The sequence below is a fragment of the Hordeum vulgare genome, chromosome 4H, assembly GCF_904849725.1.
Source record: "Hordeum vulgare subsp. vulgare chromosome 4H, MorexV3_pseudomolecules_assembly, whole genome shotgun sequence".
Classification (NCBI taxonomy): Eukaryota; Viridiplantae; Streptophyta; class Magnoliopsida; order Poales; family Poaceae; genus Hordeum; species Hordeum vulgare.
Genome location: NC_058521.1, coordinates 523,102,139 through 523,174,227, shown reverse-complemented (window position 1 = coordinate 523,174,227; position 72,089 = coordinate 523,102,139). Strand labels below are relative to the sequence as shown.

The window sequence follows — 72,089 nt, the reverse complement described above, 5'->3', positions numbered from 1 at the left end:
ACACTTTAACTTGCACACCGCAATCTTGATGACAATCATCACTTGACGTCATCCTCCATGGGTTGTATGAGATCTTTCTCTTGACGCAAGCCCGCGGAAACATACCTAACCCCACATGGAACTCTCACGAATACCATGGGTTAGTACACAAAAGTGTAATGGACAATGCTTACCATACCATGGGATCACTCGATCCCTCTCCGTACATCTTGTACACTTTGTGTGTTGATCAACTTGATTTACTCTTTGTCTCAGTCTTGATCAACCTTTTGTCTTTACGACCATTATTTGGATAATACCTTGAATACCACCTTGGTCATCATATAAACTCCTTGAAACCAACATATGGACTTCAAGAAGTGCCTTTGGACAAATCTTTCGAATATAACTTAAGGCAACCATTAGTCCATAGGGATTATCATCAATTACCAAAACCACATAAGGAGAAATATGCTCTAACACTATCGCTATGTATGCAAGGCCTCTCCACACCTCAATGGGGATACAATCAGGGCCCATCTCCTGGCCTCCTTTCATCCTCTTTAAATCCTCCTTGGCCTTTCAACTCCTGGATTCACCGCACAAAACGTCTGCTAGTATCATAAAAGCAGTTCTCGAGATCAATGGTAGAGCTCTCACTCTCCCCATTGAATTGCTTGTTAAAGTACTCCCACCATCTATGCTTAATCTCCTCGTTTTTCACCAGGAGTTGCTCTCATCCACCCTTGATGCACGTGATTTGGTCAACATCCCTTGTCTTCCTCTCTCAGACCTTGGCCATCTTATAGATGTGTTGGAAATATGCCCTAGAGGCAATAATAAATTAGTTATTATTATATTTCCTTGTTCATAATAATCGTTTATTTTCCATGCTAGAATTGTATTGATTGCTAACTCAAATACATGTGTGGATACATAGACAACACACTGTCCCTAGTGAGCCTCTAGTTGACTAGTTCGTTGATCAAATATGGTCAAGGTTTCCTGGCCATAGGCAAGTGTTGTCACTTGATAACGGGATCACATCATTAGGAGAATCATGTGATGGACAAGACCCAAACTATGAACATAGCATATTGATCGTGTCATTTTATTGCTATTATTTTCTGCGTGTCAAGTATTTGTTCCTATGACCATGATATCATGTAACTCACTGGCACCGGAGGAATACCTTGTGTGCATCAAACGTCGCAACGTAACTGGGTGACTACAAACGTGCTCTACAGGTATCTCCGAAGGTGTCCGTTGAGTTAGTATGGATCAAGACTGGGATTTGTCACTCCGTGTGACGGAGAGGTATCTCGGGGCCCACTCGGTAATACAACATCACACACAAGCCTTGCAAGCAATGTGACTAAGTGTAAGTCACGGGATCTTGTATTACAGAACGAGTAAAGAGACTTGTCGGTAACGAGATTGAAATAGGTATGCGGATACCGACGATCAAATCTCGGGCAAGTAACATATCGAAGGACAAAGGGAATGACATACGGGATTATATGAATCCTTGACACTGAGGTTCAACCGATAAGATCTTCGGAGAATATGCAGGATCCAATATGGGCATCCAGGTCCTGTTGTTGGATATTGACCGAGGAGTGTCTCGGGTCATGTCTGCATAGTTCTCGAACCCGCAGGGTCTGCACACTTAAGGTTCGGTGACGTTTCGGTATAGTTGAGTTATAGGTGTTGGTAACCGAAAGTTGTTCGGAGTCCCGGATGAGATCTAGGACGTCACGGGGAGCTCCGGAATGGTCCGGAGGTAAAGATTGATATATAGGAAGTCCTGTTTTGGTCACTGGAAAAGTTTTGGGCTCATCGGTAGTGTACCGGGAATGCCGAGAGGGGTGCCGGGGACCATCGGGAGGGGTGTCACGCCCCAAGGGGTCTCATGGGCAATGGGAAGAGATAAACCAGCCCCTAGTGGGCTGTAATAAGTTCCCACTAAGGCCCATAAGGTTTGAGAAGGAAAAAACACAAGGTGGAAAGACTTTCCAAGTGGGAAGGTGGAATCCTACTCCAAGTAGGATTGGAGTAGGACTCCACCACCTCCAATTTCGGCCAAACCTTGAGGGTTTGAGGCTGCCTCCTCTCCTCCCTCCCTCCTATATATACTAGAGGTATTGAGGGGTTTTGAGACACAACTTTGCCACGGCAGCCCGACCACATACTTCCACGGTTTTTCCACTAGATCGTATTTCTGCGGAGCTCGGGCGGAGCCCTGCTGAGATAGATCACCACCAACCTCCGGAGCACCGTCACGTTGCCGGAGAACTCATCTACCTCTCCATCTCTCTTGCTGGATCAAGAAGGCCGAGATCATCTTCGAGCTGTACATGTGCTGAACACGAAGGTGTCGTCCGTTCGGCACTAGATCGGAGCGGATCGTGGGACGGTTCGTGGGACGGTTCGCGGGGGGATCGAGGGACGTGAGGACGTTCCACTACATCAACCGCGTTTCTTAACGCTTCCTGCTGTGCGATCTACAAGGGTACGTAGATCGGAAATCCCCTCTCATAGATGGACATCACCATGATAGGTCTTCATGCGCGTAGGAAATTTTTTGTTTCCCATGCAACGTTCCCCAACAGTGGCATCATGAGCTAGGTTCATCTGTAGATGTAATCTCGAGTAGAACACAAAGGGTTTTGTGGACGGTGATGTTCGATTTGCTTCCCTCCTTAGTCTTTTCTCGATTCGGCGGTATCGTCGCATTGAAGCGGCCTGGTCTGACATTATTCGTACGCTTACGAAAGACTGGTTTCATTGATTGACATGCAACCTCGTTGCATAAAGATGACTGGCGGGTGTCGGTTTCTTCAACTTTCGTTGAATTGGTTTTGACCGAGGCGGTCCTTGGAGAGGTTAAATAGCAATTTGCACATCTCCGTTGTGGTTTTTGCGTAAGTAAGATGCGATCTACTAGATAACCATAGCAGCCACGTAAAACATGCAACAACAATTAGAGGACGTCTAACTTGTTTTTGCAGGGTATGCTTGTGATATGATATGGCCAATGACGTGATGTGATATATTGAATGTATGAGATGATCATGTTGTAATAGTTAATATCGACTTGTACGTCGATGGTATGGCAACTGGCAGGAGCCATAGGGTTGTCTTTAAACTAACGTTTGTGTTTGCAGATGCGTTTACTATATTTCTAGGAAGTAGCTTTAGTAGTAATAGCATAAGTAGCACGACAACCCCGATGGCGACACGTTGATGGAGATCATGATGATGGAGATCATGGTGTGGTGCTGGTGACCAGAAGATCGTGCCGGTGCTTTGGTGATGGAGATCAAGAAGCACATGATGATGGCCATATCATGTCACTTATGAATTGCATGTGATGTTAATCCTTTTATGCACCTTATTTTGCTTAGAACGACGGTAGCATTATGAGGTGATCTCTCACTAAAATTTCAAGACGAAATTGTGTTCTCCCTGACTGTGCACCGTTGCGACAGTTTGTTGTTTCGAGACACCACGTGATGATCGGGTGTGATAGACTCAACGTTCACATACAACGGGTGCAAAACAGTTGCACACGCGGAACACTCGGGTTAAACTTGACGAGCCTAGCATGTGCAGACATGGCCTCGGAACACAAGAGACTGAAAGGTCGAGCATGAATCGTATAGTTAATATGATTAGCATAGAGATGCTTACCACTGAAGCTATACTCAACTCACGTGATGATCGGACTTGAGTTAGTGGATTTGGATCATGTACCACTCAAATGACTAGAGAGATATACTTTTTGAGTGGGAGTTCTTAAGTAATATGATTAATTGAACTAATTATCATGAACATAGTCTAATGGTCTTTGCGAATTACGATGTAGCTTGCGCTATAGCTCTACTATTATCATAGATTCCTAGAGAAAATTTAGTTCAAAGTTGATAGTAGCAAATTTGCGTACTAAGTCCGTAAAACTGAGGATCGTCCTCATTGCTGCGCAGAAAGCTTATGTCCTTAATGCACCACTCGGTGTGCTACAACTCGAGCGTCGTTTGTGCATGTTGCGAACATCTGACATACACGTTTTTGATGACTACGTGATAGTTCAGTGCGCAATACTTAATGGCTTAGAAGCAAGGCGCCGAAGACGTTTTTGAAAACGTCGCGGGACATAATAGATGTTCTAAGAGATGAAATTGAGATTTCATGCTCGTACCCTTGTTGAGAGGTATAAGACCTCCGAAAAGATTTTTTGCCTACAAAGTAAAGGAGAAAAGCTCAAATCGTTGAGCATGTTCTCAGATTGTCTGAGTACAACAATCGCTTGAGTCAAGTGGGAGTTAATCTTCCAGATGAGATAGTGATGGTTCTCCAAAGTCACTGCCACTAAGCTGCTAGAGCTTCGTGATGAACTATAAACAAGTCAAGGATAGATATGATGATCCTTGAGTGATTCGCAATGTTTGACACTACGAAAGTAGAAATCAAGAAGGAGCATCAATTGTTGATGGTTAGTAAAACCACTAGTTTCAAGAAGGGCAAGGGCTAGAAGGGATACTTCATGAAACGGCAAACCAGTTGCTGCTCTAATGAAAAAACCCAAAACTGAACCCAAACCCGAGACTAAGTGCTTCTGTTATGAGGGGAACGGTCACTGAGGCGGAGCTACCCTAGATACTTGGTAGATAAGAAGGCTGGCAAAGTCGACAGAAGTATATTTGATATACATGATATTTATGTGTACTTTACTAGTACTCCTAGTAGCACGAGGGTATTGAATACCAGTTCGGTTGCTAAGTGATTAGTAACTTGAAATGAAAGCTATGGTATAAACAGAGACTAGCTAAAGGCGAGGTGACGACACGTGTTGAAAGTGTTTCCAAGGTTGATGTGATCAAACATCGCACGCTCCCTCTATTATTGGGATTGGTGGTAAAACCTAAATAATTGTTATTTGGTGTTTGCGTAGAGCTTGAACATGATTGGATCGTGTTTATTGCAATACGATTATTCATTTAAAGAGAATAATAGTTATTATATTTGCTTGAATAATTACCCTCAATGGTTTATTGAATCTCGATCATAGTGTTACACATGTTCATAATATTGGTGCCAAAAGATACAAAGTAATAATGATAGTGCCACTTAGTTGTGGCACTGCCACTTGAGTCATGTAGGTATAAAATGCATGAAGAATCTCCAAGCCGATGGATCTTTGTACTCACTCATTTTTGAAACGTTTGAGACATGCAAACCATACCTCTTGGTATAAATGCATGAAGAAGCTACATAGAGATGGATCGTTTGGACTCACTTGATTTTGAATCACTTGAGACATTCAAATCATGCCACATGAAACAAAAGAGTAACTTGTTGGGAGTAATGCATTTTTGATGTGGGCAGTCCAATGAGTGCTAAGGCACGCAATGGATATCGTTATGTTCTTACTTCACTGATGATTTGAGTAGATACGGGAGTATTTACTTGATGAATCACAAGTCTGAAATATTGAAAAGTTCAAAGTTATTTCAGAGTGAAGATCATCGTGACAAGAGGATAAACTGTCTACGATATGATCATAGAGATGAATATTTGAGTTGCGAGTTTTTGGTACACAATGAAGACAATGTGGAAATTGTTTCGCAGTTCATGCCACCTGGAACACCATAGTGTGATGATGTGTCCGTACGTCATAGCTACGCCCTATTTTGATATGGCACATACTATGATATCTCTTATTGAATTACCACTGTCGTTTATGGGTTATGCATCAGAGACAACCGCATTCACTTTAAGGGCACCACGTATTTCCGTTGAGATGACACAGTAAAGACTATGGTTTGGAGAAACTTAAGCTGTCGTTTCTTAAAAGTTGGGGGATGCAACGCTTATGTGAAAAAGTTTCAGTCTGATAAGCTCGAACCCAAAGCAGATAAAATGCATCTTCATAGGATATCCAAAACAGTTGGATACATCTCCTATCTCAGATCCGAAAGCAAAGTGTTTGTTTCTAGAAACGGATCCTTTCTACAGGAAAGGTTTATCTCGAAAGAATTGAGTGGGAGAGTGGTGGAACTTGATGAGGTTATTGAACCGTCACTTCAATCAGTGTGTAGCAGGGCGCAGGAAGTTGTTCATGTGACGCCTACACCAATTGAAGTGGAAGCTGATGATGGTGATCATTAGAGCTTCGGATCAAGTTACTACAAATCTCGTAGGTCGACAAAGGTCGCGTACTACTACAGAGTGGTACGGTAACCCTGTCTTGGAGGTCATGTTGTTGAGCAACAATGAACTTACGAGTTATGGAAAAGAAATGGTGGGCCCGGATTCCGACAAATGGCTGGAGGCCATGAAATCCGAGAGAGGATCCACGTATAAAACAAAGTGTAGTCTTTGGAAGAACTACTTGATAGTAGTAAGACTATTAAGTAAAGATGGATCTTTAAAAGGAAGACACACGATGATGTTGATAAGTCACTATTAAGAAAAGCTCGACTTGTCGCAAAGATGTTTCCGACAAGATCAAACAGATGACTATGATGAGACTTTCTCACTCGTAGCGATGCTAAAAGTCTGTTAGAATTATGTTAGTAGTTGCTGCATTATTTATGAAATATTGCACATAGGATGTCAAAACATTGTTTCCTCGACGGTTTCCTTGAGGAAAGATTGTATGTGATACAACCAGAAGGTTTTGTCGATCCTAAGGATACTAACAAGTATGCAAGCTCCAGCAATCCTTCTATGGAGTGGTGCAATCATCTCGGAGTTGGAATATACACTTTGAGGAGATGATCAAAGATTTTGGGTTTGTACAAGGTTTATGAGAAACTTGTATTTCCAAAGAAGTGAGTGGGAGCACTATAGAATTTCTGATAAGTATATGTGGTTGACATATTGTTGATCAGAAGTAATGTAGAATTTGTGTGAAGCATAAAAGGTTGTTTGAAAGGAGTTTTTCAAAGGAAGACCTGGATAGAGCTATTTGAACATTGAGCATCAAGATCTATAGAGATAGATCAATACTCTTAATAGAACTTTCAAATGAAATGCATGCCTTGACAAGTTTTTGAAGGAGTTCAAAATAGATCAGCAAAGAAGGAGTTCTTGGTTGTATTGTAAGGTGTGAATATGAGTAAGACTCAAAAGCCCGACCACGACAGAAGAAAGAGAAAGGACGAAGGTCGTCCCCTATGCCTTAGCCGTAGACTCTACAGTATGCCATGCTGTGTACCGCACCTGATATGTGCCTTGCCACAAGTCCGTTAAGAGGTACAGAGAGTGATCCAGGATTGAATCACTGAACAACGGTCAAAGTTATCCTTAGTGACTAATGGACTAAGGAATTTTTCTCGATTATGGAGGTGGTTAAAGAGTTCGTCGTAAAGGGTTACGTCGATGCAAGCTTTGACACTAATCCGAATAACTATGAGTAGTGAAACGGATTCGTATAGTAGCGTAGATATTTGGAGTATTTCCGAATAGAACGTACTAGCAGCATCTATAAGATGACATAAAGATTTGTAAAGAACACACGGATCTGAAAGTTTTAGAACCGTTGACTAAAACCTCTCTCACGAGCAAGACGTGATCAGACCTCAGAACTATATGGGTGTTGTATTCGTTGAAATCACATGATGATGTGAACTAGATTATTGACTCTAGTGCAAGTGGGAGACTGTTGGACATATGGCCTAGAGGCAATAATAAATTAGTTATTATTATATTTCCTTGTTCATAATAATCGTTTATTGTCCATGCTAGAATTGTATTGATTGGGGACTCAAATACATGTGTGGATACATAGACAACACACTGTCCCTAGTGAGCCTCTAGTTGACTAGTTCGTTGATCAAATATGGTCAAGGTTTCCTGGCCATAGGCAAGTGTTGTCACTTGATAACGGGATCACATTATTAGGAGAATCATGTGATGGACAAGACCCAAACTATGAACATAGCATATTGATCGTGTCATTTTATTGCTATTATTTTCTGCGTGTCAAGTATTTGTTCCTATGACCATGATATCATGTAACTCACTGGCACCGGAGGAATACCTTGTGTGCATCAAACGTCGCAACGTAACTGGGTGACTACAAACGTGCTCTACAGGTATCTCCGAAGGTGTCCGTTGAGTTAGTATGGATCAAGACTGGGATTTGTCACTCCGTGTGACGGAGAGGTATCTCGGGGCCCACTCGGTAATACAACATCACACACATGCCTTGCAAGCAATGTGACTAAGTGTGAGTCACGGGATCTTGTATTACAGAACGAGTAAAGAGACTTGTCGGTAACGAGATTGAAATAGGTATGCGGATACCGACGATCAAATCTCGGGCAAGTAACATACCGAAGGACAAAGGGAATGATATACGGGATTATATGAATCCTTGACACTGAGGTTCAACCGATAAGATATTCGGAGAATATGTAGGATCCAATATGGGCATCCAAGTACCGCTGTTGGATATTGACCGAGGAGTATCTCGGGTCATGTCTGCATAGTTCTAGAACCCGTAGGGTCTGCATACTTAATGTTCGGTGACGTTTCGGTATAGTTGAGTTATAGGTGTTGGTATCCGAAAGTTGTTCGGAGTCCCGGATGAGATCCAGGACGTCACGAGGAGCTCCGTAATGGTCCGGAGGTAAAGATTGATATATAGGAAGTCCTGTTTTGGTCACCGGAAAAGTTTCGGGCTCATCGGTAGTGTACCGGGAGTGCCGGGAGGGGTGCCGGGGACCATCGGGAGGGGTGTCACGCCCCAAGGGGTCTCATGGGCTATGGAAAGAGATAAACCAGCCCCTAGTGGGCTGTAATAAGTTCCCACTAAGGCCCATAAGGTTTGAGAAGGAAAAAACACAAGGTGGAAAGAGTTTCCAAGTAGGATTGGAGTAGGACTCCACCACCTCCAATTTCGCCAAACCTTGAGGGTTTGAGGCTGCCTCCTCCCCTCCCTCCCTCCTATATATACTAGATGTATTGAGGGTTTTTGAGAAACAACTTTGCCACGGCAGCCCGACCACATACTTCCATGGTTTTCCCTCTAGATCGTATTTCTGCGGAGCTCGGGCAGAGCCCTGCTGAGATAGATCACCACCAACCTCCGGAGCACCGTCACGCTGCCGGAGAACTCATCTACCTCTCCGTCTCTCTTGCTGGATCAAGAAGGCCGAGATCATCATCGAGTTGTACGTGTGTTGAACGCGGAGGTGTCGTCCGTTCGGCACTAGATCGGAGCGGATCGTGGGACGGATCGCGGGACGGTTCGTGGGACGGTTCGTGGGGCGGATCGAGGGACGTGAGGACGTTCCACTACATCAACAGCGTTTCTTAACGCTTCCTGTTGTGCGATCTACAAGGGTACATAGATCGGAAATCCCCTCTCGTAGATGGACATCACCATGATAGGTCTTCGTGCGCGTAGGAAATTTTTTCTTTCCCATGCGACGTTCCCCAACAAGATGTCCCTTTGCCTTTCTTTGTTTCTAACAGTTGGTAGAGGTCCTCATATGCCCGACCCCTTGCTTCACTCACAACTCGCTTTGCTGCCTTCTTTGCCATCTTGTACTTCTCTATGTTATCCACGCTCCTCTCTAGATATAGACATCATTGTTCCATGACCAGGTATCTTTAGCTTCTCTTCTACTTCCCCTAGACACTCCAAACTCCTCTGAGGCCACCTTACGAATGCAAGTCGTCATCTTCATCCACATGTTGTCTACATCACCTCCTTCCTCCCATGGGCCCTCCTTAATGACCATCTCCTTGAATGCCTAAGCTACCTCCCCCTTGAGCTTCCACCACTTCGTTCTAGAGACTTTGGCACGCTTGTCCCGTTGGACACGAATCCGAAAGCGGAAGTCAACAACCACAAGTTTATGCTGAGGGACAACACTCTCTCCAAGTATCACCTTACAGTCTAGGCATGCACGCCCGTCTTCTCTTCTCGAGAGGATGAAATCAATCTGTCTAGAGTGTTGCCCACTATTGTAAGTCACTAGATGTGATTCTCTCTTCTTAAAGATGCTGTTAGCTACGATCATGTCATAGGCTAGCGCAAAGCTTAAGACGTCTTTTCCTTCTGGATTCGTGATGCAATAGCCAAATCCCCCATGCACCCCTTCAAAACTTGTGTTAGTTGTACCCGCGTGGCCATTGAGGTCTCCTCCTATGAAGAGCCTTTCGCCAATTGGTACACTCCTAACCATGTCCTCCAAGCCTTCATAGAACTTCCTTTTGGTATTCTCAAAGTGGCCTACTTGCGGGGCATACGCGCTGATAATATTGAGAACTAAGTCCCGAACTACCAGCTTGACCACGATAATTCGGTCCCCACGTCTCTTGATATCTACCACTACATACTTGAGGCTCTTGCTGATCAAGATGCCTACACCATTTATGTTTGCAACCGTCCCCGTGTAACACAGCTTGAAGCATGTACCCTCCACCTCCTTCGCCTTCTGTCCCCTCCATTTGGCCTCTTGGATGCAAAGGATATCAATGCCTCTCCTCACCGTTGTATCAACTACCTCCCGAAGCTTACCTCTCAGAGACCCTACGTTCCAACTACCTAAGCGGATCCTCCTAGGCTCGGCTAGCTTCCTTACCCTTTGCACTCGTCGAGTCAAATACGAAGGCCCTTGCTCATTTTCCACTACACCCGGGTGCCGATGTAGCGCGTCACTAAGGATGCGACGACCCGATCCATGCCCACTTGCCACCATATCCACATCACGATACGGCGCACCACCTGGGGAGTGACGGCGTGACCCTTGCCCATTTTCCACCACACCCGGGTTCCGATGTGGCGCGCCGTTAAGAGGGTTACGCCCCAACGAAAATCTTTTGGGTTTCATCTCCATAAGGATGTCTGAGTTTTGACGTTGGCTCGCCAAACCTATCACAACCCTCCTCCTTTACCAGGGCTTGGGACCGACTATGTTGAGACAACATAGGCGGTGGTTGACTTCAACGATGAGATGAAAATTATGGACGACGACTTGATGCTAGAGATTTTTGTTCAACGACAGCTATCACATTGCATGTAGCTAGTAGATTGCATACAAGTAATGGTGACAACATATGAGTGAATTCAATGGTGTGCTACTCGAGCACCGAGTCTCGAGCTCCTGGTTGAAGACATGGGTCTGACCCGAGATGGTTATGCCTGACAATGGTAATATTTTTAAGTCATTGTCTTGTTAAAGTCATTTCTCAAACATGCTTGGACTGGTTCTTGATGATGAAAACCTAAATTCTAGCCTTCGGTTGTTTCATCCGGCGACGGAGTGCTTAAGCGTCGCTCCCTTTCTGAGGGCCTTGCCGTTGAAAACCTGATCATTTATATGATGTCATGAGATCATTGATGCGGATATGATGATTGTTATAGTTATCGTCGCGGATCTTTTTTTTATTTCCTCGCCTACACATAGCTTTGATTGTATATGAATTTGTTATAGGTTTTATGTGTGATAGTGTTGCGTATGTGCATGTAGATGTGCAGAGCCCGTGCTTGTATCCTCCATTTGTCGAAAAAAGTCTGCCCAAATGTCTGAATTGTCCGGCCTTAAACCCAAGCCGTCCGGACGTGTTTGTCATGGTGGATCAATTCACCCCGACCTCACGGTATATCTCGTCTCTACCATTTTCCTTTTTTATAGAACTATGGCGTCTCTATCCGCACCCCGAATCAAATCATAGCTACGAGGTGTTCACAAAATAAAATTCGTAGCTACGAGTGTCACGTGGGCCGTGGGGTGTGCTGCCAACGCAGAATCGATGTAGTGCTTGACGTGGACAGTGGACTTCACAAATCTCAAAGCATGAAAAAACTACATGTCATATACTCCACGTTTACTTTGATCTTTTGCTTTCGACGCGTGAACAAAAACGTGCACCAACTCGTGAATCTATCCGAGTCCTGAATCTTGACAAGGGTGCATCGTTTTCATGGCCGAACCACGACACCAGCACTGAAACCAACCTTTTTAGCCGCATATATACAGCTATATATCTAGACCGGACACCGGCGGTACCGCGCGCCGTCGTGTGCCACGACGGGATAGGACAGATGAAGACTACAATAATGGATGTATGGAATCTTCTCGGGACCATCAGTTTTGTGCGGGCACATATGCGTGAGTTAAATGATTTCTTTTTTTCCAGTTCCGTTAGACTGATCTGAACCGTCGGATAGGAACGAAGGGCTATGTGATTCTTCTTCGGATCGCTTGCTCGCCTCCCCCGATCGGGTTCCGCGGCACATTCATATGCGCATCATCGCCCTGATAATTCTGTTAGAATGAATCCTCTTTCTCTTTCATTAGATGAATATGGATATATATACAAGGAGAAGTGATGCAATGAAGATGCATCTATTCAGGAGAGATGGCTGTTACAAGGGGAGATTACCCCATAATTAACACATGTTAATTAAACTCTAACACTCCCCCTAATCTATCCTTGTCCATCCAGAATCATCATCTTGATTAGAGGCTCCTTCAAAAACCCTGTGGAAAAAATATGAGGAGTATAGTGTTTGATATGTTGCCAAAACTCCTTCAAAACCCAGTGGGAAAAATAAGGAGAAAATGTGGCAACATATATGGTTATTGTCTCCTTTAACTCAATACGAGAAAACTCATAGAATCAAGAGAACAATAAATATGTCGTATATACTTTTTTAAAAACCCCGGTGGGGAAAACTGAAAGTATGATATATGATCTTGTGTTTGATATTACCTCGTTAAAAACCTTCATGAGAACCTATATAGTAAACTCATGGAGGGAAAAAAGAGTATAATATGATGCATTGAACAGGAACAATTCAGAAAGATACTCCCCCTGATTCTTGCAAATTTCGAAGCCGGTCGTCACATACCAATTCCATGAACATGTTTCTGGAATGTAAAAGTTGGTAGAGTTTCTGTGACCAAATCAGTCACATGATTTGATTTGCAAGAAATGCAATATAGCGATATTGCTTATTACGTAACCTGTTTGCATCCGGGCAACACAAGCAACATTATCTTTGAGATAATGGTTGATGGATGTAGCCATGAGGTCTGTTTTTAAGACTCTTCATGAGAGGGCTACCACACCTAGTATGAACACTAAGCTTGTCTACGATCTGACATAGTGGGGATCTGATCGATGTATCCAATAATATCGGTGCTCACATTTCTGTGAAACTGAAAACCCAGGACAGGATGCTTGATGTCTTGGAGATATCGAAATATATTCTTGAGTACCAACCAATTGTGTTTGGTGGATCCAATGGCATTATGGAACGCTGAGTCCCAATATCTCATTTCCATCATCTCTTGGTCTATGTCTAGAGAATGAACTACCATGAGAGCTATGGATGGATAATATTTGTCCATGATGAATTTCCCTAATATATTATGGATATAGACAACATAGTATACCATATTGTATAAATGAAGGTGCTCAAGTTGTAGCAACGAGCGGTATTTTGGTTTTCCCAAATCCTTCATTTTAAACTCCGTCATTTAGAAGATTACATGTGTCGTCATTGCACACAGACAAACATGGATAATCATCATTGTAGGAGTAATCCTTATGCATAAGGAACTCACTACGTCGGTTGTACCATATGTACCGACAACAATAAGTCGTATGGTGACTTACTGATTTTTACACAATGTATGTTGCATTTTGCATTTTAATTCAGAAGTGAGATTTCATCGGGAATCAATCATATATGTTTGAATCTAGTGAACCACATGGATATGTGATCACTACATCTATCAACTACAAAGATAGATGATCATGTACTGCCAATGATATAAATTATCGGAAAGATATTCCACCTGTGGAGAATAGTTGGGTATCTGCGTGAACCCTTGTGCTACAATACTTGCTCTATGTTTCACCACCTCGTTGTTCTCAATTCTGTTTCCAGAAGAAAACTGGTGTAGGTATTTCTTATGAATACCTTCTCACTACTGAGCAAGATCATTTCTACCTAGATTATAACCTTTGCTTGAGTTCAGTCCGAGTGTTGTTCACACTATGCCATGGCCATGGTCTTTGGATCTGAATCATTTGAAAGGATTTTGCAATCTAGTTGAGAAATATGTGTCGACACTTGTAGACTTCCGGTTATACGTTTCTCCAGAATCTATATATCAATATATAGTTGATGGAAATATCGTTACCCATGGTGACGGCTCGCGATTTCCCAATGCGATTGAGTCGGGTATTCCGATGTCCCGGTCATTGTGTGCACTATGACCTGGGTTGGTGGAGGTTTCCCATCCACTGGGTATGCTACCCATTAGGTGTCTGTCAACGGAAAGTTGACTTGCATTTACTGATTCATAGGCCTTGATATCCTTGCTTGCAAGAAGCTGAATCCTAATATACTTTTGCCATACAACTCCTCATGTTGCATCGAACGGGGAGTGGAGTGGTTTTGTTGGTACCTCCACTCTTTCACGTGTACTTTTACAGGATTGTAGGATTGGGTGACACCTTTATAGTCAGTAAATGAATCTGGCAGGTTGTTTGCAATGTGCTGCAAATCTTCTGAACACATGGTTCAGACCTTTGAGTACGTGGATTTGAGGCAAAAATGTGTTGAACATTCCACTAATTTCCTGGCATTCTTAATGGTACTTGAATTCTCCCCCTAATGCCTGGAAATATTCCTCATTGAATCAGCATACTAGCCTTGAATAACTCCCCATGTGAGGGGTTTGAGGTATTGACGGTAATACAGTTATTCCTCACATAGATCCCAACTATATGTTGAGGGGCCAATGATGTATGCCGGGTGGTGATATCGGTATGCAACCGAATTATCGCAGATGGGAAATACTTGGTAGATTTCCACGTATGAAAGATAGAGGGGAATAATATTATGCACTTCTCTCATGAGCGTGTAAAACTGCATGACTCCAACGTAAAGTTGGTAAGTTGCAATTCCAAAGTAAAGATCATGCAATGAGCTTAATTCTTTGGATAAGATTCTACCAAACCATTTTGAGTCTAGACAAATAGGACAAATTGCTAACCTTCAATCCAAGGATCATAGAGAAGGCACTCAAGGAGAATTCTGCAATGTTATCCATTCGATTTGCTTGAAATCGATGTCAGGATAATGAGCCAATGGTTTCATGTGGATAAATCACACTTGAGACAATCGTATTAGATATGTCTTTTAAAACCATGGAATACCTGAATGGTCTAGTCAATGGATGGGAAGAGCCACTCACCTCGACTTGATGCATTCAAGGAGTCTGGGTGGTTCAGCGTAGATTTTAAGGTGCGTGAGCCTTAAAATTAGCTTTCCTGTGTCACTTGTAGTACACATAAAATCCAATATTGTTAGAATTTAGCATCATAATAATCATAAACTATTGAAATTGCCGATAGTTTCGGTTTCAACCCAATATCTCGATGACCAAGGCGAGTATGCCAAGTTTGTCATGTACAAGACATTTTGGGGAACTGTCTTGGGCGCAACATGTGCTACGGGCTGTGTAGTATGTGTAGTACAATCCAGATGATACATAGAGAATGTGCTTGCATATCCGTTGCATATGGTAAAGAGAAGTCATTTCTCTTTATTGTCATCATAAGTTTCTCTATGGAAACTGTTTTGACGGATATCTCTGTAGTTTAGTAGGGTACGAGTTAAACCAAGAATCAATAAAACATCCTGACATTACTCGAGTACCTAGAGGGATAGTAAATATGGCTCGAGTTGAGCCAACAAATACCTCATCGCGTCTAGCGATTTTAAAGTATCTCTTTTCTCTCAACGAGAGTGAAAAACATTGGACTTCCCTAAGTATAGAGTTTGTGGTGCATATGTCCACAAGGCACATATCATTTTTCATTGGATTAACGCCCGTAGAAATCTATATATAGACATGAAGATTCTCAATAGGAAAATCACAGTCAGATATATATAATACATATAAATGTATTTGTACCAAAATGCTAATACAATATATTGTGATATACAATATATGATGACAACAATACTTATGTTGTTGATACAACATCATAAATGGACATAAATAAATATTGAGCACTCAAGAGATTGAGAGACTACTCATAGTCTCCAAACATGTCAGTTGAGGCATAATCAACCACACGTTCTCCATGCCCATAGGGTCCCGTCATCATTAGTGATGTCAGGTTGAAGGTTGAAGTGATCTTCAAGCCTTTTCCCTTGAGTTCATTGTATCCCAGGAACTGCTAATACATAATACCCAGATGCTAAGATCTGAATCTAATGCCTTATGATATATAAGACACCATTTTTCTGTTAGCGGTGTGATCCTTACCGGAGGCCTGGATTGCACACTTTATCCTACGAGAGACAAGAGCGATCATGATGTCTATGGCCCAGATAGGGCAATGGTGGCCATTGAGGGCGAGTGCCTCAAATTCTATAGCCATATTTTTACCGCTATGGGTAAACCAGAAATAATCAATTTACGGTTAGAAAATTAAAGACTATCATGGTTGATGTTGTAATGAACTTAACAAAATCAATGGGTATTCCAAGAAATTATCTTGAAACCATTAGTGTGAATCTCAAATTGCTAAATATGACACCTTGAAGATAATCTCCAAAATGGAGTAGATCTCGCAGCAGTGAGAGTATAATCTGATGAAATCAGTAGATACTTACTTGTAATGCCTTATGTCATGAATTAGTAAAATGTGTGGGAGAGCACTTTGTAAAGCAAACATAATATCAAAACGACAAAATATAGGCTTTATCAGTAGTGGTGATAATCTACAAAGCAGTAGATCTACCCACTACCTTATGGTCCCAAAAACATCAATTTGAAAAACAACACTTGGGATTTTGCACATCAATTCTTGCTTGTATCAAGCCAAAGGCTCAATGAAGATGAATTGATTCTATTTGCAAGAAATTGAAAATCTCAATTGCAAAAAAACGTATTAATCTCAACATGTGTTTAACATGAAATTAGATACATCATAGAAATATTCCGGAATATCTCGTATTGAACGAAATAATAGTACTGCATAGGTACTCATATTATCTTTGCAAGTGATTAAAATTTCAATTGCAAATGGACGTAATTAATCTCGACATGTGATAAACGTGGACATATATTACGTCAACTTGAGATCTCGAATACATCTCAGTACTCAACAGATATATACTACTATTGCAATGAATAGTAATGATGTTGCAAACTTGATGCTCAAGTGAAAAACTTGAATTGTATAGACCTCAAATTAAATGAGATGATCTTGTAGCAAGTTGCAAGATAATTCAGCGAGGTGAATTAATATTTTGCGAGAGAAAATTAATCTCGATCGCAATGAGATTGTTTTGCGAAAGAATAAAATTCTCAATCGCAAATCAGTACTCTAGACGTACCGAATTTATCTTTGAAAGAGATTAAAAAAATCTCGGTTGCAAATAATATATGTAATTTATCTCAACATGTAAGGGACATGAATATATATTACATCAACATATTATATAAAATACATAGTACTCAACATATGTACAGTACTAAAATTTAAATACTGTAATTAGCAGTGTTTAAAACAGAGTTAAAATATTATTAGAAGTGCTGCTAGTACTAGTTTGCTAAAAGCTAAAATGTTTTTAGCAATTAAGCAAATGAACGGGGGTGATGGTGGCCCAGTACGCTTGCACATGGGTCAATTAAGACACCATCGCTAGCACTAGCATGTTCAACTAGTTGGATAAGGGAGAGAGCGACCAGACAAATCCGAGTAGCATCCATCCCCCGAATCACGTGATGAAGCCGAGACCAACACACGCGAAGGCCGCCCATGGCAGATGCATCACCGATGACTCGTGGAGAGGCAGGGCGCCCCATCTTCCTCCTTTGGGGAATATCCACCAGGGAGGCTGGAGCCTGAAGTCGTGCCATTCGCGAGTCCGAGCGTGGCCAGGCTCCATGCACCAGTGCAGCGGCCCCGTCGGCTCGACAACGAGCAAGGGAGCGGCGCGGTGGCCGTGTCCCGCGAGCGAAGCGCGGCGCGACGCGAGCCGGCGCAGCGGCCGGATGGACACGGGTGTGGCGGACGAGGGCGAGAGCCTCGATGCGGACGGGCGAGGGCGAGGCCTCAGCGCGGCCGACTAGCGGAGTGCGGGCGGCCACGGCTTGGCGATGTCGGGCGCAGGCAAGCGAGCGCGCGGGGCGCAGCGCAGGCGCTGGGCGGAGCAGATGGGTAGGCGCGGCCAGGGATGGCCACGGACAGGCGCGGCTAGCGACGGCTACGGTCTGGTGTTGCCGGCCACGGCGCGGGCGGGCGCGAATGAGCACGGCCGGGCACGGGCGAGCGCAGCCACGGCCTGGCGGACGGGCATCGACGCGGGCGCATGGCTGTGCGCAGGCATGGCGCGGAAGATCTTCTCTCCCCGGCGTTGTGCGGAACCGCCGTCTCGCCCATTCCTGTCTATCTCAGGATAGAGACTACGTGATGATAACGTGTTAGAATGAATCCTCTTTCTCTTTCATTAGATGAATATGGATATATATACAAGGATAAGAGATGCAATGAAGAGGCATCTATTCGGGAGAGATGGCAGTTACAAGGGGAGATTACCCCATAATTAACACATGTTAATTAAACTCTAACAAATTCCATCATCGCTTCCTATCACCTTCAGGTGTCATCCATCTAAATCTCTTCGGGATTAACGACTCAACTCCTATATGAAACTGCTTTAAAATGAATTTGGTGAAGCAGAACTGATTTTGATGGAACGGAGCGGTTCAAGCAAGCCCAATCAACTAACTCTCAAATTTGCATTAACCTCGACGTTGCACACATATCCTCGCCGCCTTGAGGTTGCTCCTGGACGAGGCCTCACCGACATCCCCGATCCGAGCTTTGCTACATCTACGAATAATTACGGGGTGAAGAGGTTTACGAGGTGAGATGGTTGTCTTTCATTGGATTTTCGTGAGCCGCGGGACCCATCCCTGAGAATCAGGGAGAGTTTTGATTAGAATATGATGGAGCATGTATGTTTACGTAGCAATTCTTTGTAAGTCTAGCATTTTTGTCCCCACGCCTCACTACCACTCGATGCGTCGTCCTTGTCTTGGCCCTCGGGGCTTCATTGCTCCTTCACGTCGTCTATTTACACGTTTTGCAAATCAACTCAGTCACATATAGCTCCTCTTTTGTTTAATTTTGTGACACATGCCTTCTCGTGTATCCTGAACCGGGCTGCTGCACCGGATGATATATTTTTGGTTTCTTCAAATATAGTGCCCTCGGGTGTGTCCTATTTTCAGTATGCAGATGATACTATTATCTTGGTTTAAAATTTGGATCGTTGCTTGGCCAACCTGAAGTTCCTTTTGCTTTGTTTTGAGGAAAAGTCTGCCCTTAAAATCAACTTCTCTAAAAGTGAAGTGCTGGTGCTGGGTGCCCTCATGAGGAAGCTAGTCGGGTGGCTACTCTATTGGTTCCTTTCCTTTCAAGTACCTTGGGATGCCTATCTCTCCCCTCAAACTGCTCTCTAAGGATTTCAACTTTTCTGTCTCTAAGTTGGGTAATAGAGTTATGTCCTGGAGGGGTAGATATAGCTCCTCTGCCGGGAGGGTGTGCCTTATTAACGTTTGCCTTTCCTCCCTCCCGATATTCCTTATGGGTTATTATCGCCTTCCTGCGGGTATTCAAGCTGGCTTCAACAAACACAAGAGTGGTTTCTACTGGAATACTCCGGATAATAAGAAAAAGTATAGACTTATTAAGTGGAAACTGATGTGTAGACCTAAAAAGTTGAGGGTTTAGGGATCCTCAATACCTCTGTCATGAACAAATGCCTGACTCTAAAATAATGATCGTGTATTCTTACTTCTCCTCCGGATGCTCTCTGGCTCCGTATCCGAAAAGCTAAATACTTCCCTGATTCCTTCCCTCTCTTATGCTCTCCTTTTAGTATTACCTTGTGTCCCAGTTTTGGCGTCAGTTACTTAAAGTCCGTGACGAATTTAGAGCCCTCGATAAATTTACAATTGGTCACGACAAGTATGCGAGATTTTGGATTGATTGGTGGGTTGGAGATGCCCATTAGTCGTTTCCTTTCCTTTTTTTTCTTTTGTTGTGTCGCCTTCGATCTCTATCGCGGCGCTCGTGGGCAGAGGGTGGGACCTTGGTTTCCGTCGGGTCCTCTCTCTTGAAGAGTTGGATGATTGGAACCGCCTCGTTGCCCTCCTCCATGTGCTTTCGGAGGCCCATGATGTGATCTCTTGGCCTCGTTCTGCCTCTGCGTGTTTTTCTGTTAAGTCATGCTATCACGTTTTTTCTGGTGGTCTGGGGTCTTCTAAAGTCAAGCCCATGTGGGCGGCTAGGGTGCCACCGAAGATTAAAATCTTCATGTGGCACGCCATTAGAGGCCGCTTTTGGGAAACGTCGCATGGGAAACAAAAATTTTCCTACGCGCACGAAGACCTATCATGGTGATGTCCATCTACGAGAGGGGATTTACGATATACGTACCCTTGTAGATCGCATAGCAGAAGCATTAGTGAACGCGGTTGATGTAGTGGAACGTCCTCACGTCCCTCGATCCGCCCCGCGAACCGTCCCGCGATTAGTCCCACGATCTAGTGCCGAACGGACGGCACCTCCGCGTTCAGCACACGTACAGCTCGACGATGATCTCGGCCTTCTTAATCCAAGCAAGATAGACAGAGAGGTATATGAGTTCTCCGGCAGCGTGACGGCGCTCCGGAGGTTGGTGGTGATCTTATCTCAGCAGGGCTCCGCCCGAGCTCCGTAGAAACGCGATCTAGAGGTAAAACCGTGGAGATATGTGGTCGGGCTGCCGTGGCAAAGTTGTGTCAAATCAGCCCTAAAACCTTCGTATATATAGGGGGAAGAGGGGGAGCCTTGTCTTGGGGTCCAAGGACCCCAAAGGAGTTCGGCCGAGCCAAGGGGGGCAACCCGCCCCTTCCAAACCGAGTCCAACTAGGTTTGGAAGGACGAGTCCTTCCCCCTTTTCCCACCTCCTTTTTTTTTCTTTTCTCTTTGATTTTTCTTCCTATGGCACATAGGGCCTTCTTGGGCTGTCCCACCCCAAGGCCTATGGGCTTCCCCGGGGTGGGTTGCCCCCCCCCCCCCCGGTGAACATCCGGAACCCATTCGTCATTCCCCGTACGTTCCCGGTAACTTCGAAAACCTTCCGGTAATCAAATGAGGTCATCCTATATATCAATCTTCGTTTCCGGACCATTTTGGAAACCCTCGTGACATCCGTGATCTCATCCGGGACTCCGAACAACATTCGATAACCAACCATATAACTCAAATACGCACAAAACAACGTCGAACCTTAAGTGTGCAGACCCTGCGGGTTCGAGAACTATGTAGACATGACCCGAGAGACTCCTCGGTCAATATCCAATAGCGGGACCTGGATGCCCATATTGGATCCTACATATTCTACGAAGATCTTATCGTTTGAACCTCAGTGCCAAGGATTCATATAATCCCGTATGTCATTCCCTTTGTCCTTCGGTATGTTACTTGCCCGAGATTCGATCGTCAGTATCCGCATACCTATTTCAATCTCGTTTACCGCCAAGTCTCTTTACTCGTTCCGTAATACAAGATCCCGCAACTTACACTAAGTCACATTGCTTGCAAGGCTTGTGTGTGATGTTGTATTACCGAGTGGGCCCCGAGATACCTCTCCGTCACACGGAGTGACAAATCCCAGTCTCGATCCATACTAACTCAACGAACACCTTCGGAGATACCTGTAGAGAATCTTTATAGTCACCCAGTTACGTTGCAACATTTGATACACACAAAGTATTCCTCCGGTGTGAGTGAGTTATATGATCTCATGGTCATAGGAACAAATACTTGACACAGCAGAAAACAGTAGCAACAAAATGACACGATCAACATGCTACGTCTATTAGTTTGGGTCTAGTCCATCACATGATTCTCCTAATGATGTGATCCCGTTATCAAGTAACAACACTTGCCTATGGACAGGAAACCTTGACCATCTTTGATCAACGAGCTAGTCAACTACAGGCTTACTAGGGACAGTGTTTTGTCTATGTATCCACACAAGTATTGTGTTTCCAATCAATACAATTATAGCATGGATAATAAACGATTATCATGAACAAAGAAATATAATAATAACTAATTATTATTGCCTCTAGGGCATATTTCCAACAGTCTCCCACTTGCACTAGAGTCAATAACCTAGTTCACATCACCATGTGATTTCAACGAATCCAACACCCATAAAGTTATGGGGTCTCATCACGTCTTGCTCGTGAGAGAGGTTTTAGTCAACGGTTCTGAAACTTTCAGATCTGTGTGTTCTTTACAAATCTTTATGTCATCTTATAGATGCTGCTACTATGTGCTATTCGGAAATGCTCCAAATATCTACTCTACTATATGAATCCGTTTCACTACTCATAGTTATTCGGATTAGTGTCAAAGCTTGCATCGACGTAACCCTTTACGACGAACTCTTTAACCACCTCCATAATCGAGAAAAATTCCTTAGTCTATTTAGTTACTAAGGATAACTTTGACCGCTGATCAGTGATTCAATCCTGGATCACTCTGTGTACCTCTTAACAGACTTTGAGTCAAGGCACACATTAGGTGCGGTACTCAACATGGCATACTTTAGAGTCTACGACTAAGGCATAGAAGACGACCTTCGTCTATTCTCTTTATTCTGCCGGGGTCGGGTTTTGAGTCTTACTCAAATTCACACCTTACAACACAGTCAAGAACTCCTTCTTTGCTGATCTATTTTGAATTACTTCGAAAACTTGTCAAGGCATGCATCTTGTTGAAACTTCTATTAAGCGTTTTGATCTATCTCCATAGATCTTGATGCTCAACGTTCAAGTAGCGCAATCCAGGTACTCCTTTGAAAACTCCTTTCAAACAACCTTGTATGCTTTACAGAAAATCTACATTACTTACGATCCACAATATGTCAACCACATATACTTATCAGAAATTCTATAGTGCTCCCACTCACTTCTTTGGAAATACAAGTTTCTCATAAACCTTGTACAAACCCAAAATCTTTGATCATCTCATCAAAGTATATATATTCCAACTCCGAGATGCTTGCACCAGTCCATTGAAGGATCACTGGAGCTTGCACAATTGCTAGTATCTTTAGGATTGACAAAACCTCCTGGTTGTATCACATACAATGTTTGCTCATGGAAACCGTCGAGGAAACAATGTTTTGATATCCTACGTGCAATATTTCATAAATAATGCAGCAACTACTAACATAATTATAACAGACTTTTAGCATCGCTACGAGTGAGAAAGTCTCATCATAGTCAAATGTTTGATCTTGTCGGAAACATCTTTGCGACAAGTCGAGCTTTTCTTAATAGTGACTTATCACCATCATCGTCTGTCTTCCTTTTAAAGATCCATCTTTACTCAATAGTCCTATGACCATCAAGTAGTTCTTCCAAAGTCTACACTTTGTTTTCTTACATGGATCCTCTCTCGGATTTCATGGCTTCCAGCCATTTGTCGGAATTTGGGCTCACCATTGCTTTCTCCATAACTCGTAGGTTCACTGTTGCTCAACAACATGACCTCCAAGACAGGGTTACCGTACCACTCTGCAGTAGTACGCGACCTTGTCAACCTACGAGGTTTGTAGTAACTTGATCCGATGCTCGATGATCACCATCATCAGCTTTCACTTCAATTGGTGTAGGCGCCACAGGAACAACTTCCTGCGCCCTGCTACACACTAGTTGAAGTGATGGTTCAATAACCTCATCAAGTTCTACCACCCTCCCACTCAATTCTTTCGATAGAAACCTTTCCTCGAGAAAGGATCCGTTTCTAGAAACAAACACTTTGCTTTCGGATCTGAGATAGGAGATGTACCCAACTGTTTTGGATATCCTATGAAGATGCATTTATCCGCTTTGGGTTCGAGCTTATCAGACTGAAACTTTTTCACATAAGTGTCGAAGCCCCAAACTTTCAAGAAACGACAGTTTAGATTTCTCTAAACCTCAGTCTATACTGTGTCATTTCAACGGAAATACGCGGTGCCCTATTTAAAGTGAATGTGGTTGTCTCTAATGCATAACCCATAAACGATAGTGGTAATTCGATAAGAGACATCATAGCATGCACCATACCAAATAATGCGTGGCTATGACGTTCAGACACATCATCACACTATGATGTTCCAGGTGGCATGAACTGCGAAACAATTTCCACATTGTCTTAACTGCGTACCAAAACTCGTAACTCAGACATTCATTTCTATGATCATATCGTAGACAGTTTATCCTCTTGTTACGACGAACTTCACTCCTGAAACAGAATTGAACTTTTCAATATTTCAGACTTGTGATTCATTAAGTAAATACTCTTGTATCTACTCAAATTGTCATTGAAGTAAGAACATAATGATATCCACTGCGTGCCTCAGCACCCATTGGACTGCATACATCAAAATGTATCACTTCCAACAAGTTACTATCTCGTTTCATCTCAATGAAAACAAGGCTTTGCTCATGTGGTATGATTTGCATGCCACTAGTGATTCAAAATCAAGTGAGTATAAAGATCCATCAGCATGGAGCCTCTTCATGCAATTTATACCAACATGACTCAAGCGACAGTGCCACAAGTAAGTGGTACTATCATCATTACCTCGTATCTTTTGGCACCAATATTATGAACATGTGTAACACTACGATCGAGATTCAATAAACCATTGAAGGTGATTATTCAAGCAAATAGAGTAACCATTATTCTCTTTAAATGAATAATCGTATTGCAATAAACACGATCCAATCATGTTCATGCTTAACGCAAGCACCAAATAACAATTATTTAGGTTTAACACCAATCATGATGGTAGAGGGAGCGTGCGACGTTTGATCATATGAACCTTGAAAACACTTCCAACACGTATCGTCACCTCACCTTTAGCTAGTCTCCGTTTATGTCGTAGCTTTCATTTCGTGTTACTAATCACTTAGCAACCGAACCGGTATCCAATACCCTCGTGCTACTAGGAGTACTAGTAAAGTACACATCAACATCATGTATATCAAATATAGTTCTTTCGACTTTTGCCAGCCTTCTTATCTACCAAGTATCTAGAGTTGCTCCGCTTTAGTGACTGTTCCCCTCATTACAGAAGCACTTGGTCTCGGGTTTGGGTTTAATCTTGGGTCTCTTCATTAGTGCAGCAACTGTTTTCCCGTTTCACGAAGTATCCTTTCTAGCCCTTGCCTTTCTTGAAACTTAGTGGTTTTACTAACCATCAACTATTGATGCTCCTTCTTGATTTCTACTTTCGCAGTGTCAAACATCGCGAATCACTCAAGGATTATAGTATCTATCCTTGATATGTTATAGTTCATCACAAGGCTCTCACAGCTTGGTGGCAGTGACTTTGGAGAACCATCACTATCTCATCTGGAAGATTAACTCCCACTTGATTCAAGCGATTGTCGTACTCAGACAATTTGAGCACACGCTCAACGATTGAGCTTTTCTCCTTTACTTTGTGGACAAAGAATCTTGTCGGAGGTCTCGTACCTCTTCACAAGGGCACAAGCATGAAATCACAATTTCATCTCTTTAGAACATCACTTATGTTCCGTGACGTTTCAAAACGTCTTCGGCGCCTTGCTTCTAAGCCATTAAGTATTTTGCACTGAACTATCGTGTAGTCATCAAAAACGTGTATGTCGGATGTTCACAACATCTACAAACGACGCTCGAGGTGCAGCACACCGAGTGGTGCATTAAGGACATAAGCCTTCTGTGCAGCAACGAGGACAATCCTCGGTTTTACAGACTCAGTCTGCAAAGTTTGCTACTATCAACTTTCAACTAAATTTTCTCTAGGAACATATAAAACAGTAGAGCTATAGCGCAAGCTACATCATAATTCGCAAAGACCATTAGACTATGTTCATGACAATTAGTTCAATTAATCATATTACTTAAGAACTCCCACTCAAAAAGTACATCTCACTAGTCATTTGAGTGGTACATGATCCAAATCCACTATCTCAAGTCCGATCATCACGTGAGTCGAGAGTAGTTTCAGTGGTAAGCATCTCTATGCTAATCATATCAACTATACGATTCATGCTCGACCTTTCGGTCTCATGTGTTCCGAGGCCATGTCTGCACATGCTAGGCTCGTCAAGCTTAACCTGAGTGTTCCGCGTGTGCAACTGTTTTGCACCCGTTGTATGTGAACGTTGAGTCTATCACACCCGATCATCACGTGGTGTCTTGAAACGAAGAACTGTCGCAACGGTGCACAGTCAGGGAGAACACAATTTCGTCTTGAAATTTTAGTGAGAGATCACCTCATAATGCTACCGTCGTTCTAAGCAAGATAAGGTGCAAAAAGGATTAACATCACATGCAATTCATAAGTGACATGATATGGCCATCATCACGTGCTTCTTGATCTCCATCACCAAAGCACCGGCACGATCTTCTTGTCACCGGCGTCACACCATGATCTCCATCATCATGATCTCCATCAACGTGTCGCCATCGGGGTTGTCGTGCTACTCATGCTATTACTACTAAAGCTACATCCTACCAAAATAGTAAACGCATCTGCAAGCACAAACGTTAGTTTAAAGACAACCCTATGGCTCCTGCCGGTTGCCGTACCATCGACGAGCAAGTCGATATTATCTATTACAACATGATCATCTCATACATCCAATATATCACATCACATCGTTGGCCATATCACATCACAAGCATACCCTGCAAAAACAAGTTAGACGTCCTCTAATTTGTTGTTTTATGTTTTAAGTGGTGACCATGGGTATCTAGTAGGATCGCATCTTACTTACGCAAACACCACAACGGAGATACATGAATTGCTATTTAACCTAATACAAGGACCTCCTCGGTCAAATCCGATTCAACTAAAGTTGGAGAAACTGACACTTGCTAGTCATCTTTGAGCAACGGGGTTACTCGTAGCGATGAAACCAGTCTCTCGTAAGCGTACGAGTAATGTCGGTCCAAGCCGCTTCAATCCAACAATACCGCGGAATCAAGAAAAGACTAAGGAGGGCAGCAAAACGCACATCACCGCCCACAAAAACTTTTGTGTTCTACTCGAGAAGACATCTACGCATGAACCTAGCTCATGATGCCACTTTTGGGAAACGTCGCATGGGAAACAAAAATTTTCCTACGCGCACGAAGACCTATCATGGTGATGTCCATCTACGAGAGGGGATTTCCGATATACATACCCTTGTAGATCGCATAGCAGAAGCGTTAGTGAACGCGGTTGATGTAGTGGAACGTCCTCACGTCCCTCGATCCGCCCCGCGAACTGTCCCGCGATCAGTCCCACGATCTAGTGCCGAACAGACGGCACCTCCGCGTTCAGCACACGTACAGCTCGACGATAATCTCGGCCTTATTGATCCAGCAAGAGAGACGGAGAGGTAGAAGAGTTCTCCGGCAGCGTGATGGCGCTCCGGAGGTTGGTGATGACCTTGTCTCAGCAGGGCTCCGCCCGAGCTCCGCAGAAACGCGATCTAGAGGTAAAACCGTGGAGATATGTGGTCCGGCTGCCGTGGCAAAGTTGTGTCAAATCAGCCCTAAAACCTCCGTATATATAGGGGGAAGAGGGGGGCCTTGCCTTGGGGTCCAAGGACCCCAAAGGAGTTCGGCCGAGCTAAGGGGGGCAACCCTCCCCTTCCAAACCGAGTCCAACTAGGTTTGGAAGGAGGAGTCCTTCCCCCTTTTCCCACCTCTTCTTTTTTTTCTCTTTGATTTTTCTTCCTATGGCGCATAGGGCCTTCTTGGGCTGTCCCACCAGCCCACTAAGGGCTGGTGAGCCACCCCCAAGGCCTATGGGCTTCCCCGGGGTGGGTTGCCCCCCCCCCCCCGGTGAACATCCGGAACCCATTCGTCATTCCCGGTAACTCCCAAAACCTTCAGGTAATCAAATGAGGTCATCCTATATATTAATCTTTGTTTCCGGACCATTCCGGAAACCCTCGTGACGTCCGTGATCTCATACGGGACTCCGAACAACATTCGGTAACCAACCATATAACTCAAATACGCACAAAACAACGTCGAACCTTAAGTGTGCAGACCCTGCGGGTTCGAGAACTATGTAGACATGACCCAAGAGACTCCTCGGTCAATATCCAATAGCGGGACCTGGATGCCCATATAGGATCCTACATATTCTACGAAGATCTTATCGTTTGAACCTCAGTGCCAAGGATTCATATAATCCCATATGTCATTCCCTTTGTCCTTCGGTATGTTACTTGCCCGAGATTCGATCGTCAGTATCCGCATACCTATTTCAATCTCATTTACCGGCAAGTCTCTTTACTCGTTCCGTAATACAAGATCCCGCAACTTACACTAAGTCACATTGCTTGCAAGGCTTGTGTGTGATGTTGTATTACCGAGTGGGTCCCGAGATACCTCTCCGTCACACGGAGTGACAAATCCCAGTCTCGATCCATACTAACTCAACGAACACCTTCGGAGATACCTGTAGAGCATCTTTATAGCCACCCAGTTACGTTGCGACGTTTGATACACACAAAGTATTCCTCCGGTGTCAGTGAGTTATATGATCTCATGGTCATAGGAACAATACTTGACACGCAGAAAATAGTAGCAACAAAATGACACGATCAACATGCTACGTCTATTAGTTTGGGTCTAGTCCATCACATGATTCTCCTAATGATGTGATCCCGTTATCAAGTAACAACACTTGCCTATGGCCAGGAAACCTTGACCATCTTTGATCAACGAGGTAGTCAACTAGAGGCTTACTAGGGACAGTGTTTTGTCTATGTATCCACACAAGTATTGTGTTTCCAATCAATACAATTATAGCATTGATAATAAACGATTACCATGAACAAAGAAATATAATAATAACTAATTATTATTGCCTCTAGGGCATATTTCCAACAGCCGCATGTCGGCGGCGGACCAAATTAAGAAGAGGCAAGGACATGGATCTAAGTTTTGCGCCCTCTATGGCCACCTTGAGGACTCCTGCCATATCCTGTTTCGCTGCCCCCTGGCTCAATTGTTTTGGAGCTGCCTTAGGGACTGGTTGGGTGTTTCATGGGCCCCCGCTAATTTCTCGGAGCTGAAACCGCTTGTTTCCTCCCTCTATGGGCAAGGTAGTAGGTTGTTCTGGTTTGGTTTTCGTGCGATGTACTGGACCCTTTGGACAACAAAAAATAAGTTTAGTATTGAACATGTGTTCCCTAGCAAAGTCGTTGACTGTGTTTTCAAGCTTTCGATCCTTTTGCAACAACGGAAATCTATGAATACAGAAGGCGATAGGGCAGCCATGGAGCTCCTGATCTCTCGTGTTCATGCTTCCGCGACTTCTATTATGGGTGATGATCGAGCCTCGACGCATTACTTGATGGTCTTCATGGTGCCTGGTGCTTCCTTTTGCAGTTTGTTGACCTAGCATGTGCGCCATGTTGCTGGTTGTGGCTGTGTTTAAAACTCTGTGTGTTTTCGTTGGGTGTTTGATACTTTTTCGTTTGTAATACTTGGTTGCCTCGTGGCTTTATTAATTTAAAGTCGGTCCTAAGTCATTTCTTAAAGAAAGACCGAGGCACATTTTTTTCAGTTGCTTGAGGATCATAGGCAAACCAAAATACATCTACGGAGGATTTGTTTCGGGTTGAAACTACGACACAATGGGGTACCGGTTAAAATTAAGACTCGAATAAGGTGTTGATGTTATCTACAGGAGGACCCTTGCACGGATGAACATTCTCCCAGGGAGGTTCATTCAAGCAAACAGTGTTATGAGAGAGCTTTTGCTGAAAAAACATTGCAAGAGAATGTTCAGGAATTGCCATGCTATAGCGAAGAGATTTATTGTGCTATAACAAAGAGATTTGTCATGCTAAAAGGAAATAATTGTCATCCTACAACAGAGAAAATTGGCATGCATTTCAGAAAAAAAATCATGCTATAACAGAGGGAATTGACATCCGTTCGAGTGGTTTGCAATGCTGCAACATAGAGAATCACCAAACTATGAAAAAAAGGGAAGTGGCCCACATGTTCAGAGCAACACACGGAGTTTTCATGATACACAAAGTACTTGCCCTACATGCTTTCAGTAATTATCGTGCTACATATAGGGGTTGTCATGTCACACACAAAGATCGTTCACTTGGAAGGGTATATGAGAGTGAACGATTGCATTGCTCCAGATGAGGATGCATGGGAACGAGCAGTGTTCCCGTGTATGCCAACTCTTCTATAAATCCAGCTTCTTGTCTTGTACGTCAAGTCTTTCAAAAAAAATTCTTGTATATGTAATGGGTTGTCCAAAATGGCTCATGACGGAACCTACAAGGTGTCCTCAGCCCAATCCACCGGGTCGCCAGTCGGCGTGGTGAAACTTGAGAGGCCCTTTAGCCGGGACACCATCAAGTCGCAGAACACATTTGCATCGCTGTTTGCATTTTCTTTTTCGTCCAGTTCACATGTGTCACAACTGGATATTTTTACGAGCCATTAGAGGAGTCTAGCATTTTGGAGTTCGGATTCATCTTCCACCCATGAACAATAAATTTGAAAATATAGCGGATTTAAAAAAAACATTGGCATCGTAGATGCTCTAGTGCATTAGTTGCGTGTGAAATTTGGTCGTGAGAAGACATTCAAGCAGTTCCCATAAAAATCAGGTTTGTAAGAAACTTCGAAAAGGCACACACCGTTGAGGGCCAAAATATGATAGCTCCTCAAATGTCCATTCATCATGAAAATTATGTACGTACCTAGTGCACTAGAGCATCTTGGATGCAAAAGTAATAGTCAGCTTTTAAAATTATTTTACTGTTTATGTTTTGAATTTACTGTTCATTGCCGTGGGCTGTATTGCCCAGCCGGTTCTAGTTGATGGGCCGTGGAAGGGGGCTCCATTCCTAAATTTTGAAGTGTTGAGTTAGAATAAGGCTTTGTAAAATGCTAGGTGTCTAGGGAGAATGGCTTAAAAAATAAACCCGTTTTTCTGAAGCACGGGTGTTCATTTATACAGGCTAAACGTTTACTCGATACATATAAGCACGCGTGCCTAAAAAACATTGATTTATTTATTTAAGCATCTTTTCTAAGCGTATTGCAATGTACTAGTACGAGGCATAACCTCTAAATCAGAGTTCCTCTAACAGAAAAAAAAAACTGTAAAGTAGAGCGGGGTGAATATCGTGCATAATTTGTACTTTTATTGAGTGTTACAATAGACTTTAGTGCACATAAACACACAATACAAACACAACGGTGAAATGAGTGAATTGGTGAAGCAAGGAAGGTTGAACGGACAATCGGCGAAAATGGCGTGGTATATGAGTGCGGTGGAGCTACTCAGCTGGCTTCATCTCTTGCTTGATGGCCGCGACCAGTTGATCGTATGCCTCGCCCCACGCGTTCCTCATCTCGGGCCCCCACATGTCAGCCGGAAGCGCCTCCTTGATCGTCTCGAGCAGAGCGAACCGCGTCACCTGTGACAAGACGAAGAAGAAGAAGCAACAGCGTGTGAGGGGACAACTTTGAATGCAATGCAAAATCAAACACGCACCCCATGCTAGTACAATTCACAAGGCTAATGGGCAAGTGGGCATACCTCGAAGTGGCCATCTGCCACGCCGTATTTCAAGTGCGTGCCGCCCAGCCTCTTCAGGGTGGTCTCCCTGACGGTGATCTTGCCGGCTTTCCGCAACTGCGCAGCCGCCTCGCAGGTCTGCACCATTCATCGCAACACCATACACATTGATAAGCCATGGAAGCATATATATGTAATGCATAGCAGCAGATCGTTGGGAGATGCATGGTGTATTACCATGACGAAGACGGACACGGCGTGGGTCTTGAGCTTGGGGTTGGTCTCCAGCGGCACGTCGGAGTCGCGCAGGAACGGGAACATCTGCCTCGCCGACGGCGCGATCTCGAAGATCCTGGAGGCACGCACGCAGCAGCATGCATGTCAAGGAGATGCATCGGGGGCTTCATTGCGCTGCTTCCACATAGAATAAGAAATGGCAGGGTACGTACTTGAGGAAGAAGCGGAGCCCAAGGTTGGCGGAATCCTTCTTCATGATGGCCCATGACTTGAGCACCAGCGCCTCCTTCTCCTCGCTGAAGACGACGGCCCCCTCCGCGGCAGACATGGCTTCCTTCCCGCTTAATTTGGTTCTGCGTAAGTGGGCACGAGCACTGAATGGTTTGGCCAGTCAAGATCAGGTACGTACGTGTTGGTCGTGATTTGATCCCAAACTGGATCGGAGGCGCTTATATAGGACGACTTGCTCGACCTTTGGAGCTCCTGATCAGCCAGAAACGGACGGCGTGGCCATGTTGTGTTGGTCCGCTTAGCTCATCGATGATCTAACAACTAACATATATACATACAGAGCACTGAACAGGCATGGAGGTGGCGGATGGTTGGTTAGGATTCAAGGGGAAAACTATGTGCTGCCGCGACAGAAGTCAAAAGGGAAATACTTACTGGCGAGTGGTTTCGGGCGACAGCGCGAAGACGTCTTAGCTCGGAGGTCTCAAGTGGGTCAATAATAACGTGGGCGGCTCGGCGCGCGCAAAACAGCGGCGGGGTTCAAAGAATCCAAGTCAAACCAAACCAAGCTCGTTTCTTTCTTGGACGCCAAGAGACAAACAGAAAATAGTCATCGATCGCCGATCGCCGTTTGTGTCCGCGATCCTTTTCCCGGCCGTAACGCGGGGGTGCCGAGCAAACGCGCACCCCCGCGCTTACATGGCCGGCCGGCTCGCGCCTATTATTCCTTCCGATCTTAGGAGATGCTCTCGCCATGGAATTGAGCTCGCTGCTTACTCGAGACGTTCGGAGGTCGCGATCATGATCATGCAAAGTTTTTTCTATAAAGAGTATATATTAATATCGTGAAGTTGTCAATTACACCCAATCTCTGCAACAACGCAATGCCCTAATGGCGTGACGGATGCACACAGTAAAAAAACAAAGACGAAGCTAAAAAAAGATAAGTCCCGCTACAAAGATTCAGTACTTGCAGCAACAGCACAACCACCTCCAAGACAACACCTGACGTTCAAGTACTCCAAAAACAACACCTTCAAGAAGAAAATAGTGCACTGACACCGTTGTCGCCCAATCGTAAATCTTGGCCAATTAAGGCCAGATCTTGGATTTTCACCCTCAAAGGTAGGACCCTGAACTTCATGAGTGATGTCGTCCCCATTCACATATCATTGCTACAAATCCCGAAATTCCAAGCAAGTTCCTCAACGGCGTAGGCTACAATCACCTCTAGTAGTCCTTCATTCTCGGCTTTCATGACATTCTCCGCCTTTGACTTCAATAAGTTCATTGGCAGTATTATTGTGACGGATCCCTCTCAACTTACAATCACCAGCCCAGTGACGAATCTAAGGGGGTGCTTCAACAGGCTTGAGCCCCCCTCTAAAAATTGAAAAACAAAATTTAATACTATTCATCATAAAAAATATTATTATTTAAACCAAAAACTAAGAGTTGGTGCATTTTTCATCACATAGTTAACATTAGATTTAGTACTTGCAGCAACAACACGACCACCCCAAGACAACATCTGACGTTCAAGTACTCCAAAAACGACACCTTCAAGAAGAAAATAGTGCACTGGCACCGTCGTCGCCCAATCGTAAATCTTGGCCAATTAAGGCCAGATCTTGGATTTTCACCTTGAAAGATAGGACCTTGAACTTCACGAGTGATGTCGCCCCCATTCACATACCATTACTACAAATCCCGAAATCCCAAGCAAGTTCTTTAACGGTGTAGGCTACAATCACCTTTAGTAGTCCTTCATTCTCTGCTTTCATGACATTCTTCACCTTTGACTTCAATAAGTTCATTAGCAGTATTATTGTGACGGATCCCTCTCGACTTACAATCACCAGCCCTGTGGCGAATCTAAGGGGGGTGCTTCAACAGGCTTGAGCCTCCCTCTAAAAATGGAAAAAAAAAATTAGTACTATTCATCATAAAAAATAATATTATTTAAACTAAAAACTAAGAGTTGGTGCATTTTTCTTCTCATAGTTAACATTAAGCCCCTCCTTCATTTTGTGACGGATCAATAAGTTCATTGGCAGTATTATTGTGACGGATCCCTCTCAACTTACAATCACCAGCCCAGTGGCGAATCTAAGGGGGTGCTTCAACAGGCTTGAGCCCCCCTCTAAAAATTGAAAAACAAAATTTAGTACTATTCATCATAAAAAATATTATTATTTTAACCAAAAACTAAGAGTTGGTGCATTTTTCTTCACATAGTTAACATTAGATTCAGTACTTGCAGCAACAACACGACCACCCCCAAGACAACTTTTGACGTTCAAGTACTCCAAAAACGACACCTCCAAAAAGAAAATAGTGCACTGGCACCGTCGTCGCCCAATCGTAAATCTTGACCAATTAAGGTCAGATCTTGGATTTTCACCCTGAAAGATAGGACCTTGAACTTCACGAGTGATGTCGCCCCCATTCACATACCATTACTACAAATCTCGAAATTCCAAGCAAGTTCTTCAACGGTGTAGGCTACAATCACCTTTAGTAGTCCTTCATTCTCGGCTTTCATGACATTCTCCGCCTTTGACCTCAATAAGTTCATTGGCAGTATTATTGTGACGGATCCCTCTCGACTTACAATCACCAGCCCAGCGACAAATCTAAGGGGGTGCTTCAACAGGCTTGAGCCCCCCTCCAGAAAATGAAAAAAATAGTACTATTCATCATAAAAAATAATATTACTTAAACTAAAAAACTAAAAATTCTCGACTTACAATCACCAGCGCAGCGGCGAATCTAAGGGGGTGCTTCAACAGGCTTGAGCCACCCTCCAGAAATTAAAAAAAACAGTACTATTCATCATAAAAATAATATTACTTAAACTAAAAAACTAAAAATTGATGCATTTTTCTTCACATAGTTAATATTAAGCCCCTCCTTCATTTTGTTTAATATTCGCCACTGGTTCAACCCAACACACTGTTCCCATGTTTGTTTTTCCCTCTCGACTTACAATCACCAACACTTCTAAGTTGTGACATCAACATAAGTTCAGCGGTTCAGCCCAACACACTATTCCATTCTTTGTTTTTCCTTCAGGCCCGCATAAGTTGTAACAAACAGCGGTTGACAGGATTCAAACTCTGCATCGCATCTGGGCAACGCCAGCACCTACTACTCCGGCCGATAGCTGTTGTTGTTTTGCGTAATGAAGCGGGAAAGTTGTAGTGCCCCAAGTGTAAAATCTTCCCTATTTGGAACCTATCTCATGTGGGTTCACCTTATCATGGATATGAGAGTGTCATATTGTTTCTATGATTTCATGTGTTGGATCATCATTATTTCTTCCCTTGCTTGCATGCATATCATATCATCTCATGTGTCTTGTGTTGTTGCATTGTGGTCATATGCTTTCATGTGGTGATGTGAGTTATGACCTTGTGTGATGTGGTGATGTGATGTGATGTGTTAGCTTGTGTGGAGTGTGCATGTGTTAGTAGGAAGCATGAGATTTGCTCTAGGGTTTATAAAACTCCCCCCTCTCTTTTATCTTAAGCCCTATATTCACTTGTCCCATCCTTGTTTTTAAAATGTCCTTGATTTAGCATAATTTGTGGTGGAAATTAAGATGTGATTTTGCTGTTTTGAATTTATGTTGTGATGGTGCAAATATTCACAAAACAGCTCAACATATTCTGTTTTGTAAATATTTACTTGCTCCTAAAAATCCCTTTTTAATTTTATTCTATTAGGTCATAATTCCTTATGACCAGGGGTGTGTTTGTTTTATTTTTAGCATCTATAGTCTAGCTTGTGCCTTATTTTGTTTCCTGGTGTTGGTTAAAAATAAATAAAACCCGAGGGAATTCTTTGTCTCCTCCTGGCGCAGCATGGGCCTTTCCCATCGGTGAGGCCCATCTCCTTCTCTTTCCCGCGGCAGCCCAAGCGCGCCACCTCCTTCTCCTTTCTCTAACGCTGACGCCCTGCTTGTCTGCTATCCGTTGGAGCTACAGAGAGAGAAGTCGAGAGGCATGACGACGTCGTCCCGTCGAGGCCCCATAAAAACCTTGGCGTCCGTGCCCTTTCCCTAGGGTTCCACGCCTCCCTCTCTGCGCCGCCACCATCTCCCTCCATCTCCTCCTTCTCCCTGGTAAGTTCTCTGTAGATCCATCTAGCAGAGAGAGAAGGGAAGCCTCGCCGGGTCTTCCTCCGTTCCCGTCGGCGTCCGGCGCCGCCGCCATGTCCAGGGGCGAGGGGTTGCTCCCCGCGTCCCATTCCCGACCTCGCTGAGGCCAAGGAACGCCCTCCTCGACGGCCCAGAGCTTGCCACCGCGTCGGCCGCGGTGAACTTCTTCCTCCTCGTCGACCTGCAGCAGAGTGCGTCTTCGTCGCCGGGCTGCCTCCTCTCCATCGTCTCTTCCTCCGTTCAGTCCTCCCCTTCGTTCCCCAAGGTGAGGAACGTTCCCCCTTCCTTCTTCCTCCTTAGATCGCCCGGATCCGCGTGGTAGGGCTCGTCGAGCTTCGCTGTTTGCAGTAGTTCGGCAGCAGGGAGGTGTTCGTGGTGCAGTAGCTGGATAGGATGCAGTTCTTGTGTTGCGGTAGTTGGCTGCTCCTGATAGTTGTGCCGTGGCTCAGGCAGGAGGTGCTCCTTGCAGCGCATAGCGTATAGCGTAGATCGGTTCCCATCGTGGCCAGCAGCAGCAGCAGTTCTGCTACGGCGACCTCCGTGTCGACGCGACCTACGCGCTGTGCAGAACACCGCGTGCTCGCATTAGTTCACTTTGTTTCAGACACGTCCTCTGTCAGGCTCTTGGACGTAGCGCAGTGGTGTGCAGCAGTGGGTGCACTCGGGAGGTTGCGGGTTCGATCCCAGGGATAAGCACCCCCGCCCTTTTTTGTTGGTTTTATGCGACACGGTGGCTTGCGCAGCAGAGTAGGTCTCCTCGCTGGTATCTCTGTTTCTGTCGAGTACATGGTGCTAGCAGGGTGGTTTTCACCACAGGGGAGATCCATCAGGTCTGGGGTTCGACCCCAGCGCCTCCCCTTTTATTTTATTTTTCCCTTTGTTTTCTGTTATCCTTTTCCCTTGCTGTTTCACCACCTTGCAGCCTTGTTCATTGCAGTTATGTAGCTGTTTTGTCAAATAGGTTGTGTTTAACCTCCTCTAATTTCCGCATGGGGGTTTTGTGTGTTTATAGCTATGGATCCATGTGTAGCATTGTGTGTGTGTGTGTAGATGCATATAAGTAGAGCAAGTGTATGGAGTTTTACTCTTGCAGGTTGGCAAGAATAGTGTGTTGTTATGTGGATGCACTAGTTGTCTTGTGAAGTGCATCTTATAGATGTAGAGGAGTTGTGTATGTGTGTGGGTGGTTTCCCCCTCGCCACATGGTTGTGTGTGTAGCACTAGTGATGTATGCTTGTGTGTATTCATATGTGGGTTGCCTTTGTGGGTGACATGACACCAAGGGTGTTCCTTTGTGGTGCATGTGTGAGTGTGCACCATCACATGCCCATATGTGAGGGTGTGCATACTCTCTTGTTGGTATAGCAGTTATTTTATTAGTTGTGCTTGTTGTAGAGATGATGTGGTGATCATGTGCACATGCTTGTGTAGGTAGCTCTAGAGTTTTTGCACATGTGAGGTAGCACTATTCAATTGGTAGGAATCTATGTAGTTTTCCCCTCGCCACATGGTTGTGTGTGTAGCACTAGTGATGTATGCTTGTGTGTATTCATATGTGGGTTGCCTTTGTGGGTGACATGACACCAAGGGTGTTCCTTTGTGGTGCATGTGTGAGTGTGCACCATCACATGCCCATATGTGAGGGTGTGCATACTCTCTTGTTAGTATAGCAGTTATTTTATTAGTTGTGCTTGTTGTAGAGATGATGTGGTGATCATGTGCACATGCTTGTGTAGGTAGCTCTAGAGTTTTTGCACATGTGAGGTAGCACTATTCAATTGGTAGGAATCTATGTAGTTTTCCTTCCTAGTTTGTGGCCACTTGCTCTAAACAAGTGTATGCACATTATATATGATTTTGTGGTAGAATCTCCCAAGGAACACATTGGTGAACTCAGTTTTGTCATTGGAACATTTTCTGGAGTTAACATATTTTCATTTTCTTCTAAGTTTGGAGCTTGGTTCCATGAGTTGTGGTGAGCCTTTCTGTTTGTTTCTTGGTTGTGCTAGTAGAGGGTGACCCCCTCTACCTCTTGTTGGTTTCATCTCATGATTAGGATTCCATATGTGCAAGTTATGCCCACTCAAAGTAGGCATGTGGCTGAAATTCCAAATTAGTGAAAATCGTGAAAATCTGAGGATCTGTTTATATTTTCTTCTCCTGTTGATGAGGTTGTGCTGGTCAATGTATTGTGATCTCGCCTTAGCTTTCAACTAGAAAGTTGGAGCTGATATGTTTTTCTAGCTCCCTGTAAAATTTCATGTCATTTGGGGTCCTGTAGGTATTGTTTTGGCTGCTGTCAAAATGCTTCAGAGCAAAGACAGAAAGTGCGAATCTGGAATTTTCACAAAGTCCCTGAAAACTGATGTTTTTGGGCAAGTTTGCAACCTTGTAACTTTCTGTGTTTAATTCCTTTTTGTGTGATTCTTGCTTGTGCTTGTAGTATTCTTGGCTAGCTACATCCACATATATTATTTGTCATAGTTGGGTAGCTGTAGGTGCTTTGCATGTAGCTCACAAAATGCTATGATGCAGTTTATGGCAGATTGTGTAGTTTTGACATTTTGATGTTTGTGAGTTCTTAGTTGATGTTGTGGTGTTCTTCTTTGCTCCACCCCATTCATGTTGGTTTTTTTATGTCTTGGCAAACCTGGGAATACCAGATTTGTGCCATTTGAGTGTGTGGTGATGATTTTGCTACGTAGGGCTTCATTTCTTATTTCGTTGATTCCCGTTGGTCCGTAGCTCCGATTGTAATGTTCTTTATATGGTTTTGCATCGTTTTCACGAGACGCATATGATTATGTCATTCTCATGCATGTAAAAATAGGTTAGCATGAAGTTCTGTCCAGGAGCTTGTTTTAACTCCTTAAGCTTGTGCTAGTGATAGAAATAGTGGTGCATGCTCATATTCATCTCATGCATCATGTGGTTATTGCATCTTGAGGTGTTGTTGTTCATTGGATGTTATTATTATGTTGGGTAGCACCGGGGTCGGAGAACGAATACGTGGAGTCAGGAGAGTACATGCAGGACGATCAAGAACCATTCCAAGCTGAGGATCTCACAGGCAAGATGATATGACCTTGATTCCATCTCTAGACTTGTTATGCTAGATTACGTTTCCTTTGTCATATGCTCGCTGCCTACCACTGAAATATTTGCCTCTTGAAATGCCATGAACCCAAACACTTATCCCTTCCTAGCAAACTTGAATGGCTAAGTAGGCTTTGCTCAGCTACTAATGTTAGCGTTGCTAGATGCACGTGATTTGACTCATGTGACAACATGAGCTTGATATCATTGTCTTAAATTTTGTTATTTAATTAATGCACCTATATACTTGGTAAGTAACGGAAGGCCTAGCCTTTTGCCGGGTGCTTTGTTCCGTTATTGCCGCCATAGTTACCGGCTACCGGTGTTTGATTCCATACTGATCGCTCCTAACACGTTCGGGGTTCTTATGGGGACCCCCTCGATAAATCGCGAAGTGTTAAGACTTGTCCGGCAGGACCCAACATTGGTGTTAATTTGTTAATCACTAAATAATAATCTGCATAGGGAATAGCTACCCCGAGGAACTTAATCAACAACCCGGGCCAGTGCTCCTCATGAGTGTTGGTCCAAACTGGGCATTGGTTGGGGCCAACTCAGGGCAACTTGAGTGATTTGTATCAGGACATCGTGCGCGTAGCTCATCCGGCATGTCCTGAGACTGAGATACGCGGCTCTTATCAGGGTCGTCGACACGTCGGGAGGTCCTGCTAGTATTGTCTTATCTTAGCGATATATCTTCCGTATAGGAATCCCAGTGAAGCTTTGGTTCTCCCCAGAGTTGAGGTTTTCCTCTAAGGAATCTGACGAGATCATGAGATCCGTGATAGAGGATTACTCTGCGGCCTGTGTACGTTTGTGATGGACTTGTTGGAGCACCCCTGCAGGGTTTAATCTTTTGGAAAGCCGTGCCCGCGGTTATGTGGCAACTTGGAATATTTTGTTAACATCCGGTATTAGATAACTTAAACAAAAGCTAATAAAATTGCTAACTATGTGCGTAACCGTGACTGTCCACTCGAAGATCTCTCTTCGATCGGGAACACGGTGGGGTTATGAATGACGTAGGTAGGTGTTCAGGATCACTTAGTGATCAAGTATTCTCGACCGTTAGTATAGTCCACCTTCATAAATGTTCTACGTAAGTTAGCCACCATATCAAGCTTAGGATGCTGCAACCTTAAACACTCTACCCTATCCAACCTAATAACTTGACTAGTTCTGGCACCGAGGTCATAGATTGCTGAGTCCCCGTGACTCACGGATTCCTCCACAATAACAACAGGTTCAGGTACCCCCAGAGACAGATGATCCCGACGGCACGCAGCTGGCGTGGCAGTACGATGAGGAGACCGACTTCCTGTACGTGAACTATCCAGAAGATCGAGGTGTGGTCGTGATCGTGGGCCTGCAAGCAGGGTAGCATAGCCTTTTCTCTGTTTTGTAGTCCGTAGCGGAACAGTTGGGGAACGTCGCATGGGAAACAAAAATTTTCCTACGCGCACGAAGACCTATCATGGTGATGTCCATCTACGAGAGGGGATGAGTGATCTACGTGCCCTTGTAGACCGTACAGCAGAAGCATTAGTGAACGCGGTCGATGTAGTGGAACGTCCTCACGTCCCTCGATCCGCCCCGCGAACAATCCCGCGATCAGTCCCACGATCTAGTACCGAACGGACGGCACCTCCGCGTTCAGCACACATACAGCTCGACGATGATCTCGGCCTTCTTGATCCAGCAAGAGAGACGGAGAGGTAGAAGAGTTCTCCGGCAGCGTGACGGCGCTTCGGAGGTTGGTGATGACCTTGTCTCAGCAGGGCTCCGCCCGAGCTCCGCAGAAACGCGATCTAGAGGAAAAACCGTGGAGGTATGTGGTCGGGCTGCCGTGGAAAAGTCGTCACAAATCAGCCTAAAACCTCCGTATATATAGGTGGGAGGGAGGGGACCTTGCCTTGGGGCTCAAGGAGCCCCAAGGGGGTCGGCCGAGTCCAAGGGGGAAGGCTCCCCCCCCCAAACCGAGTTGGACTTGGTTTGGTGGGTGGGAGTCCTTCCTTCCCTTCCCACCTCCTCCTTTTTTTTCTTTCTCTTTGATTTTCTTTCCTAGGCGCATAGGGACCTTTTGGGCTGCTCCACCAGCCCACTAAGGGCTGGTGCGCCACCCTCAAGGCCTATGGGCTTCCCCGGGGTGGGTTGCCCCCCCCGGTGAACTCCCGGAACCCATTCGTCATTCCCGGTACATTCCCGGTAACTCCGAAAACCTTCCGGTAATCAAATGATGTCATCCTATATATCAATCTTCGTTTCCGGACCATTCCGGAAACCCTCGTGACGTCCGTGATCTCATCCGGGACTCCGAACAACATTCGGTAACCAACCATATAACTCAAATACGCATAAAACAACGTCGAACCTTAAGTGTGCAGACCCTGCGGGTTCGAGAACTATGTAGACATGACCCGAGAGACTCCTCGGTCAATATCCAATAGCGGGACCTGGATGCCCATATTGGATCCTACATATTCTACGAAGATCTTATCGTTTGAACCTCAGTGCCAAGGATTCATATAATCCCGTATGTCATTCCCTTTGTCCTTCGGTATGTTACTTGCCCGAGATTCGATCGTCAGTATCCGCATACCTATTTCAATCTCGTTTACCGGCAAGTCTCTTTACTCGTTCCGTAATACAAGATCCCGCAACTTACACTAAATCACATTGCTTGCAAGGCTTGTGTGTGATGTTGTATTACCGAGTGGGCCCCGAGATACCTCTCCATCACACGGAGTGACAAATCCCAGTCTTGATCCATACTAACTCAACTAACACCTTCGGAGATACCTGTAGAGCATCTTTATAGTCACCCAGTTACGTTGCGACGTTTGATACACACAAAGTATTCTTCCGGTGTCAGTGAGTTATATGATCTCATGGTCATAGGAACAAATACTTGACACGCAGAAAACAGTAGCAATAAAATGACACGATCAACATGCTACGTCTATTAGTTTGGGTCTAGTCCATCACGTGATTCTCCTAATGACGTGATCCAGTTATCAAGCAACAACACCTTGTTTATAATCAGAAGATACTGACTATCTTTGATCAACTGGCTAGCCAACTAGAGGCTTGCTAGGGACAGTATTTTGTCTATGTATCCACACATGTAAATGAGTCTTCATTCAATACAATTATAGCATGGATAATAAACGATTATCTTGATACAGGAATTATAATAATTACTATATTTATTATTGCCTCTAGGGCATAATTCCAACAGTCTCCCACTTGCACTAGAGTCAATAATCTAGCCCTCACATCATCATGCGAATTACATTGTAATAAATCTAACACCCATACAGTTCTGGTGTTGATCATGCTTTGGCCGTGGAAGAGGTTTAGTCAGCGGGTCTGCCACATTCAGATCCGTGTGCACTTTGCATATATTCACGTCCTCTCCTTCGACGTAGTCACGGATGAGGTTGAAGCATCGTTTGATGTGTCTGGACTTCTTGTGAAACCGTGGTTCCTTTGCTAAGGCAATGGCACCCGTGTTGTCACAGAACAAGGTTATTGGATTCAGTGCGCTTGGCACCACTCCAAGATCCGTCATGAACTGCTTCATCCAGACACCCTCCTCAGCTGCCTCCGAGGCAGCCATGTACTCCGCTTCACATGTAGAATCTGCTACGACGCTTTGCTTGGAACTGCACCAGCTTACCGCACCCCCATTAAGAATAAATACGTATCCGGTTTGTGACTTAGAGTCATCCGGATCTGTGTCAAAGCTTGCATCGACGTAACCTTTTACGGCGAGCTCTTCGTCACCTCCATATACGAGAAACATCTCCTTAGTCCTTTTCAGGTACTTCAGGATATTGTTGACCGCTGTCCAGTGATCCACTCCTGGATTACTCTGGAACCTACCTGCCATACTTATGGCCAGGCTAACATCCGGTCTAGTGCATAGCATTGCATACATGATAGAACCTATGGCTGAAGCATAGGGGACGGAGCGCATATGCTCTCTATCTTCATCAGTTGCTGGGCACTGAGTCTTACTCAATCTCGTACCTTGTAAAACTGGCAAGAACCCTTTCTTGGACTGTTCCATTTTGAACCTCTTCAAAACTTTATCAAGGTATGTGCTTTGTGAAAGTCCTATCAGGCGTTTTGATCTATCCCTATAGATCTTAATGCCTAGAATGTAAGCAGCTTCTCCTAGGTCCTTCATAGAAAACTTTTATTCAAGTAATCCTTTATGCTCTCTAAAAACTCCACGTTGTTTCCAATCAGCAATATGCCATCCACATATAATATTAGAAACGCCACAGAGCTCCCACTCACTTTCTTGTAAATACAAGATTCTCCAACCACTTGTATAAACCCAAATGCTTTGATCACCTCATCAAAGCGTTTGTTCCAACTCCGAGATGCTTGCACCAGTCCATAAATGGATCGCTGGAGCTTGCACACCTTGTTAGCATTCTTAGGATCGACAAAACCTTCGGGTTGCATCATATACAATTCTTCCTTAAGGAAACCGTTAAGGAACGCCGTTTTGACATCCATCTGCCAGATTTCATAATCGAAAAATGCAGCTATTGCTAACATGATTCTGACGGACTTAAGCATCGCTACGGGTGAGAAAGTCTCATCGTAGTCAACTCCTTGAACTTGTGAAAAACCCTTTGCCACAAGTCGAGCTTTATAAACGGTCACATTGCCGTCAGTGTCCGTCTTCCTCTTAAAAATCCATTTGTTCTGAATAGCCTTGCGGCCCTCAGGTAGTACCTCCAAAGTCCACACTTTGTTCTCATACATGGATCCTATCTCGGACTTCATGGCTTCTAGCCATTTGTTGGAATCTGGTCCCACCATTGCTTCTTCATAATTTGCAGGTTCATTGTTGTCCAACAACATGATCGATAAGACGGGATTACCGTACCACTCTGGAGCAACACGTGATCTCGTCGACCTGCGTGGTTCGACAGAAACTTGAACCGGAGTTTCATGATCATCATCATTAACTTCCTCCTCAACCGACGTTGCAACGACAGAAGTTTCCCCTTGCCCTGCGCCACCATCTAGAGGGATGAGAGGTTCGACAACCTCGTCAAGTTCTATCTTCCACTCAATTCTCTCGAGAGAAACTCCTTCTCGAGAAAAGCTCCGTTTTAGCAACAAACACTTTGCCCTCGGATTTGAGATAGAAGGTGTACCCAACAGTCTCCTTTGGGTAACCTATGAAGACGCACTTTTCCGCTTTGGGTTCCAGCTTTTCAGGCTGAAGCTTTTTGACATAAGCATCACATCCCCAAACTTTAAGAAACGACAACTTTGGCCTTTTGCCATACCACAGTTCGTATGGTGTCGTCTCAACGGATTTTGATGGTGCCCTATTTAAAGTGAATGCAGCTGTTTCTAATGCATAACCCCAAAACGATAACGGCAAATCAGTAAGAGACATCATAGATCGCACCATCTCTAATAAAGTACGATTACGACGTTCGGACACACCATTACGCTGTGGTGTTCCAGGCGGTGTTAACTGTGAAACAATTCCACATTGTCTTAAGTGAGCACCAAACTCGAAACTCAGATATTCACCCCCACGATCAGACCGTAGGAACTTAATCTTCTTGTTACGATGATTTTCCACTTCACTCTGAAATTGCTTGAACTTTTCAAATGTTTCAGACTTGTGCTTCATCAAGTAGACGTAACCATATCTACTCAAATCGTCAGCGAAGGTGAGAAAATAATGATATCCGCCGCGCGCCTCTACGCTCATCGGACCACACACATCGGTGTGTATGATTTCCAACAAGTCACTTGCACGCTCCATAGTTCCGGAGAATGGAGTCTTAGTCATCTTGCCCATGAGGCATGGTTCGCACGTGTCAAGTGAATCAAAGTCAAGTGACTCCAAAAGTCCATCAGCATGGAGTTTCTTCATGCGCTTTACACCAATATGACCTAAGCGGCAGTGCCACAAAAATATGGCGTTATCATTGTTAACTCTAACTCTTTTGGTCTCAATGTTATGTATATGCGTATCGCTATCAAGATTCAATATGAACAATCCTCTCACATTAGGTGCATGACCATAAAAGATGTTACTCATAGAAATAGAACAACCATTATTCTCTGACTTAAAAGAGTAACCGTCTCGCAATAAACAAGATCCAGATATAATGTTCATGCTCAACGCAGGCACTAAATAACAATGATTTAAGTTCATCACTAATCCTAATGGTAACTGAAGTGAAACTGTGTCGACGGCGATTGCATCTACCTTGGAACCATTTCCTACGCGCATCGTCACTTCATCTTTCGCCAGCCTTCGTCTATTCCGCATTTCCTGTTTCGAGTTGCAAATATGAGCAACAGAACCGGTATCAAATACCCAGGCACTACTACGAGAGCCGGTTAAGTACACATCAATAACATGTACATCAAATATACCTGATTTTTCTTTGGCCGCCTTCTTATCTGCCAGATACTTGGGGCAATTGCGCTTCCAGTGACCCATACCCTTGCAATAGTAACACTCCTTTTCAGGCTTAGGTCCAGCTTTGGGTTTCTTTGTCGGATTGGCAACAGGCTTGCCGCTCTTCTTTGAATTACCCTTCTTGCCTTTGCCGTTTCTCTTGAAACTAGTGGTCTTATTCACCATCAACACTTGATGTTCTTTACGGAGTTCAGACTCTGCGACTTTCAGCATCGCAAACAACTCGCCGGGTGACTTGTTCATCCCTTGCATGTTGTAGTTCAACACAAAGCCTTTATAGCTTGGCGGCAGTGATTGAAGGATTCTGTCAGTGATAGCCTCTTGCGGGAGTTCAATCCCCAGCTCAGCTAGATGGTTTGAGTACCCAGACATTTTGAGCACATGTTCACTGACAGACGAGTTCTCCTCCATCTTGCAAGCATAGAATTTATCGGAGGTCTCATACCTCTCGATCCGGGCGTTCTTCTGAAAGATAAACTTCAACTCCTGGAATATCTCAAATGCTCCATGACGCTCAAAGCGACGTTGAAGTCCCGGTTCTAAGCCATACAAGACTGCACATTGAACTACTGAGTAGTCCTCCTTACGTGCTAACCAAGCGTTCTTAACATCCTGATCAGCCGTAGCGGGTGGTTCATCTCCTAGCGCAGCATTAAGGACATAATCCTTCTTCCCAGCTTGTAAGATTAGCTTAAGATTACGAGCCCAGTCTACAAAGTTGCTTCCATCATCTTTCAACTTAGCTTTCTCTAGGAACGTATTAAAATTCAGGATGACTGTCGTGTGAGCCATGATCTACAACACAAATATATTCAAAGTGGACTTAGACTATGTTCAAGATAATTAGAGTTTAACTTAATCAAATTATTTGCTAAACTCCCGCTCAAAAATTACATCTCTCCAGTCATTTGAGTGGTTCATGATCCACTTACACTAGCTCAAGTCTGATCATCACGTGAGTTGAGTATAGTTTCAGTGGTAAGCATCCCTATGCTAATCATATCATCTATATGATTCATGATCGACCTTTCAGTCTCATGTGTTCCGAGGCCATGTTTGCACACGCTAGGCTCGTCAAGCTTAACCCGAGTGTTCCGCGTGCGCAACTGTTTTGCACCCGTTGTATGTGAACGTTGAGTCTATCACACCCGATCATCACATGGTGTCTCGAAACGACGAACTGTAGCAACGGTGCACAGTCGGGGAGAACACAATTTCGTCTTGAAATTTTTTTTAGTGAGAGATCACCTTATAATGCTACCATCGTTCTAAGCAAAATAAGGTGCATAAAAGGATTAACATCACATGCAATTCATAAGTGACATGATATGGCCATCATCACGTGCTTCTTGATCTCCATCACCAAAGCACCGGCACGATCTTCTTGTCACCGGCGCCACACCATGATCTCCATCAACGTGTTGCCATCGGGGTTGTCGTGCTACTCATGCTATTACTACTAAAGCTACATCCTAGCAAAATAGTAAACGCATCTGCAAGCACAAACGTTAGTATAAAGACAACCCTATGGCTCCTGCCGGTTGCCGTACCATCGACGTGCAAGTCGATATTTTCTATTACAACATGATCATCTCATACATCCAATATATCACATCACATCGTTGGCCATATCACATCACAAGCATACCCTGCAAAAACAAGTTAGACGTCCTCTAATTTTGTTGTTGCATGTTTTACGTGGTGACCAAGGGTATCTAGTAGGATCGCATCTTACTTACGCAAACACCACAACGGAGATATATGAGTTGCTATTTAACCTCATCCAAGGACCTCCTCGGTCAAATCTGATTCAACTAAAGTTGGAGAAACCGACACTTGCCAGTCATCTTTGAGCAACGGGGTTACTCGTAGCGATGAAACCAGTCTCTCGTAAGCGTACGAGTAATGTCGGTCCAAGCCGCTTCAATCCAACAATATCGCGGAATCAAGAAAAGACTAAGGAGGGCAGCAAAACGCACATCACCGCCCACAAAAACTTTTGTGTTCTACTCGATAAGACATCTACGCATGAACCTAGCTCATGATGCCACTGTTGGGGAACGTCGCATGGGAAACAAAAAATTTCCTACGCGCACGAAGACCTATCATGGTGATGTCCATCTACGAGAGGGGATGAGTGATCTACGTACCCTTGTAGACCGTACAGCAGAAGCGTTAGTGAACGCGGTTGATGTAGTGGAACGTCCTCACGTCCCTCGATCCGCCCCGCGAACAATCCCGCGATCAGTCCCACGATCTAGTACCGAACGGACGGCACCTCCGCGTTCAGCACACGTACAGCTCGACGATGATCTCGGCCTTCTTGATCCAGCAAGAGAGACGGAGAGGTAGAAGAGTTCTCCGGCAGCGTGACGGCGCTCTGGAGGTTGGTGATGACCTTGTCTCAGCAGGGCTCCGCCCGAGCTCCGCAGAAACGCGATCTAGAGGAAAAATCGTGGAGGTATGTGGTCGGGCTGCCGTGGAAAAGTCGTCTCAAATCAGCCCTAAAACCTCTGTATATATAGGTGGGAGGGAGGGGACCTTGCCTTGGGGCTCAAGGAGCCCTAAGGGGGTCGGCCGAGTCCAAGGGGGAAGGCTCCCCCCCCCAAACCGAGTTGGACTTGGTTTGGTGGGTGGGAGTCCTTCCTTCCCTTCCCACCTCCTCCTTTTTTTTCTTTCTCTTTGATTTTCTTTCCTAGGCGCATAGGGCCCTTTTGGGCTGCCCCACCAGCCCACTAAGGGCTGGTGCGCCACCCTCAAGGCCTATGGGCTTCCCCGGGGTGGGTTGCCCCCCCCCCCCCCGGTGAACTCCTGGAACCCATTCGTCATTCCCGGTACATTCCCGGTAACTCCGAAAACCTTCCGGTAATCAAATGAGGTCATCCTATATATCAATCTTCGTTTCCGGACCATTCCAGAAACCCTCGTGACGTCCGTGATCTCATCCGGGACTCCGAACAACATTCGGTAACCAACCATATAACTCAAATACGCATAAAACAACGTCGAACCTTAAGTGTGCAGACCCTGCGGGTTCGAGAACTATGTAGACATGACCCGAGAGACTCCTCGGTCAATATCCAATAGTGGGACCTGGATGCCCATATTGGATCCTACATATTCTACGAAGATCTTATCATTTGAACCTCAGTGCCAAGGATTCATATAATCCCGTATGTCATTCCCTTTGTCCTTCGGTATGTTACTTGCCCGAGATTCGATCGTGAGTATCCGCATACCTATTTCAATCTCGTTTACCGGCAAGTCTCTTTACTCGTTCCGTAATACAAGATCCCGCAACTTACACTAAGTCACATTGCTTGCAAGGCTTGTGTGTGATGTTGTATTACCGAGTGGGCCCCGAGATACCTCTCTGTCACACGGAGTGACAAATCCCAGTCTTGATCCATACTAACTCAACTAACACCTTCAGAGATACCTATAGAGCATCTTTATAGTCACCCAGTTACGTTGCGACGTTTGATACACACAAAGTATTCCTTCGGTGTCAGTGAGTTATATGATCTCATGGTCATAGGAACAAATACTTGACACGCAGAATACAGTAGCAATAAAATGACACGATCAACATGCTACGTCTATTAGTTTGGGTCTAGTCCATCACGTGATTCTCCTAATGACGTGATCCAGTTATCAAGCAACAACACCTTGTTTATAATCAAAAGATACTGACTATCTTTGATCAACTGGCTAGCCAACTAGAGGCTTGCTAGGGACAGTGTTTTGTCTATGTATCCACACATGTAAATGAGTCTTCATTCAATACAATTATAGCATGGATAATAAACGATTATCTTGATACAGGAATTATAATAATAACTATATTTATTATTGCCTCTAGGGCATAATTCCAATAGGAACTACTTTGGTTGTATGTGTGATGTACTCTGATATATTTATGAGAAGACAATTGAACCCCTGATTGTCTATCTTTTATTATTATGTATGTGTTGTGTTACCTGTTTGCGAGACGCTTAGATGCGCTCCTTTCCAATTCGGGGCCTCGATCCCCAGATCGGAAAGGACCGCATCTTGGTCGTTTCAAAAGTTTAAAGAACGCAGTAAATAGTCGGGATTAGAATATATTTGTTTTTTAAACCTTCTTTTGTAATTGTGAAAATAATTGAAATGTCGACTATTTTTGAAAATGCAAGTAATTTTAAAATTTCGATTTTTTTCAAATGTGAATAATATTTGTAATTCCGAATAATTGTTGAATAAGAACAATTTTTTCCATTCCAAACATTGCTTCATGGACAAAATTTGAAAACATGAATAATTTCTAAAACTCCCTGACCAGTTTATAAAGTGTGGGCATATTTGAAAATTCTGAACATTTTTTAAAAACACTAATAATTTAGTTTGGTTATGTTATAATCATATTAAAAAAAACAAAGTGCACTCTTTAAAAATGTTAAAGTTTGAAAAAGTTCATGCATTTCAAAAGAATGTTTATGATGTTTCAAAAAATGTATTATAATTTTTTTGTAGCATTCAAGGAAATGTTTGTGGCAATTTTTTTAAAGAAATTTCATGCTCTTAAAAAACTCATGACATTTTCTAGAAAAATAAATTATGCAATGTAAAAATGTATTCTCAAATATGTTTTACGATGTTTAGAAAAATGTTTTACGATGTTTAAAAAACATACTATTTAGAATTTAGAAAAATGATTAGCAGGAATTTGAAATTTACTATGTATTCTCAAATATGTTTTACTTGTACTTGAAAACGTAAATCATTTATTTAAAAACAATTCATCATAAAGATTCCTCTGAGAGCTTTCGCCTTCCTCTTCTCAAAAGCATTGGATTCATGGTGAAAAGAAATTGTAGAGGACAAGAAAAGAATGGCGTTGCTCTCTAGAAAACGCATATAGTGGCCTTTGTCGATGGGACAAATGTTGGAGCGTATGCATTACAAGGCAACTAACATTTTGTATTGTGAGTTCGTGAAAGAATGTTTTGTTTTTTTTTGGAATTGTTTTGAACGTGCAATTACCCTCCAACAACGCCAATTCTACAACCAGACCCAACCACACCGAGTTGGAGTAGCATTGAAGAAGTGCAATGCAATTAGGGGGGCAAGACTAGCAGTTTCGAATCGAGGGTGGGATGAAACAAAATATGGGTCAAGTTGCGAGTCAAAGGTGGACTTGCAATTGGGATGAAAAATAAAGCAGATGCCTAGTCGCGATTCGAGCTTGGGCTTACACCCGGGAGAACTACAACCTAACTTGCGAGTCGAGGATGGACTTACAATAGGGATAACTTTGTTGCAACGTGCCGAGTTCCGAGTCAAGGGTGCACCTGCAATTGCGATGAAAGATAAAACTCAGGCCCAGTTACGAGTCAAAAGTGGGCTTACCACTTGGATAAAATAAAACTACGGGCCTAGTTGCAAGTCAAGGATGGACTTGCAACTGTGATGAAAAACAAAAAAACACCCAGTTGCGAGTCCTCGGTGGACTTGCAACTCGGTCAACAATAAACTATGGGTCCAGTTGCGAGTCGAGGATGGACTTGCATCTGAAACAACGACAAACTACGATCTCAGTTGCGAGTCAAGGTTAGACATGCAACTCGGACAACAACAAAACTTTGATCCCAGTTACGTGTCGAGTTATGAGTCAAGGGTCGACTTGCAATCGGGGTGAAACAAACTATATATTGTCCCAATTACGCGTCAAAGGTGGTCTTGCAAATGGGATGAAAAATGAAACACATGCCTAGTCGTGAATCGTGGGTTGGCTTGCAACTGGTAGAACTATGAGCCAAGTTGCGAGTTGAAGGTGGACTTGCGACTAGAAAAACGATGAAACTATGAGCTTAGCTGTGAGTCAAGGGGGATTTGTCATTGGGATGAAACAAACTACAGTCCTAGTTGCGAGTCAAGGGTGGACATGCAAATGGAATGAAAGACAAAACGCAAGTGCAGTTGCGAGTCAAGGATTCTCTCGCAACTGGGATAAAACAAACTATGGGCCTAGTTGCGAGTCGGGTGTGGACTTTCAACTCGGACAACTACAAACTGTGGGGTTAGTTGTGAGTCAAGGGTGGGCTTGCAAATGGGATAAAACAAACTAGGGTCCCATTTTTGAATCAATGGTGGAGTTGCAACTGGGTTGACAAACAAAAACAAAGGTCGATTTACGAGTCAAGGGTGAGCTAGCAACTAGGATGAAGCAAACCATGGGCCTAGTTGGGAGTCAAGCATGGAGTTGCAACTAGGATAACTATATAAAATTATGATACGAGTTACAAATCAAGGATGGACTTGCAATTGGGACAACTACAAACCACGAATTTAGTTGTGAGTAAAGGGTGGACTGGCAACTGGGATAAACACAAACTACGATCCCGATTGCGAATCAAGGGTACACATGCAATTCGGATGAAAAACAAAACAAAGGCCGAGTTGCGAGTCAAGGGTGGGTATCAATTGGGATGAAACAAAACTATGGGCCTAGTTGCGAGTCAAGGGTTGGGTTGCAACTAAAAAAACTACAAGAAGAGTTGCGAGTGAAGGGTGGTCGTGCAACTCGGACAACATAATAACTGTGGGGCTAGTTTCCAGTCAAGTGTGGATTTCTAAGTAAGATGAAAAATAAACTACTGACCCCAGATGCGACTCAAGGTGAGCTTCCAACTCGAAAAAGGAGAACTACATGCCCAATTGTGAGTAGTGGGTGGATCTGCAACTGAAATAATGGAAAAAGGTTGAGTTGTTAGTTGATGGTGGACTCAAGGGTCCACTTGCAACTTGAACATAAAAAAAGTCAGACTCCTAGTTGCGAGTTGAGAATGGACTTGCAATTGAGAAAAAAAGCCAGGTCCTACTTACAAGTTGATGCGGGTTGCAATTAGAATAAAAAAAAAAGCCAAGATCTAATTGCGAGTCGATGGTGAACTTGGAACTAAAAAATTCAAGCCCCAGTTGTGAGTCGATAATGGACTTGAAGGTGAGATAAGAAAATATGACGTCTGGGTTGTGAGTCAAGGACAGACTTGCAGCTGGGACAAAACAAGGTTGCACCCTAGTTACGAGTCGAGGATGGACTTACAACTAGAACAAAAAAGATCGAATTCCAGTTGTAAGTCAAGGACAGTTTGTCCGGACGTTTGAAACGGATACGAGAGGTAGGACACGAAGGGCCCGGTTGTAGTCGTGCAAAAAAGGCTCCGTGCTACTTGAGTTTTCTCCGCGTGCCCGACCGAACAGAACAGAAACATGCACGTATTACATTTTGGTGCGAGCCACGATCGAGCACGTATGGACGAATGACATGGCAACAGATATACACGTCGACACGCATGCAGTCCTTGTGCCTTGCTGTATGCCCCAGTATCCACCCTTCTCCCTGTACATCCAACAAGATCACGCCCAGAAGATGACCGCAGATCTGGATCTCTTGGACTCTTGCACGGAGCAAGCGGAAGCAGCAGCACCACGCCCAATACCATCATCATCATGCAACCGAGGGCGCCACCGCCTGCTGCACGCCGGCCGGGGACCCGACCAGCTCCCGCGCCAGCGCGTACCTGAAGGCCATGTTGTGCGGCCTCCACTCCACGCCGCCGCCGCCGCGCGGCCTCCCCTGCTGCCGCACCGCCGCCCGGAGGCCCTCCGGGAGGCACGACTCCACCACGCGCAGCAGCTCCTGCGCCGCCAGCCCGGCGTCCCTCGCGTACGACTCCAGCACCTTGGGGAGGATCACCCTGCTGCGCCCCGACCCGCGCACGCCCACGTTGCCGCGGATGAACTCCTCCTTGGCCGCCTCCAGCTGCTGGAGCAACCGCCTCGGGCTGTACAGCCGCACCTGACACACGGACGCCATCCATCCGTCAGTCCCACGCGCTACTGCAGCTGCTGGCAAGAAATTACAGTACGTGCGCACGTACCACTGGATCCGAGTGGCTTCCGGATGACAGCGCGAAGTGCACCAGAGGCTCGGGCCGGTCGACGGCGAACCCCTGCAGATCATCCTTGTCTCTGGGCTTCCATCTGGGGTACAGGAGCAGCCTGAACCACTGCACAATTTGAAAGGGAAGCAGAGCATGTGAGAACCATTATTGTTTGCAATGCCGAATTTCAAAAGGCAAGAAAATGGAGTTCGAGAATTCACAAGAGGTTGGCTGGACCTGTCCGGAAGAGTGTACTCGGCAGCACAAGATCTGGTACTCTATCAACTCCGCGTTTACCCTCTGCCCACTGATGATGTACGATACCTGTGGTGCAGAAATGGCTGCCAGATTAAAACTCTGAGAGGGGATGAGTAGGTGCTGCTGTATCTAAACAGGTTCCTGTTCGATGTGGGTACCACCTTGGTCAGCAGCATTCTCTTGCTGTTACTCTGCGGGATCCCGTATTCAATATGAGCCTGAAAAAATGACAATGTTAGGATTCAAGTCCATCATTCCATCAGTTTCAAAATATATACTTGTAATGGACAGATATATAAGTACAGGCTAAGGAACTAGTTACATTACATGCATCATCATGGCATTGTGCACATTGATCCAGAAAGCCAGCTTTTCTTCGTTCTTCATTCCACCGAGATCGACAGTTTCTAGCAGCTGAACAAGTGATCTGCAGAGTGACAACATGACAGTCAGTCAAACGCAGATACTTGTATGGTCAGTATGGATTGACACACATCAATTTGGCATGGAAACACTCACTTGTATTTACACAGCATGTCTTTCACATCAGAAGACCTCTGAGCCCCCTTGCAGAGAGCAGACACCTCGATTACAGAATCACATTGCTGGCCCAAATCACCTGAACTGAATGAACTGTCCTGCCATGCCTCGATAAAGCTCTCTTTCCTGCATCTGGGGCTCCATATATCACCAGTAAATTTGGAAGAGATCCCGCTTGCCGAAGAAAAGGACGAGCACGGTGAGGGGAAGAAGGCGTATTGCACCGCACTAACATCTCTGAGCCTCATGTATATGCCAGCAATGCATTTGATCATGTCCTCGGATATCTTGTTAGGTGTTTGAGGAACATGATCTGCAATCCTGGTACCCAGGATATCTGCTAAGCTAACAATGCTGGAATCCATGCACTTGCCCTCCTGCGCCATGAAAGCCATGTTAGTACCAGCATTTCTACAAGCCTACAGCAACCAAGATCATGTAGTAAAGTGCTTAAGTACCTCAACGAACGTTAGAGGCGAAGTATGACATGGTTTAAGAGCTCTAGCGAGATTGTTCGCTGAAGGGGATACTCTAGCTGAGCAGATGGAACGCGGCAGGAGCGAGGAATGGCTGCGCCCGATAGCGGTCTTGCTGTCGTTGTGCTGTGGAATGCCGGGCTCACAATGAAGGGCTGCCGTTGTCGACCTGCGTGCCTGAACCATGCGGCTGGACTGCACCAATTGGTGCTTCTTTGGGGTTGAGAAATCGTGAGCCGAAGTTTCAGAGAGTGTGCCTGAAAACGACCTTGCTGATTGCTTGTTTCTTCTCTCCATGTCATAAGCAGAAATGGTGCTGCATAATTGTTGGTCAAAGGCCTGCCGGTAGAGTGTCAGGAGATGCTGCTCCAAGCATATGACTTCTAGCTCCAGTACCGCAATCTCCTTTATTAGCTTCTCAGTAGGCTGGCATGACATGAAAGATAGATGGTTTGCTTTGAATCAAGAACCCCGGCATCACAACATCAGCAAAAAAATTACCTTTGGAAGGTAGCAGTCTCTTGATAAATGGATAGCACAGGGCTTGTGACCTAATGCTTTCTCTAGAGCACGCCGCATGGCAAACTGATCATTTAGTCGCTTCTCGAGGTGCTGGACCTGCAGAAGTAACACCATCATGAGTATCAGAACCGAATTGAAGTACAACCATATATGTCAACAAACATACAGTCACTTTCAAAAAAAAAACAGTCGAACTGATTCTCTGGTCCTATACTGTACTGGGATAAGGAGCTTGTGGGCAACAAATGTCTACCCTACCCCTTAAATTTCTCAAATTTGGAATGCATTTCTGTACACAGGGCAACCGAGTAACTTTTTCATGCAATATTGTACCAAGGATGAACATGAACTGAATCTCAAAATTCTACAATTGGCATTTTCCTACAGAAATCTGCATAATTGGCAAAGTTCATGGATATGGCATTTAAGAGAAAAGGGACAAGCCAGAATCACGAGTAATAGCTAAGAAACAATCAAGCAAGTCGAAAGCACTTAATAAGAGAGGTCAGGCATGCATGGGGCCATATGCCACTGAAATATAGTAGTAATCCCAAAAAAAAAATGTTGATTTCAATCGCTTACCTCCTGTACCAAAGAGCATGGAATCTCAGTGCTGTGTGACTGCCTTTTACTGGTGCTCTTATGATCCTTGGGTTCCCTAGCATTCTTTGCAAAAAAAAAAAAAAAAAAAAAAAAAAAGGAAGAAGAATATAAAAACAGAAAATGGTGAGGCAGGGAGAACCATGAGATATTTGCAGTAAGAACACATACACCCCAACCAAGGCATCTACCAAATGCAGCGACCAAGACGGTTTTGATCCTTGGCAGAACAAACTGATTCAGACTTCAGACATGGAGAATTTCTACGGGAAGGGAAAATGATAGAGAGAGAAAAACCCGGAATACCTGCTGCGACAATCTAATTAACAGGAAAACTGACTCTCACTCTGCCTATGAACATTAAGAGAAAAAACAATGGCGCAAGAATTAAGGGGGCATTTTATCTCCGCAACCGGCAATTTACCTGTTGATGCTGAGCATGGCGCCTCGGGGAGTGCGAATCTACGCTCTCCATTCTGAGGATTAATTCTCCTAGAACAAAACCACCGCCAATGCAGACCCGACAACAAGTGCTTCTTCTACCTAAGAACCGCAGAATCATATCGTCAGGCCAGTCCAGAATCCAAACACGGCGCTGCAAAAGAAACCGCAAGCATGTCGCAACCGCATAATGCCAACGGTGCGAACCTCTCGAAGCCGCTGCGATTCATTGCTGAGCCACTCCACTGCAGCAGGTCTGCGCAGCCGAGCTCAAGAATGGCTCCTCCGGCCTGATCTCACAGGTGAACCCAGCCAAGCCAAAACCTGAAATCCGCAGCCACGTTACACACGTACCAGAAACCCAAACGGAAAGAGGAGGTGGGAGAGACGCTATAATGGAGAGGGAGAGCTCGGAATCTCACCGGACACAAAAATCGCCCGCAAGGAGTCGGGGTTTCTCGGGGTTGTTGCCGGGGAGTCGATCACCTAACCAAGGAAACCACCGGGCCGGACTGGGCTGCTGCCTTCTGAATGGCTCCCTTCTCTTGTCCCGGAGCTGCCGCTGCTTCTCTGGGTGGCCGCGTGCGCGCGCGCGTGGAGCGTGAGGGCGACGGATGAGCTTGAGGGAGGCGCTGCCACTGCCAGAGGGAGGGTGCTGCTGCTGCCTATGAGAAAATGAGAATCGTAGCACGCCTACTCCGATCGGTTTCCCCTTTGCTCTGCTGTGTCCGGCTATTCCGATGCTTTGTTTATGGTGGCGGTGTATCACGTTTAATTTACGTATGCCTGCCCTGAAACTTACCAACTCCCCTCCTTTTCTATGCAAGTTCTTACTGTATTTATTACTAGAGCTGAGGCGCCGGGCTCCACGCAGCTCTATTCTACTCTATCCAGATCCGGAAGCTCTTTGTTTACTCGCCCATTCGTCCGCGCGTTGCTGGTTTACTCCGCTGTACAAGGCTGCTCGCCGTTCTACTCCGTCGTTGCGTCAGACGTTGAGACCTGATGGTGATGAGCTAACTGAATTACTCCTCCGTCACCTTCATTGTATACCATCGCTTAGCTGAAGGAAGAGGATAATCAAGTCAAGACTTTTGCTGCCGATAAAAAGTTGCATTCTGATGCGTACTGTGCAGGTTTTGCCTCAAGGGTAATGATGAGCTGATATGGCAGGGGAGGTAAAAATAACAGACGCAGCAAGTCAGCATGCAGGCAGGCACAGTAACATGCATGGCTCATCGATCTTTGACCTGCTACCTGTGAATGTGAAGACCACGCTACGCTACGCTGTTCACTGCCGACTGCCGAGGCCATTGATGGAAGTCGTCCTGTGTCTACGCATCAGACACGGGCGAGCAGGGAGCAAGCCTGTGTGGACGGTGGAGATGACACACAGCGAGGGCAAGAGCCCACGAGTCCAAAACCCCGGAGAAAGAGGCCAAGGAAATGGGCAGGCGCACGTCCACTGTGGACTGCGGTGAATCTGTCCTCTTTTCACCTCGAAACGGGCGCTCCTTTGCCGTGATGCGCTGGTGCGGGCTTGACCTCCGTGAGAAACAACTTTGGCAGGTCATGTGACACGCTCGCCACATGTGTCCACTGTCTACCAGTAAACTGAAGGAACCCTCGTCAGGCTCACAGGATATCCACAGCGGCCGGGGCCGTCTCCTGCTACCTAGACCAATCCTGCGTTACGTGCACGCATAAAAGAGTGGTTAGGCCAGCTCCAACGGGCCGATCTAAATAAAGGGCGATTTTGTTAGTTTTTTGTCCGTTTGAGCCGGCCAGACGAATACGAACATATACTTTCGTAAATGGATCGGCGCATGCGTGCAACGCTGGCCGAACTCATTTTTGCCGGCGTGCGAAAAAATACATTAGAGCAACTTCAATGGGACGATACATTCCGTCTGTCGCCGTCCGTTTGGGTCGGCACGGAAAAAAATGATGGCCAACGCGCCGACCCATTTTCCGGCCCAAAATTGAGACTGAAATGCGTCAGCACGAAAGCGAAGCAGACACACGCCCCCTCGGTGTCCGCCCCCAACCACCGCGGACAACATAATTTATGACGGCCGCCATCCTCGGGCCCACGCGTCGGCGACCGCAATCGGCCTTTTTTAATCCGAGCGTGCGGTGGGTTTAACCATCTGCTTCCAGAACCCTCCCCCGTCCCCATCTCGCCACCTCGTCGGCGACCAAGCGACCGAAACCCTAGCACACCATGGTCGGCGGCTTCCCAAAGAAGGGCAAGGCCCCGCTCTTCCCCCGCGCCATCTCACCGTCGTCGTCTTCCCACCGGCCTCGCCAGGGCGTGAGCGTCCCGATGCACCAAACGCGGTGGCACTGGGAGCACCGCGTGCCACTTCCTTACCCCGATGTCACGCTGCCGCACGATTGTCATCTGGATCCGGAGAGGATTCCGGTGCCGGCCGTGCCGCGGTCGACGCGGGTGCATGCGAAGGAGGTGAGCCGTCGTCGGCGTCTGCTGACGGCGGAGAAGCGACGAGACCCCACGCACGCGGCCGACTCCCCTAACTGGGAGGTGTGGTTTGCGGTGGAGCACGAGGAGCAGCGCCGCCGTGGCGTGTGCGAAGTACAGCCAGGAGGCCCTCTGCCGCCCCCGCCTGTCGTCAGCGACGAGGACCAGGTAGCTGAGGCGCCTACCATGCGACGCTTGTTGGTGTTCTTCGCGACAGCGAGGAAGAAGCGTGGCACATGGCCGAAGAGGAGGTGGCGTACCAGCAACAACTCGTGGAGGCCATCGCACTGTCGGTCGCCGACGACTGCGTCGTGCCACCTCTGCCGGAGCCCGAGCCCTGCTGCCGCGGGAGGTCTACCAGTGGACCAGCGTCATCGAGGAGTTCGTTAGTGCGCCGCCCATCTAGCTGGGCGCGACACCGTAGCAGGAGCAAGCCTACCTCGAGCACTGGAGGTCGGAGCACCTGCGGGCGGAGCGGGCCGAAGGCCTGCGGCTCATGGAGCTGGAGAAGGAGGAGGAGGAGGAGCGACAGGAGGCGAAGGAGGAGGAGTGTGCCCGTGCTGCTGCACTGCCACCGCCACTAGCACATCCCGCGCCGGAGGGGCAGACGACGGAGGCGCATGCACCTGCGCTTTGGAACTCGGCGTTCCCCTGGGCCGGCCCTGCGCCAACGTTGGTCGAACTCACCGGCCCTGACGACGACGACGACGCCTAGGGCTGCATGGACGTAGTTTTAGGGTTTTTTATTTTTATTTAATGTAATGCGGACGCGACGCGTGGACTATAGCCGGCGTTCGTGGCCTGCCTTTCATGTTTAATTATGCAATATGTGTTTTTTCACGCCGGCAAAAAAATGGGTCCGGCCAGCATTGGGCGCACGAACCGACCCATTTGCGGAAGCGGACGTTCGTGTCCGCCTGGCCGTCCCAAACAGACAAAAAGCGGACGAAATCGTTGCCTGTTTGGGTCGGCCCGTTGGAGTTGCTCTAAGTGCATAATTAAACATTAAAAGCCGACCACGAAGGCTGTCAAGAGTCCACGCGTTACATCATAAATGAAAAAAAAACTAGGCGTCCTCGACAGCAGCGGTGAGGTCGGGCTGTGCCGGAGCGGGGGCAGGCTGTGCCGGCGCGGGTAGTGCTGGTGTCGGCAGTGACGCAGCACGGACGCACTTGTTCGCCAAGCGCAACGCCATCTTAGCCTGCAGGTAGGCGGCCTCCTTTGCAAGGAGCGCCCGGGGGTAGACGACGAGGGTGTTCTAGGAGAAACCGGGCGTAGCACGAGCGCGCTCGTGCGCCTCGTGCATCGCCCTCTTAGCATGTACGTAGGCGACCTCCTCTCGAAGCATCGCGCGCGAGTAGATGACGAGGTTGTCGCCGTTGTCCATGGCTGCTGGGTCGTCGATGAGGAAACAGAGGGGTGGCGAGATGGGGACGGGGGAGGGTTCTCGAAGCAGATGGCCGCACCCCACCGCACGCTCGGATTAATAAAGGCCGACCACGGTCGCTCACGCGTGGGCCCGAGGAGGGCGGCTGTCATAAATTATGTTGACCGCGGTGGTTGCGGGGGACACTGAGAGGGCACGCGTGTCCGCTTCTTGTCCGCGCCGACGCATTTCAGTCCCAAATTTGGGCCGGAAATGGGTCGGCGGGAACATGGAGAGGACATGTTTTCAAAATGGGTCGGCACGTTGGGCCGCCTTTTGTGTCCATGCCGACCCAAACGGACGGCGGCGGACGAAATGGGTCACCCCATTGGAGTTGCTCTTAGAGGACGCGCTACGGGCCCAACGCGCTAAGAAAAATTACAGCGCCGGAATGTTTTTTTAACACCCGGTACTGCGCCTGTTCCAGCAGGCGTCGCAAAATAGGTGTTGTGAAATGCAACTCGTTTGAGTAGATGCGTGTGTGGCGGCCCACGTGAGCAACCTACCACCCTATATAATATTTTAAATGTATTTTTATTCGAGCAACAAAATCTAGTTAAATTGCATGACATAGCTCAAAATCATTCAACGAAGATCATAATAAATACAAAGTTCACATACAAATAAATGGCATATAAACAATCATGCCTCGTCTTCTTCCTCCTCTTCTTTGCCCGAGGACGAAGACGATTCCTCGTCCTTGCTGTGAGTCATGTGTCCATCCATGAGGACATCTCCAACGGCATCATCCGAGGCTACACTCAGCATACCGGAATCCATGTATGCACCCATGTCACTCGGAGGAGCTCCCATGCCTCCCATGAGAGAACCAAAATTCATGTCTCCCATGGTAGCTCCGAAGCCACGTATGCCTTCTGTAGATGCTCTCATGCCTCACATGGTAGCTCCGAAGTCACCAATGCCTCCCGTAGATGCTCCCATGATTCACATCGTTGCTCCGAAGCTATCCATGCATCCCATGCCGCCGATGGTAGCTCACATGCCTTTGAAGCCATCCATGCCTCCCAATCCTCCTAAAGTAGCCCCATGCCTCCGAAGCCTCCCATGCCCATGGATATTTTTTGGGCCAGAAATTCATCAGGGAAAGATTGATGAACTTCTTTTGCCTATCACCGAAGGTAGATGTGTCCATGAAGAACAAGTGTTTCTCCCATTTTAATAATCTAGCTCACTCCTCCATGGCCAATTTCGTCTCCTCCAAGGCCACCTTCCTCTCCTCGCCCGCCAACCTCCTCTCCTTGGCCATCGCATCTTGGCTCCTTGCCATCCTCTGCACCTCGGTTGCTTCTTTTTTTCCTTTAAAAGAGCATTCATAGCATTCGTTAACTCGTCATCTCCTCTCCTCTTCTTCTTTTCTTTTGCTTCTTTCTTACTTTCATTTGGTCTTTTTGGCTTGGAGTAGGCAACCGAGTTTGGTGTAGGACTCCTCTTGCCATCATCACTTGATGTCTCCTCCTCATCATCCAAATCAATAGTTGCCTTGCTTTTCTTGCTCTCTTTTTGGTCATCATGGGCTTTTCCCTTCTCTACATTCTTCAACACTTCGTAGCAATGGGGAAACACAAATGCTCTCACTTTCTTGACCTTACCTTTCTTGGTATTTTTTGTTGGGGAACGCCGCATGGGAAACAAAAAATTTCCTACGCGCACGAAGACATATCATGGTGATGTCCATCTACGAGAGGGGATGAGTGATCTACGTACCCTTGTAGATCGTACAGCAGAAGCGTTAGTGAACGCGGTTGATGTAGTGGAACGTCCTCACGTCCCTCGATCCGCCCCGTGAACAATCCCGCGATCAGTCCCACGATCTAGTACCGAACGGACGACACCTCCGCGTTCAGCACACGTACAGCTCGACGATGATCTCGGCCTTCTTGATCCAGCAAGAGAGACGGAGAGGTAGAAGAGTTCTCCGGCAGCGTGACAGCGCTCCGGAGGTTGGTGATGACCTTGTCTCAGCAGGGCTCCGCCCGAGCTCCGCAGAAACGCGATCTAGAGGAAAAACCACGGAGGTATGTGGTCGGGCTGCCGTGGAAAAGTCGTCTCAAATCAGCTCTAGAACTTCCGTATATATAGGTGGGAGGGAGGGGACCTTGCCCTGGGGCTCAAGGAGACCCAAGGGTGTCGGCCGAGTCCAAGGGGGGAGGACTCCCCCCCCCCAAACCGAGTTGGACTTGGTTTGGTGGGAGGGAGTCCCCTTTCCTTCCCACCTCCTCCTTTTTTTTCTTTTCTCTTGATTTTTTCTTCTTGGCGCATAGAGCCCTTTTGGGCTGTCCCACCAGCCCACTAAGGGCTGGTGTGCCACCCTCAAGGCCTATGGGCTTCCCCGGGGTGGGTTGCCCCCCCCGGTGAACTCCCGGAACCCATTCGTCATTCCCGGTACATTCCCGGTAACTCCGAAAACCTTCCGGTAATCAAATAAGGTCATCCTATATATCAATCTTCGTTTCCGGACCATTCCGGAAACCCTCGTGCCGTCCGTGATCTCATCCGGGACTCCGAACGACATTCGGTAACCAACCATATAACTCAAATACGCATAAAACAACGTCGAACCTTAAGTGTGCAGACCCTGCGGGTTCGAGAACTATGTAGACATGACCCGAGAGACTCCTCGGTCAATATCCAATAGCGGGACCTGGATGCCCATATTGGATCCTACATATTCTACAAAGATCTTATCGTTTGAACCTCAGTGCCAAGGATTCATATAATCCCGTATGTCATTCCCTTTGTCCTTCGGTATGTTACTTGCCCGAGATTCGATCGTCAGTATCCGTATACCTATTTCAATCTCGTTCACCGGCAAGTCTCTTTACTCGTTCCGTAATACAAGATCCCGCAACTTACACTAAGTTACATTGCTTGCAAGGCTTGTGTGTGATGTTGTATTACCGAGTGGGCCCCGAGATACCTCTCCGTTCACACGGAGTGACTAATCCCAGTCTTGATCCATACTAACTCAACTAACACCTTCGGAGATACCTGTAGAGCATCTTTATAGTCACCCAGTTACGTTGCGACGTTTGATACACACAAAGCATTCCTCCGGTGTCAGTGAGTTATATGATCTCATGGTCATAGGAATAAATACTTGACACGCAGAAAACAGTAGCAACAAAATGACACGATCAACATGCTACGTCTATTAGTTTGGGTCTAGTCCATCACGTGATTCTCCTAATGACGTGATCCAGTTATCAAGCAACAACACATAATTAGAAGACACTGACTATCTTTGATCAACTGGCTAGCCAACTAGAGGCTTGCTAGGGATGGTGTTTTGTCTATGTATCCACACATGTAAATGAGTCTTCATTCAATACAATTATAGCATGGATAATAAACGATTATCTTGATACAGGAATTATAATAATAACTATATTTATTATTGCCTCTAGGGCATAATTCCAACAGTCTCCCACTTGCACTAGAGTCAATAATCTAGCCCTCACATCACCATGTGAATTACATTGTAATAAATCTAACACCCATACAGTTCTGGTGTTGATCATGTTTTGGCCGTGGAAGAGGTTTAGTCAGCGGGTCTGCTACATTCAGATCCGTGTGCACTTTGCATATATTCACGTCCTCTCCCTCGACGTAGTCGCGGATGAGGTTGAAGCGTCGTTTGATGTGTCTGGTCTTCTTGTGAAACCGTGGTTCCTTTGCTAAGGCAATGGCACCAGTGTTGTCACAGAACAAGGTTATTGGATTCAGTGCGCTTGGCACCACTCCAAGATCCGTCATGAACTGCTTCATCCAGACACCCTCCTTAGCCGCCTCCGAGGCAGCCATGTACTCCGCTTCACATGTAGAATCTGCTACGACGCATTGCTTGGAACTGCACCAGCTTACTGCACCCCCATTAAGAATAAATACGTATCCTGTTTGCGACTTAGAGTCATCCGGATCTGTGTCAAAGCTTGCATTGACGTAACCTTTTACGGCGAGCTCTTCGTCACCTCCATACACGAGAAACATCTCCTTAGTCCTTTTCAGGTACTTCAGGATATTCTTGACCGCTGTCCAGTGATCCACTCCTGGATTACTCTGGAACCTACCTGCCATACTTATGGCCAGGCTAACATCCGGTCTAGTGCACAACATCGCATACATGATAGAACCTATGGATGAAGCATAGGGGACGGAGCGCATATGCTCTCTATCTTCATTAGATGCTGGGCACTGAGTCTTACTCAATCTCGTACCTTGTAGAACTGGCAAGAACCCTTTCTTGGACTATTCCATTTTGAACCTTTTCAAAACTTTATCAAGGTATGTGCTTTGTGAAAGTCCTATCAGGCGTTTTGATCTATCCCTATAGATCTTAATGCCTAGAATGTAAGCAGCTTCTCCTAGGTCCTTCATACAGAAACTTTTATTCAAGTAATCCTTTATGCTCTCTAAAAACTCTACGTTGTTTCCAATCAGCAATATGTCATCCACATATAATATTAGAAACGCCACAGAGCTCCCACTCACTTTCTTGTAAATACAAGATTCTCCAACCACTTGTATAAACCCAAATGCTTTGATCACCTCATCAAAGAATTTGTTCCAACTCCGAGATGCTTGCACCAGTCCATAAATGGATCGCTGGAGCTTGCACACCTTGTTAGCATTCTTAGGATCGACAAAACCTTCGGGTTGTATCATATACAACTCTTCCTTAAGGAAACCGTTAAGGAACGCCGTTTTGACATCCATCTGCCAGATTTCATAATCGAAAAATGCAGCTATTGCTAACATGATTCTGACGGACTTAAGCATCGCTACGGGTGAGAAAGTCTCATCGTAGTCAACTCCTTGAACTTGTGAAAACCCTTTGCCACAAGTCGAGCTTTATAAACGGTCACATTACCGTCAGCGTCCGTCTTCCTCTTAAAGACCCATTTGTTCTGAATGGCCTTGCGGCCCTCAGGCAGTACCTCCAAAGTCCACACTTTGTTCTCATACATGGATCCTATCTCGGACTTCATGGCTTCCAGCCATTTGTTGGAATCTGGGCCCACCATTGCTTCTTCATAATTCGCAGGTTCATTGTTGTCTAACAACATGATTGATAAGACGGGATTACCGTACCACTCTCGAGCAGCACGTGGTCTCGTCGACTTGCGTGGTTCGACAGAAACTTGAACTGGAGTTTCATGATCATCATCATTAACTTCCTCCTCAACCGGCGTCGCAATGACAGAGGTTTCCCTTTGCCCTGCGCCACCATCCAGAGGGATGAGAGGTTCGACAACCTCGTCAAGTTCTATCTTCCTCCCACTCAATTCTCTCGAGAGAAACTCCTTCTCGAGAAAAGCTCCGTTTTTAGCAACAAACACTTTGCCCTCGGATTTGAGATAGAAGGTGTACCCAACTGTCTCTTTTGGGTAACCTATGAAGACGCACTTTTCCGCTTTGGGTTCCAGCTTTTCAGGCTGAAGCTTTTTGACATAAGCATCACATCCCCAAACTTTAAGAAACGACAACTTTGGCCTTTTGCCATACCACAGTTCGTATGGTGTCGTCTCAACGGATTTTGATGGTGCCCTATTTAAAGTGAATGCAGCTGTTTCTAATGCATAGCCCCAAAATGATAACGGCAAATCAGTAAGAGACATCATAGATCGCACCATCTCTAATAGAGTATGATTACGACGTTCGGACACACCATTACGCTGTGGTGTTCCAGGCGGTGTTAACTGTGAAACAATTCCACATTGTCTTAAGTGAGCACCAAACTCGAAACTCAGATATTCACCCCCACGATCAGACCGTAGGAACTTGATCTTCTTGTTATGATGATTTTCCACTTCACTCTGAAATTGCTTGAACTTTTCAAATGTTTCAGACTTGTGCTTCATCAAGTAGACATAACCATATCTACTTAAATCGTCAGTGAAGGTGAGAAAATAACGATATCCGCCGCGTGCCTCCACGCTCATCGGTCCACACACATCGGTATGTATGATTTCCAACAAGTCACTTGCACGCTCCATTGTACCTGAGAACGGAGTCTTAGTCATCTTGCCCATGAGGCATGGTTCGCACGTGTCAAGTGAATCAAAGTCAAGTGACTCCAAAAGTCCATCAGCATGGAGTTTCTTCATGCGCTTTACACCAATATGACTTAAGCGGTAGTGCCACAAAAATATGGCGCTATCATTGTTAACTCTAACTCTTTTGGTCTCAATGTTATGTATATGCGTATCGTTATCAAGATTCAATATGAACAATCCTCTCACATTCGGTGCATGACCATAAAAGATGTTACTCATAGAAATAGAACAACCATTATTCTCTGACTTAAAAGAGTAACCGTCTCGCAATAAACAAGATCCAGATATAATGTTCATGCTCAACGCAGGCACCAAATAACAATGACTTAAGTTCATCACCAATCCTGACGGTAACTGAAGTGACACTGTGCCGACGGCGATTGCATCAACCTTGGAACCAATTCCTACGCGCATCGTCACTTCATCTTTCGCCAGCCTTCGCCTATTCCGCAGTTCCTATTTCGAGTTGCAAATATGAGCAACAGAACCGGTATCGAATACCCAGGCACTACTACGAGAACCGGTTAAGTACACATCAATAACATGTATATCAAATATACCTGATTTTTCTTTGCCCGCCTTCTTATCTGCCAGATACTTGGGGCAATTGCGCTTCCAGTGACCCATACCCTTGCAATAGTAACACTACGTTTCCGGCTTAGGTCCAGCTTTGGGTTTCTTCGTCGGATTGGCAACGGACTTGCCGCTCTTCTTCGAATTGCCCTTCTTGCCTTTTCCGTTTCTCTTGAAACTAGTGGTCTAATTCACCATCAACACTTGATGCCCTTTACGGAGTTCAGACTCTGCGACTATCAGCATCGCAAACAACTCGCCGGGAGACTTGTTCATCCCTTGCATGTTGTAGTTCAACACAAAGCCTTTATAGCTTGGCAGCAGTGATTGAAGGATTCTGTCAGTGATAGCTTCTTGCGGGAGTTCAATCCCCAGCTCAGCTAGACGGTTTGAGTACCCAGACATTTTGAGCACATGTTCACTGACAGATGAGTTTTCCTCCATCTTGCAAGCATAGAATTTATCGGAGGTCTCATACCTCTCGATCCGGGCGTTCTTCTGAAAGATAAACTCCAACTCCTGGAACATCTCAAATGCTCCATGACGCTCAAAGCGACGTTGAAGTCCCGGTTCTAAGCCATACAAGACTGCACATTGAACTATTGAGTAGTCCTCCTTACGTGCTAACCAAGCGTTCTTAACATCCTGATCAGCCGTAGCGGGTGGTTCATCTCCTAACACAGCATTAAGGACATAAGCCTTCTTCCCAGCTTGTAAGATTAGCTTAAGATTAGGAGCCCAGTCGACAAAGTTGCTTCCATCATCTTTCAACTTAGCTTTCTCTAGGAACGTATTAAAATTCAGGATGACTGTCGCGTGAGCCATGATCTACAACACAAATATATTCAAAGTGGACTTAGACTATGTTCAAGATACTTAGAGTTTAACTTAATCAAATTATTCGCTAAACTCCCACTCAAAAAGTACATCTCTCTAGTCATTTGAGTGGTTCATGATCCACTTACACTAGCTCAAGTCCGATCATCACGTGAGTTGAGTATAGTTTCAGTGGTAAGCATCCCTATGCTAATCATATCATCTATATGATTCATGATCGACCTTTCGGTCTCATGTGTTCCGAGGCCATGTCTGCACATGCCAGGCTCGTCAAGCTTAACCCGAGTGTTCCGCGTGCGCAACTGTTTTGCACCCGTTGTATGTGAACGTTGAGTCTATCACACCCGATCATCACGTGGTGTCTCGAAACGACGAACTGTAGCAACGGTGCACAGTCGGGGAGAACACAATTTCGTCTTGAAATTTTAGTGAGAGATCACCTCATAATGCTACCGTCGTTCTAAGCAAAATAAGGTGCATAAAAGGATTAACATCGCATGCAATTCATAAGTGACATGATATGGCCATCATCACGTGCTTCTTGATCTCCATCACCAAAGCACCGGCACGATCTTCTTGTCACCGGCGCCACATCATGATCTCCATCAACGTGTTGCCATCGGGGTTGTCGTGCTACTCATGCTATTACTACTAAAGCTACATCCTAGCAAAATAGTAAACGCATCTGCAAGCACACACGTTAGTATAAAGACAACCCTATGGCTCCTGCCGGTTGCCGCACCATCGACGTGCAAGTCGATATTTCTATTACAACATGGTCATCTCATACATCCAATATATCACATCACATCATTGGCCATATCACATCACAAGCATACCCTGCAAAAACAAGTTAGACGTCCTCTAATTTTGTTGTTGCATGTTTTACGTGGTGACCATGGGTATCTAGTAGGATCGCATCTTACTTACGCAAACACCACAACGGAGATATATGAGTTGCTATTTAACCTCATACAAGGACCTCCTCGATCAAATCCGATTCAACTAAAGTTGGAGAAACCGACACTTGCCAGTCATCTTTGAGCAACGGAGTTACTCGTAACGATGAAACCAGTCTCTCGTAAGCGTACGAGTAATGTCGGTCCAAGCCGCTTCAATCCAACAATACCGCGGAATCAAGAAAAGACTAAGGAGGGCAGCAAAACGCACATCACCGCCCACAAAAACTTTTGTGTTCTACTCGAGAAGACATCTACGCATGAACGTAGCTCATGATGCCACTGTTGGGGAACGCCGCATGGGAAACAAAAAATTTCCTACGCGCACGAAGACCTATCATGGTGATGTCCATCTACGAGAGGGGATGAGTGATCTACGTACCCTTGTAGATCGTACAGCAGAAGCGTTAGTGAACGCGGTTGATGTAGTGGAACGTCCTCACGTCCCTCGATCCGCCCCGCGAACAATCCCGCGATCAGTCCCACGATTTAGTACCGAACGGACGGCACCTCCGCGTTCAGCACACGTACAACTCGACGATGATCTCGGCCTTCTTGATCCAGCAAGAGAGACGGAGAGGTAGAAGAGTTCTCCGGCAGCGTGACGGCGCTCCAGAGGTTGGTGATGACCTTGTCTCAGCAGGGCTCCGCCCGAGCTCCGTAGAAACGCGATCTAGAGGAAAAACCGTGGAGGTATGTGGTCGGGCTGCCGTGGAAAAGTCGTCTCAAATCAGCCCTAAAACTTCCGTATATATAGGTGGGAGGGAGGGGACCTTGCCTTGGGGCTCATGGAGCCCCAAGGGGGTCGGCCGAGTCCAAGGGGGGAGGACTCCTCCCCCAAACCGAGTTGGACTTGGTTTGGTGGGAGGGAGTCCCCTTTCCTTCCCACCTCCTCCTTTTTTTTCTTTTCTCTTGATTTTTTCTTCTTGGCGCATAGAGCCCTTTTGGGCTGTCCCACCAGCCCACTAAGGGCTGGTGTGCCACCCTCAAGGCCTATGGGCTTCCCCGGGGTGGGTTGCCCCCCCCGGTGAACTCCCGGAACCCATTCGTCATTCCCGGTACATTCCCGGTAACTTCGAAAACCTTCCGGTAATCAAATGAGGTCATCCTATATATCAATCTTCGTTTCCGAACCATTCCGGAAACCCTCGTGCCGTCCGTGATCTCATCCGGGACTCCGAACAACATTCGGTAACCAACCATATAACTCAAATACGCATAAAACAACGTCGAACCTTAAGTGTGCAGACCCTGCGGGTTCGAGAACTATGTAGACATGACCCGAGAGACTCCTCGGTCAATATCCAATAGGGGGACCTGGATGCCCATATTGGATCCTACATATTCTACGAAGATCTTATCGTTTGAACCTCAGTGCCAAGGATTCATATAATCCCGTATGTCATTCCCTTTGTCCTTCGGTATGTTACTTGCCCGAGATTCGATCGTCGGTATCCGTATACCTATTTCAATCTCGTTCACCGGCAAGTCTCTTTACTCGTTCCGTAATACAAGATCCCGCAACTTACACTAAGTTACATTGCTTGCAAGGCTTGTGTGTGATGTTGTATTACCGAGTGGGCCCCGAGATACCTCTCCGTTCACACGGAGTGACAAATCCCAGTCTTGATCCATACTAACGCAACTAACACATTCGGAGATACCTGTAGAGCATCTTTATAGTCACCCAGTTATGTTGTGACGTTTGATACACACAAAGCATTCCTCAGGTGTCGGTGACTTATATGATCTCATGGTCATAGGAATAAATACTTGACACGCAGAAAACAGTAGCAACAAAATGACACGATCAACATGCTACGTCTATTAGTTTGGGTCTAGTCCATCACGTGATTCTCCTAATGACGTGATCCAGTTATCAAGCAACAACACCTTGTTCATAATCAGAAGACAATGACTATCTTTGATCAACTGGCTAGCCAACTAGAGGCTTGCTAGGGACGGTGTTTTGTCTATGTATCCACACATGTAAATGAGTCTTCATTCAATACAATTATAGCATGGATAATAAACGATTATCTTGATACAGGAACTATAATAATAACTATATTTATTATTGCCTCTAGGGCATAATTCCAACATTTTTCTCTTCTCCTTGAAATAAGTTTTGTGCAACATTAAGCTACAAACAAGAGAACAAGTTAGCATTTGAAACACCAAAGAAGAAGCATGAACATGAAACGGAAAGAAATGTCACTTCCATATCTCTATCATTAGTGTCATTTAGGTTTATGATACCAACCGACTTCATTTGTGTCGCCCACCTTTGACAATCTTTGTTGATTGTCGACCACCCGGAGCGAAGAGATCTATTGGTTTGCTCAATCCCACTCTTGTTTCGCTCATCAAAGTATTGATTCATCCGGTCCCAATATGTATCTCTACTTTGGTCCCCTCCAACGGTTGCATCCATAGACACAACCAACCATGTAATGCATAGCAAGATATCTTCGTTGGTAGTGTAGTTGCTGATATGTCCCAAATGTATCTATAATTTCTACTTGTTCCATGATCTTTTGGGTGACATTGCTATATGTTTTACTACACTTTCATACCTTTTTACACATATTTGGACTAACCTACTAACTCAGTGCACCCAGTGCCAGTTTGTGTCTCCTGCTGTCTTTTTTGCAAGGACTTTTACCCAAATTTCCAGAGTCCCAAAAATCCTGAGAAAAATATATAAAAATCAGCGTGACGGAAGCTTCGAGAGTACCAAAGATGGCCAAAAGGGAGCCAGGGCTTGCCCAGGCGGCCTCCCTGCGCAGCCTGGCCCCTGGTCGCGCCCACACGTTGCCTGGGTGGGGCCCACCCCCTCTAGTGCCCTACTTTGCCTCCTATTTTTAACCCCGTGGAGGAAATCCTGATTCCAAAACCCTTTTCTCCAGAAACAATTCCGATCTCCGCCGCCATCGCCAACAAGTTTTGGGGGACCAGAATTCCTGTGTCGGCACCCTGCCGGGTCGGGGAAGTGCCCCCGGATTCATCTCCATCGACGTTGCTTCCTCCCTCCATGAAGCGGGAGTAGTTCCTCCTCGGGGCTGAGGTCTTATACAGTAGCTATGTGGTTAATTCTCTCTCTCATGATGTGATCTTGATTGTGATCATGGGCTAT

At 45.5% G+C, this 72,089-nt stretch overlaps 2 protein-coding genes across 3 annotated transcripts; both read right to left on the bottom strand.

The window, feature by feature from the left end:
* Positions 1 to 31,239: 31,239 nt before the first annotated feature.
* On the bottom strand, positions 31,240 to 32,410 carry LOC123446762 (non-symbiotic hemoglobin). The gene is made up of 4 exons (XM_045123306.1): positions 32,092 to 32,410; positions 31,880 to 31,994; positions 31,664 to 31,780; positions 31,240 to 31,541 (listed from the first exon to the last, which is right to left on the bottom strand). The coding sequence occupies exons 1-4, from the start codon at positions 32,205 to 32,207 to the stop codon at positions 31,401 to 31,403; spliced, it is 489 nt and encodes a 162-aa protein (XP_044979241.1). The 5' UTR covers positions 32,208 to 32,410; the 3' UTR covers positions 31,240 to 31,400.
* A 20,517-nt stretch (positions 32,411 to 52,927) lies between these two features.
* On the bottom strand, positions 52,928 to 57,408 carry LOC123449255. 2 transcript variants are annotated; one of them, XM_045126401.1, is made up of 12 exons: positions 57,025 to 57,408; positions 56,810 to 56,926; positions 56,586 to 56,704; positions 56,144 to 56,227; positions 55,541 to 55,657; positions 55,022 to 55,465; positions 54,543 to 54,940; positions 54,351 to 54,450; positions 54,185 to 54,241; positions 54,003 to 54,089; positions 53,763 to 53,891; positions 52,928 to 53,680 (listed from the first exon to the last, which is right to left on the bottom strand). In XM_045126401.1, exons 3-12 carry the CDS (start codon positions 56,634 to 56,636, stop codon positions 53,330 to 53,332), a joined length of 1,818 nt encoding a protein of 605 aa, XP_044982336.1. In that variant the 5' UTR covers positions 56,637 to 56,704; positions 56,810 to 56,926; positions 57,025 to 57,408; the 3' UTR covers positions 52,928 to 53,329. The 2 variants fall into 2 exon arrangements, with proteins under 2 accessions (XP_044982336.1, XP_044982337.1); XM_045126402.1 differs by lacking the exon at positions 57,025 to 57,408 and having other exon boundaries at positions 56,810 to 56,980.
* Between the last annotated feature and the right edge of the window lie 14,681 nt (positions 57,409 to 72,089).

Excerpts from the sequence above, each read along its gene's own strand:
- LOC123446762 (XM_045123306.1), bottom strand. The coding sequence starts at position 32,207 with ATGTCTGCCGCGGAGGGGGCCGTCGTCTTCAGCGAGGAGAAGGAGGCG. Across the intron at positions 31,995-32,091 it reads GGGCTCCGCTTCTTCCTCAA|GATCTTCGAGATCGCGCCGT; the intron begins GTACGTACCCTG and ends GCGTGCCTCCAG. Across the intron at positions 31,781-31,879 it reads CCGTGTCCGTCTTCGTCATG|ACCTGCGAGGCGGCTGCGCA; the intron begins GTAATACACCAT and ends TGAATGGTGCAG.
- LOC123449255 (XM_045126401.1), bottom strand. The coding sequence starts at position 56,636 with ATGGAGAGCGTAGATTCGCACTCCCCGAGGCGCCATGCTCAGCATCAA. Across the intron at positions 55,658-56,143 it reads CATGCTCTTTGGTACAGGAG|GTCCAGCACCTCGAGAAGCG; the intron begins GTAAGCGATTGA and ends TTACTTCTGCAG. Across the intron at positions 54,242-54,350 it reads ACAATGCCATGATGATGCAT|GCTCATATTGAATACGGGAT; the intron begins GTAATGTAACTA and ends TCATTTTTTCAG.